This window comes from Netta rufina (assembly GCF_964035555.1).
Source record: "Netta rufina genome assembly, chromosome: 14".
NCBI classification, from domain to species: Eukaryota; Metazoa; Chordata; class Aves; order Anseriformes; family Anatidae; genus Netta; species Netta rufina.
In genome coordinates this window covers 4,391,914-4,464,002 of record NC_140137.1, presented here as the reverse complement: position 1 = coordinate 4,464,002, position 72,089 = coordinate 4,391,914, and positions in this window count along the sequence as shown.

The following is a 72,089-nucleotide window of genomic DNA, read 5'->3' as shown; positions in this document are numbered from 1 at the left end:
ACTTGAATACCTTAGCCTTGTGAGTATTTTATTTCCAATGTTACAATTATGTGGGTTGGAAAGGATTACACAGTAGTGAATCACCTTATGTAAGCAAATTTTTAGATGAATTTCCATTGTGTATTTTATCTTATAATCCCAAGATACAAAATTACATCAATGCCTCATCTTCTCAAACTTTTATTAATCCCTCATGCAAATTAGAAATTAAGATTTATTTATTTATTTTTTAAACACTCAGCCAAATCAGCTTTGTTGGTTTATTCTTGTAGCTTACGGTTTAGCTTGAGATTCATTTTCTCAGGGGACTGATATTCTCTGTCCATAACTGCTTTGGCTCTTTAAGCAATACACTCACCATGTACAAGACTGGCATTGCAGGAATTTATTTCTGCATTCTTTATTGAAAAATACTATTTTTCAGGTGGCAATTGAACATAGTATAGTGTGAAATGATATTCATCTCCTTAAGGGGCAAACCTCAATTCTGTCCTTGTATTACCCTTGAGTCTCCAAGAAAAAATGGAGCTGATGCATATGAGAGCTGACATGCTGAGCATGAGATTGCACAGTGGTTTTGGTCAATTTAAGCGAGGATTGCACAGGACAACCCTGCCCTGACTTTGTGTGTCCTTCCCCTGGGCTAGTGCTCTGCTCTTACGAACATGTAGGGATCCAGTTCCTCCTCCACATCAGGCACTCTCCTTCACCACTATGTACCGATCCCCAAAACAAAAAAAAAGAGGAATAAAGCAGCTAAAGTTACTAAAGTTGCAATAGTATACCTCTACCGTGTGTTCAGAAAGCATCCCAAATCGCGGACCAAAGATCTGTCTTGTGAAAGAAAACTTGTGCGTCCAGCATTTCTTCTTTTGCTGTCCATTTTGGTTCATCTCTCATTACATGAAACCACTTCCTTCAACATAAGGCAACAAAACATGACTGTAAGTCAGTCTATACTTCTCCATCTAGAATAGATTAAATTGCAAACAACTATTAAAAATATTGTACATTTCCAGTGTGTTTTCTCTCCCCTCTCTAAAGGAATAAAACTGCTGCTGACACAGGAGGAAGTGAATTGTTCTTGACTGACGCTTCAAAGCCCCTTTGAACTCTTCTGGTGATTATGACTCTCAATTTCAGATACAATGTCTATAGTGAATGAGCATCTACTACCCCATAAACAAGCCACAAACCATCTGTAGTTGTTTGCTAGAATAGAATTTTTCATCTCCCTTGGCATCTGGGTTTCTCACCTCAAATGACCTGGTAAAACTCAAAACTTCAACTCAAAAATAATTCATATCACAAAACAGTCTTAAAGGACAGCATGAACATACACATTTGTTCAAAGGTGCTCAAGAATCACTGACAATGGAAAATCAAGTAATCTTTGTGCTCCAGGTCCCACTATTTCCAGCTAAAATGCATTAAAATGAAAAAAAAATCAAGTTTATTATCCCTATCTACAACTTGTGGTGTGATATTTTCCTTTATAGCATTCTGAATCTTCTACCTCCTGAGAACAATGAACTTCAGAAAAGAATACAAGGAAAAAATCGCTCTTGCTTTCAAGAATATAATTTCAGAAATGATTCACTGGAAATAGTGTGGAACGAAAGAGAGTTGGAATAAAAGATGAAAATGGCTATTCTATTTGCTTTGTATTAATTCTGCTTTAATCTCTGTGTAAAGACTAGGTATTTCTAGGTGTGGGGCATGGCAAGAAAATGGAATGAATGAGACATCAAAATGATGTAACAGTGCTTCCTGTTCTTTGTTATAGAGAGTGTTGTGTATGTCCCTCTGAGATGCTTATCTGCTCTGCACACCTAATACCAGCAAAAGTAAGGACAATGTTGAGATTTGTTTTCCAATTTGTCTAAATTGGTTTAACGAGGCAATTTATTTATACATTTCACAAAATCAAATCCAGATGAATCATCTATTCATATAAACACCTAACAGAAAACAAACTTGATTAACTGAATTCTTCTCTGTTCTTGAATTAAACCAGCAAGCTACATAACTTGATTTTTTTTCCATCTCATGTTTTTAAATCGCCATTGGAAACTTTGTTCCCCCTCTTCTGAGAAAAAAAGAAACTAAATCAAATTTCAGATGCTTACCTCTCTGCACCAAAATGAAGCATTGACCTGAACATCAATGCTGGACTAACTCCTTAGGACCAGGGAGGCTAGTAGACTATACACTATTCCACTAAGTCAACATGTTATTTCTATAAATTGATTATTAAAAGCCTAGAAAATGTTATGATGAGCCTGTCACACTACTTTTAAAGTAAACTTTGTTTCTTTTCCTTTCATCTCTTTCTGTCTACTGCAATTAAGTGAGTATTTGATTCATGAAATGCTCAAAGATCAAGACGACAGCAGACATCCATTTGCCTGTAGTACAACATCAAAATGCAGGGGTAGGAAACAAAAGTGCTACAATTAGTTTAAGGCAGATGAACAGTAGGTATCCCAGCCATGCAGCACCATAATAGCAGCACTACCAAATACCGTGACACATCATACCCTGAATCAAAGGCCTCAATAAGCCAATAGATAAAATCCACCAGCTGGTCTTTGTCCCATCCAGCAAGATGCTGTTCCTGCTGCAGCTGCACCTAGGCAGTGGGACCAAACTGATGCCACCACTGAAAACCTGTAATTGAGCTTGCCATTTAGTAAAGCTCTCAGGTACATGCTGAACTTCCAAGTGCAACTTTGTATGTTTAAGCTTTTCCCTGTTCACTATCACATGCTTCTCTTTTGACTACCGGGTTCACGTTTATATTTTAAAAATAGCTCCCTAAGTGTTTTGCTACAAGGTACATTCACAAGGGAATCCAAGCAACAACAGAAAAGTGAGGCCTTGGCTGCCGTCCCCTTTTTGCAGTATCTAACTTGGGAATGGTAGCCACTTCTAGGGAAATGCATTTAAAATGCCTAAAACAAATCAAATTTATGAACTTTGTGGAACAACATTTCTCCTGATTTTTCTTTCCAATCTTACAGACTTAGACTCCATTTTATCATGGCAGCATTCAGCCAGCAAAATATTTGAATTCAGCTTTAAGCACATCTGTATATTTACATCAACATTATTTAGGCAGCAAAGAACTGCTTTATATGTCTTCTGGAGCTACACAGATAGCTCAGCATCTTGCATCCTTTAATAAAGTGAGGATAAACCAGAACCCTGAAAAGAAATTATCATAACTAGTTAGGAAATACAAAAATACTTCTGTGCAATACATGTATTTTTTTGTTGTTGTTTAAACTTTTTCCCAGTTTGTAGGATTTAACCTGGAACAATTTCTAGCTCTGAAAGAGGGATTCACAATACCTTTTACTGTTGTTTAATCCTCTATCAAAATTGTTTAAAGGTAACAGACATGGTTTTATGGAAACAAAATGGATTTCTTGGTAAATACTTTACAAAAAAGATTCAAGAAAGGACTGACAGAAACCTACTAAGATGTATGAAGAATGTCAAAAAAGCGTATACTAGTTTTCACAGAATCATCCAGGTTGGAAGAAACCTCCAAGATCACCTAGTCCAACCTCTGACCTAACACTAACCAGTCCTCCACTAAACCATATCACTAAGTTCAACATCTAAACGTTGTTTAAAGACCTCCAGGGGTGGTGACTCCACCACTTCCCTGGGCAGCCCGTTCCAATGCCTCACAACCCTTTCGGTAAAGAAGTTCTTCCGAATATCCAACCTAAAACTCCCCTGGCGCAACTTTAGCCCATTCCCCCTCATCCTGTCACCAGGCACGTGGGAGAACAGACCAACCCCCACCTCGCTACAGCCTCCTTTGAGGTACCTGTAGAGAGCGATAAGGTCGCCCCTGAGCCTCCTCTTCTCCAGGTTGAACAAGCCCAGTTCCTTCAGCCACTGGGATTTTCAGCAATATTTTCACCACAGAACAGTACTTTTGTAAAAAGATGAGAGATCTTTATTCATAATGAACAGATTTATGTATTTGCTTACAAATCCACCCCATAGTACAATTTAATTTAAGGAATCAGTGTTTAGCATGACTTGCTGGGTTTGGACTAGAGCTGTGGGCTTGATCATGCATAGGGCTGGCTTAGCTCCTTGAAACCAGCAGGACCAGTAACCCTAGATACCCTGCAACACATACTTTTCTCGTCACACCACCCTGTTCATCACTCTGTGGAAAGCTTTCCTTCCCATGTCCCTCTAGGATTAAGAAGACAAAAGGCACAGACAGAAGTTGCTTACCTACTTCTCACTTGGGTGGTATAGCATTTCTTTTTTCTTCACCCCTGGTGGACCTTGCTCCAGGGGACGCAGGGAGCACCTCCTGCTGCCAGAGGGGTGAGGAACAAGTCCTGTTGGTCTATAAATCCTTGTGCTATACACCCTGAAGCAGGATGCTTGCTTTAAATCATAGGACTGAGATTTCTTTCACTGCCATCAGTTCAAAGCACCCTTTCTTGGCTATACGAAGCACTCTGCCTAGCTATGTGCAAACAAATTTCCGGGTACTTCCTCCTTGACAATGTGCTTTGAGAGCAGCTGACCAGCTTTACTGCCACAACCATTTAGGACACAGGCCTCTTAAGAAACAGAAGCTGGAGGAAGATGAAGGAAGAAAAGAGCCAAGGAGAAGAAAAATTCCCACACCATTTGTAGTAGTAACTACCACTGCTCTCTGCTCTCAAGGGAGTAGAAAGAAGCTAGGTGTTGACTTTTGTGATCTGAAATGGCTTTTTGTTGTGAAGGTGCACCTAGAGACAAGACTAGCAAAGGGTGTTTTGCTAGGGTGTATTTTCAGTGATGCACAACCTTTAACACAAGTTAATCATTTCATGTATGAAGCCCAGCACTAAAAATGCATTTAAGGATGTCAATTTCTGTCTGTTCTCATCTCCACTTAAAAACAGGGATGTGGTCATTTTAAGTTCCTCCTAGAATTCAACCACCTGGGCTGAACCAAGCAGCAGTGTTTTTAGAGATATCCAGCAAACATAACAGGTGTGCTCGCAGACACAGGACTTTGTACTTAAATAGTTCCTTTAAATCAGTCAGGAAAAAATAGTACTAAGTATTCCATATAATAATGCACTGAATTAATTCTTCAGATCACATGAACACAAAAAGAAAGGACTCAGTAACATCTGTGATGAATAAGAACAAATACTACAGACTAAATGTTATTCCCACAAGGCCACTATCCCGAACATAACAGGCAGGGCTTCACTCCTAAGCAAACAAATATGGGAACCCAGCAGTGCTTAATATGTTTGAAAATCTTCCTACAAAGTAGATTTCTAAGCTTGTCTATATAGCAGTGTATACTTAGATTCATTACAAACTCTAGGCAAGTACTTGATGGAAGGATTTTGCCATGAGCTTTTACATTACTATTTCAAGTCACAATTTTCTGAGTTTTATAATTCCCCTTTTCAGTGAAGATGTGAAGTGCTTTCAGCTGATGAAACCCAGTTAGTCATTTGCAAACACCTCCCTTAGCGCTCTCCTGTTCCACATATCTTCAACAGCACACACCCAAGTCTTCAGCTTTCCTGGGCCCAGGTCAGGAACTGGAGCTGACAGAGGAAATCGGACCATGCTACATCTGGGATGCAGCTACCAACAGATCTAAGGCACCATTCTGGCATTAGGGATTAATAAATGTTGTAGTACCTTAATCACACTTCTATTCGAAGCATGTTTTCTGCTCTGAGGCTTGCAGAAAAGTTTTATAAGGGAGAAAAAGAAAATCAACAGCAAAAAAACAACTTCAATTGTTCAACATACAAAGGACCCTTTTTGTGTTGCTGAGGCAGCACACAGTACCCAGCCAGCAATGAAAAAGCAGACTCTATGTGTGTTCTTATAACGCATATGTATGAAAAAGATACCCTCTATTTAGTCAGTGTCATCACGTAGGCAGTTTGAGTCATGTTAACTGTTCAAATATTTAAAAAGTCAAATGTATTCATTCGTATTTTTTAAACTTCAAAGTCCTCACAATAAATCTTATTTTGTGAGAAGAGCTGCCTTCTTCAAACTAAGCAAAATAATGGCTACAGAAAGAGATTTAAATATCAAAATCTTTATTTGCCAGAAGTTCGATCCTAAAGACTTTACTCCGGCACACTCTTTGAAGTTAATATGGAGTTTTACCTGAAGAGGACAAAGATTTAGCATTGACTTCTAGCTTCTTAATTGCTTATAAAGCATGCAGGCAGCCTTTTCTTTGCTTTTCATGAAAGCTCTCAAGCACAGAATTAGGCTAGTTGCTACTAAAGCTTCATATGACTGTTCAAAACAGCCACCATCTGCTAAGAAGTGGAGAGAAGTGCCAGTTTCTCTTCTGAAGTCGCTATCACAGCACATGACAAAAAACCCAGATAGAAAAGAACAGTGATAGTTCTTTCAAACTTTTGTTTTGGTATAGAACAGAAGGGAAAACTGTTCACTCTTCACTACCTTTATAATTGATGGTAGAAAAAAGCAGAACTGCAGCCTTCTTTTATAGGTAGAACAGTGATCTTTTCACCTCCAGGACAGCTCTTTTGTCTAACACAAGTTCCTCAATAAATGGAATTTGGTGTTCTGCTCCGCAATAGTAGTTTGTATCAGGAAGCTAATGGCCATACGTAATTCAGAACAATCAACAGTCTTCGACAAAGAGAAACTCAGTGTTAAGCTATCACAGGCTGTGAATCAACCCTTATCCTTAGGACAGGTGTAATCAGGAGAAAAGGGTGGAGATCAATAGCAATGCCGTGTAATGACAGCATACATTTTTGACCAGATGCACAGTATCTAGTTTTGTGAATAAACAGCCGTCACTCTCCACTTTCACCGTTACTCCGACCTTCAATGTCCCACCCACTTCAGGAAGGGAAGGAGTAAATGAAAAGAGAAAATTACAGTGCTAAAACAATTACAGTTGCAGACATCACCTTTCAAAATTTAGATCTGAGCTACCGGGGGAGGTTGAATGTATCGGGTCTGACAGCTATAAAGTTAAACACTTTATAGATACAAAACCTGTAAAATACCTGTGAAAAGCCTTCCACTAAAATCTTAACCACAAGCAGCCTCTGCAAATTCTAAACTGCCTGTCAGCAAAAGGAAATTCAGAATTTTGATCAGTGCTTAGCTTTTTGAAGACAGTTATGCTGAAACACCCTCTATTCTATAAGCTAGATGCCTTGTTTGTCAATGAGTCAGTTCCTGTTAATAAGTCATGCAAAATGATGCAGACTGAAGTTACGCAAAGAAAATTATCTTTCTTGAGACTGTGTTAGCTGATTTGCCTACTTAACATGTTGTGACAGCTTCAAGATCTTGAAACTGTCTAGATATATACACAAACCATTAAAAACTCCAAGAAAAGCTGCATTTGAAATAATAGCAAGTGTCAAAATATCTTGGAAAACGTAAGGCAATAAAATATTAATAACAAAACAGCTGTTTAACGGCATCCTACCAAACTCTTACAACATGTTGGTGTTATTTATACAAGAAGAGAGGGTATGTTACACTTATAAAAATGATGTCCTATGGTTCTCCGGGATGCTTTTAAGCACACATTAGGGGAGAGGAAAAATAAATAAATAAGAGAGCTATTTAACTATATATAAATATAACCAGTAACAAAAATGACAACTTACTTAGCTAAAAAGCTTTCTTTATACACTGACTCTTGACAGCCTTCAAGAAAATAAGAACAAATACTGCCTTATTCTGTTCTTAACATTTTCATTACCTGTCAGTGATTTTTGCTTGCTAGTTAGTTTGTTTTTAAATACCAAACACACAACAGCAGCCAGAAAACCCCATATAGGCTGAATAAGCTTAAGTAGACCTGTATGACCTCTACTTCTAAGAAACAACAATAAAAATTTCAGACTGCACACTGGATGTGTGGATGACTCTACATGATTAAGCATCATCAGGATTAAGAATGAATACACAGGGCACTGAAAAACAAAATTGCAGAGGAGTCATAAATGCATTTTTTTTTTTGATGGTCTCCAAGTTTGACAACATTTTAAATACACAAACTCTTTCTTCAAAACCTAGATAGTGACAGGTTTTAACAATCCAGCCTGAACCTGCAGTTCTGATACTTGAAGAGTATTGAGTAGTTGCTCTTATGAAAAAGGCTGCTTCATCATCTTTTTTAGTTTGATTTTCTGTACTCTAAAAAACAAATAAACAAAAAACCCTTTACTTTTAGCATGCCGTTTTCTTAATGAGAAATTGATGAATGATGACATCTGGCAAGAGAAAAAAAGCATATGGTCTAACTAGCTGTTTCTACAGAGGTTAAAATCAGCTTTGCAATTTTCTCTGGTTGCCATTGTGATTGACAGATCATCAAATAAATCACTCATTCTTCTCCCTCTCTGTGCTGGTCTCTGTACCATCAAAGGCACTAAGGGGTAAATTTGCACTGTAGTGTATGAGGAATTAGACACGCAAGATCCATTAACATAAATGGGATTTTTGCACCTAATTCCCTGCACACCATGCTGAAAGATGTAGCTGTAGGATATAATATGTTTTTTCTTTATTCTATTTATAATTTTTAATTATTAATTTCTGGCATAATTGGTTTCTTTTAAAGAAAATGAAATGTCTAGTAGGTTACCTAAAATTTTGTTTAAGACCCCTTGGGCTTGATGCTGAAGATGGCAGGGAATATGTGTGCATGCAATCCAAAAAACCCCAAAGAAACTAGGGTGAAATGGGATTGTTGATCACACATCCAAATTGGCTCTGCTTTCTTTCACAGCTATTACCTACACTTTACTTCTTTCAGTCCCATCCATCTTAACCCCACCTCTCCCAAAAAGTAATCAAAATGGATATAGTATGTGAAAATTTGAAGAAAGTACAGCATGTTTTAAACTCATTCAGTCGCTTGGGTTTATTTATTTATTTATTTTTAAATGAGAGCTACTCTGGTTCACTGGGAACAGAAGGGTGGTCCTGCAATCCCTCAAACCACTGTATTAAACCAGTTTTTGTGAATGATACTTAAGTGCAGTCTGTTTCTGCTCTTTTGCCTTTATTGAAAAATTCTGAAATTGATTTGAATTATCTCATTACAATCTGCAACAACTTTAAGACATTAATTTTGGTAAATGTTCAAATAATCACTCAGGGTTGATCTACCTTCCCCCCCCTCCTCCCCCCCATGGGCTTAATGGCTGGATTGAAAAAATAATAATTCAATTGCTTTGATATTAAAATGAGGCATGAAAAGTTCATGCTCATGATTTTTTTTTATACTAGAATGCTTCCAGTTACAGAATATAATACATTTCAATAAGCAGGCACCATTCTCCTTTTTTGTATCTTGACCTGGCAAAAGCACTAGAAATAATTGTTGAGACTGATGTTTGTCAGTGTTAAATCTGTGTGGTGTAACTAACATCTCTAAAGATTCAAAGAGTGGTGCTTGCCAATGGAAGGCTTAAGAAAAGATAAGAAAAAGGAAAAAGCTATGGAAGATTAAAAGAAGAATAAATAAGCTGAAGAGCAACAGAATTGAGATGGCTGAGTTTGCTAACATACTGCTTAAGATCTGCAGAGGTGACATGACACTAACAAATTGCTGAGTCAGACCAATATTTTGTTGTTTTTATTAGGGATTGAAGAGAAGCCAAAGCAAATTCTCTATCAGTTAAGTTGACAGTGAGGAAAGTAAGTCAGACATCAGGCATTTGTTGAGGGAGATTGTGAGATTTCGACATACTAGTCAAAAAATGAAGAGTCCAAAATAGCTGCTAGCTCGCAGCTCTGAGCGAGAAATGTGTTTCTGAAAGTGGTGAGGAAGAAGGAGAAGTGCTGGGAGATTAAATGCCTCATTCATTTTTGGCTAAGATGAATATTGTAAGAAAACGTCAATGGAACATGCCAGAGATACAGAAAAATACTAGGTGAAAGAAGACAGATCAGAACATTAGTGTTAATCTTGCAACCTATTCAACACATTTAAATATGAAAGACACAGTCTAAAATTAAGATACTGTTAGGATGTATTTCCAGTGTTTGGTGCCACATTTTCTTCAATACTGTCAGAATCTACTTTTTAAAAAGTCTAAATTCACAGGCTACATAAAGCTTGTTCTTATAAGAATGCTATGAAAACAAAGGCTATTCTGCTGTCTTGGTCCCTTTCTGATAAAGCCTCATGAGCACTCCCTCTGTTCTTTACTGTTGTTTTATATAGAACAGGCTTGTTTTGAACAAGGATTTTAGTAAGCAGCACCAACGTCTGAAATGATTTCTATAAAACATTCTGCTTACTGTTTAATCTAACAGCTTTACACATCACTTCAGCAAACAAAGAAGGGCAAACCTGGACCCATTTGTTTCTTGTATGACATATATACAAGAGTATTTTTTCACATAGTATAAAGTGGCTTTTCTACTTTCTTTTTCCTAGGTTTTTGTTTCTTTTTACTTTTCAGAAGCATTGATTGAGAAAACAGTGCACTCTCTTCAATTTTCAAATGGAAAAACACAGCAAGCCTGTTAGCTTCTGTAGATATTTACAAGTTTATATAGATTTTTTTTTTTCTCTCTTGCTACAGCAAAACACAATGGAAGAAATAATTCCTGTTCATATTAATGCTCTTTCAACTGTTAGGGTCTAGTTTATGTTTACATCTCATATGGTCCCCTTGTATCTGAGATTTCCAATTATCCAATTGTTATTAGCTACATTTCTGCTAAGTATGAATAACTTTTTTCAAAGTCCTAAAGTTGTTCAGATGGAGCTTGTTTGGATGCCTCCTTAAATGGATATATTTGTCATCATTTTTTCTGTTGTATTAACTTTCATTGTCCCACAATGAAAATAATTTGAACCTATGGCTATATTTCTAATGCTTCTAGAACTTATACACCATTTGCATTTACCAAGAGCTTATGGGACTCCAACTGAAACTGAATCCCTTGTGAAAATACTTTCTTTTTACCCTTACTAGATTATAATGAACATAATTAATAAGATAACACTAGGCAATTCAAATACTGTGTCAAACACAGGATATGACAACCAGAGCCCAATAGACCCAATTTTATTTCTATTAAAGTCATGACAAAATACCTGCCAAGTTACCAGAGACCATGCCAAAGGAGATTAAATCTTGTTAATAGCATAGAAAAATCTATATTACTTCCTTGAGATTGGTGATAAAAGATTACATAAATATTTTCCCTTATACGTAACCACTAACCCTCTTGCGCTTAACTGTTAAGTTCTTTTTTTTGGAGATAAGAGACATGAAACACTCCTGGTAACATACTTTAAGCATGCAGATTTATTTTTTTTTTGATTCAAGTTTCAGAGCTAACTTCCATTCCCTTGGGGATATTGTTCCCTGGAATAACTCAATTTTCAACCAAGGTATATAGGAAGAGTGATTGCTAGTTTAATTTATATGTATTTTACATGTATGCATGTATGTATGTGTATAACCTAAGTTGCTTTAATTGTAGTTTTTAGTTAACTTGTTTTGTTCAATAGATAGGAAAACTTCAGGCATTGTCAGGCACTGTAAAGCACTGTGACACTTGAAAAAATATCAGGCCCTTAGCATCTTGGTCCTGCAGCAGAACTGCAAGATTCGTTGTTATAATGTAGTTGAGCAGACGAATAAAATCTCTAATGAAACTGCTATTTCCCATAACATTTCCCCAGCATTGCTGTTATTTAAATATGACTCTAGCTCCCTTGTCATCTATCTTGCTTTTCTGTAAGCAGATTATAATCAATCAGACTTATCAGTAATGTGGTATCTTGATGTTATTATTTCATGAACTTTATTGAAAGGGTCTCTTCTTCCTCTGTCTATAACCAAGATGACTCTGTACGTGCTGCTTATGGTAAAACCGACCACTTTTGCTGTCATATCACTGTGCACGTTAGCATCCAGGTAGTTTTCCAACTAGTACTGAGAGACCTCAAGGTTGTATTTCTTCAGTCATTTCCTCTCAGTTGTATGCACGTTCATTTTCCCAGTGAACTTTAAGCTCATTATGAAATATTACAAAAAAAATATATATATATTGATGACAGATACAAGGCAATTTTTTTTCCCTCCTCTCGAATTACTGAACCATGTTGCTGCAGACAACCTTAAAAATCATCCCAAACTTCCCTGTAATGTTTCCTTCTCTTTTTTTTAGAGGCACATTTTTACTAGTCTGCTCAGAAATTGCTTTATAAATTATAAGCCACATTTATTCAAATGAACTGCAGACGGTGCTGTAATTACAGCCAACTGGGAGGTGCAATTATTATTTTTTTCATTACATTGACATATGAAATAATGTTCTTTCACTGGTCAACATAATTCTGTCTCCACACTTCACTTTATGCTCTAGAATCTTCCTACCTCATAAGAACATCTTCTGAACAAAATTCATCTACAGAAAATGACAAAAAAAAAAAAAAATCAATGAAAGTAATTGTCAACATGACTGCTATTAACTTTACACTACCATATACCTACGAACTTTTTTTTTTTTTTTTTTTTTTTTTTTTTTTTTTTAATACGGATGGAGATGCTTTTCCTATCTGTCATGGCTGGGACAGAATTTTGGCTGGGACACAGTTAGTTTTCTTCAGAGTCTTCTATGATGCTGTGCTTTAGACTTCTGATGAAAACTGTGGCAGTAGCACTCCGATGTTTTGGTTGCTGCACAGCAGTGTTCCATTGAGCTGAGGACATTGCAGCTCCTTGTGCTGCCCTGCCAGTGAGAAAGCTGGGGGTGCACCAGGAGCAGGGAGGGGACAGGACCAGGACAGCAGGCCAAAGATAAAGCTGGAGTAAAGGAGGAGGGGGACACGTGGAATGACGGCATTTGTCTTCCCAAGCAGCCATTCAGCATGATGAGCCCTGCTTTCCTGGGAGCGGCTGAACACCTGTGCCTGCTGATGGGATGTAGAGAATGGATTCCTTGGTTTGCCATGCTTGTGGCATGTGCAAATAGCTTTTGCTTTACCTCATGAACTGTTCTTAACTCAGCCCTTGATTTCTGGCACCTTTACCCTCCTGATTCCCCCGTTCCACCTGGGGAGAGAGAGAGCAAGTGGCTGTGTGCCAGGTTACATCATAACACTATCAGAAGGAATAAGTTTTAAGGCTGCAAATCATTAGATAAATAAAATGAATTATAGCGAAGTTACTCAGTTACACCTTTATTTTTGAAAAAATATTGGTAGTCCTGGTAACTCTGCAGGTGGTTTCTTGGTTCAGATAAATAGTAGCTGACTTTCCATCGTAAATTATGATGTATTTTTATATCTACACACACAAAAAAAAAAAACCTTGCATGTTTAAATGTGTGCTCAATCTCTACAGCAAATACAGTATTTATGACACTTCTTTATAACAATGTAGTTGCTTATAAACATTAATGTACGTATTTCCTGCAAATTGTATATGTGGAGAAGAAACCTGACTAATGAATACAGATATCTCCCCCCACCCTACAGCCAATTATCACAGTGAGAATATTTAGTCGCTCATATCCACGATGTGACTATCTATGATTCAAAATCGCAATACTTTCAAAAAAAAAAAAAAAAACATTTTACGGTACTAGATCAAAGATGAAACCTCAAAGATGCCACCATCTAGCAAAGTAACATTTGCAGAGTTTAATATTTATGACAGTTTTCCTGTAAACTGTTGAAGAAATCTACCACAAAGTTAAAATGATTACACAAAAGCAGCTTCTCTTTCAATGGTTTGATGTAATATTCCACCAAAATATACATAGAAAATAGTATCGTATGCAGTTCTGAGCACAAAATTAGCCTAAAATGGGAGGACTTCATGTGGCTTACATCTGTCAGCTTTAGTATACTTAAGAAGGCTAAAAAACAATGAAGCAAACAAACCAAAAAAGAAAAAACTGTGGCACTGACCTTAAGGAGAGTTAAATCCAGAAAGAAACTAAAAGTTACTTGTGAAAGAAGTAATCCTGCCTATTTCTGTTGTTAATTCTGTAGAAAGGATGACCAAAGCCAGTAAGCCAGAATTTGCTTCCTGTGCCTTGCAACATCACCAAGCAGACTTTTTTTTTTATTACTATTATTTCTTAGAGTCTTATTTCTAGATATCAGCTGTGCATGCTATAAACTTCAATTTCTTTTCTTTGTGGTTGTGGACACAAACCTGGAACTATGAACACACAAGTTTCCAAGAACAAAAGAATAAAACTAGAATATTTGAATCTTAATTTCAAGCTGATCATAATTCATAAGGGTTTGTTTGCTGTTTGAGTACATAGGTTTATCTGCACAAAGACTGTATCTGAGTTAGATACCAAACCCTGTACTAACAACATGGGAAAGAATGAAAGATTCTGACCTAAAATATATGTAGAAGAGTTAGTAGTCCATGACCTTTCAGACTTAAATAAGGGATGGACAAGGCATCTTGTGAGATTTAAAAGAGGCTGAGAACTCCAGACAGGGCAGCTAGCAATCCAATATCAGTGATAAAGACAAAGGTCAGAGGGCAAATATTTAAAAATTACTTGGTACAAGAGAGGACAGCAGTAATGTCACATGTCATTTCTTTAGAGCCTCTGAATAATAATTTCCCTTAGATCAAGACCCAAACAAGCCTTACAAAATGAGACTGTAATACCCCTTTGGGAAAAAAGTTTCTTTAAAAACAGTGATGGCCTGAACCTTACTGCATCAGGAGTAAACAACATTACTTGGCCATGCAGAGGAACTGCACCACAGCTGGCTCATGGCTGTGAAAGATTCCTCCTCTCCAGGATTCCCACGAGACAACACAGGCAGTGCAATGCAAGAAAGAACAGGTCTCAGCAGAGATTCAAAGTCATCAGAAATGGAAGACTTCAGAAGTTATGTTATGAGTTTAGCCGTATACAGACAGGTTAAAAAGTTCTTTGCTGCGACAGTAACTTTTCACCTGTCCATAGTTTGGGTACGTGTATTCCCCTCTCTGTGGCACACTGTCCAGCACAAATGGCGGCTCATATAAAACGGAAAGCTGCGTAATCTGCATCCACAGTCAAAAGACAGAGAAACACTGCTTTAAGCATTCTAGGCTTCTTGTGTTGTGCAATCAATGGGAAACAGCAGCAAAATATTTGAGCTTCCAGTGATGCATTAGCCCTGCTGCCCATGAGGCCACACAGACTGGGAAGAAGGAGCATCCTTCCATGACAGACTTCATCCTGCCCAAACAGACATGAACCCCTTGTTACTCTTTAAAACACTGGGGTCTCCAAGACATAAAGAGAAATACAAAGCTCTAAACCTATGTTACTTAGAAAAGTTTACACACAAGACACTCAGCACTAACTGCAGTGGGAATATAGGAAACTAAATACACTAATTACTTTTTTGTTTTCCCCTGAGCTTCTTACCACGATGAAAGCTATATATTGGAAGTTTCTACATTTGTTTTTGCAATCCCCATTTTTGATAGAAGAGAGTATACAGACACATGATCTGCCACTTCGCAGTAAACGCCTGCACCTTTATATCTCATAGTGCGTTACACAAACCAGTCTTCAGGTAACGTAACTGTAATGTGAAGCGATAAAAGCTGAATACATCACTTACAGTAATAACTGTTTGTGTGCAAAATGGAAGTCTAAAGGCATCACAATGCTAGGGGAAAACGTTGAGACTCAAATGGGAATAACAGCTGTAAAGAGTATTCTCGCTGTCCTCTCGATGACTTCACAGCACAACTGGACAACATCCCACTAATACAATTTCCAGAACAACAACAGAGAACATTCGGCTAATCTCATATAAGATTCCCATGTGGATGCGTGGTATTCAACCAGGATTAATCATGCCCATAATGGATGGTAACAAACACAAAACCTCTGTTATTAAACCCTAACTTCAAAGTCATAACACTTCCCATGCAGTAGCAGCACAATTCATAAATTAAGGGAAGCATTTGACATTCATTTATTAAATAACCTGTTTCTGAAATGGAACAATGGGTCAAGATAAGTCAATTACTATTTACACATTTATCCAGCTTGATGACTGCTGTAGTCATAGGTAAAGCACGCACTTGTGTAGGAGAAAAGGCTGTTGAGAGCCCAAACCTAACCCACTAATTTGCAGCAGCCATCTTCATTCCCAGCCTTGCTCTGCACCATCCCCCTTTCTGGTCACCCAACCTCCTCCCCAGCACAAGGGAGCTTTGGCAAGGGCAGCAGATTATTTTAATTGCACTGAGCAAAGCGACGTATTGCTGAGCTTACTCTCCCCATAGCTAGAACGACAAGATGATGAGTTTTGAATTTGCTGCAACTGCTACATGGTGCCCTCAGCTGGGCTTGGAACAAGCTTTGTCTCTGGAGAGGGGTAAATGCCAATGCTTAGAGAAGAAAAGGATGGAGAGGAGGAGGAAGGACTCAGCTTTATCTTTCCCTTGTAATTCTGTGTGTTGCAAGTAAAGGGTTGTAAGATTAAAGATGAATTAGGAGTCAAAAGATGAAAGTGAATAGGCAAATTAAAAGAAAATGCAGGAGCAGTGAGAAGTGATAGAAAAAATACATGGAATGAAATATTTGTAGTAGCAAAGAAGCAAGAGAATAAGGAAGACAGTCTTCGGTTACTGTTTTTAGAGGGGATCTGTTTACCCTATGCACAGAGACTGTAACATAACTTGATTAACAGCCAGTGGAGTAAAGAATATTTAAAGCCATCTATCATTGTAGGAAGTAAGATCAAGTCTATATAAAAAGAAACACCAAACTTGCTGGCATTTTAAGTAAGACAAGGTTAGATTATTTTAAATTAAATTTTAAATGCAGGTAAAAATTATGATTTGTTGTACAGCTGCTGACATTTTTCCCCCCAGACTCCTAGAGAGACTAGAAGGCTTTATCTCAAAGAGAGAAGGAGTACAGGAATCAAGTTCCTGCTGAAAATGTGTAAGTAAAAACATTCAACCTGCTGTATTTCATGGTTCTGATTGCAATCTCTAATCAGCACAGTTCATTGACAATAAACAGAAGAAAAATCACACAGGTATGTATAGGAAAGTAGAAAAGCTAGCAAAGTAGTTTTGTAGAAGTACTAACAAACCTTCATTAATATTCAAGAGCAAGATTCAGCCATCCTACAGTTGATTTGTATCACCAGTTACCCTATGTAGTCCTTTATATTAACACAAAGTTCATCTTAAATAATTGAACCACCTTGGGTAGTGTTTTATACTTGTTCTGGATTGATGCATGACTCAACAGTCATGCAGGGAAACAGCCAAGGCACTGGTGTCTGCCTGCAGAGAGGTCTGGTGGTTTAAAATAACATTTTAATTTGAATTGTTATAAGGTTAAGAGTGGGATTCTGAAAAGTTCACGACAAGCAACTCCACAGGCCATTACAGCTGTGATCATTTGAACTTAAGTTCAGGGTGATTTTATTCTAATGATTCAAATTTCATTTTTATTTAGCAGCTTAGTATATTTCTTTAAGTCAAGCCATCGCTCTTCAATATGCCTCTGACACCAGGGTTGAGGTTACCTCAAGATAACTGCAGATAACTCATACACAAGCCTTGAAGCAGTATCTTTTGAATGTATGAGCAAATCCATTTAACAAATAATCTATTCAACAAAGGCAGAAAACAAACAGGTATATGTGAGCACAATTTTCACAGAACTTGGAAGCTGCCTGTTCTTCCATCTGCTGCTGCTAAAGTAGCTACTAAGTCATCACTGTAACTGCAGTTAAAGCTTCATTCTTGTGCTGGTGTTTTCTTCCCTTTCCTTACCCAAATGAACCACTAACTGCCTCACAAAGATCTTGTTCTATAGAGATCCTCAGCCTGCAGTTTTGGACTCAGTCCTTGGAATAATAATACCCACAGAATGAAAGAAGACAAGACACTACCAAAAGTTTTAATGAAACTACTGATCAGAGCATGAACCTTACACAGGTATTACACCTGCAGCCAGAAGTTCATTTAATCTCTTTTTCTCTTAATTGGTACATCCTAAGCTGGAAGGTCTGCTTAGGGCAAGCTCTATTTCAGGCACCGACCCCATCTCAAATGTTGGCAATCCCTGTTACTCACCGAGTGCATCGCTGATTTGTTTACTAGCAGAACTGCCACTTGTCAGACTGCTCGCAGTATTGTTGTTTACAAGTTGCAGATGTAAATCACGATATAAGCACAGCAAGGTGACAGCATCAAAACGTCCAAGCTCCTTTGAGGAGACAAGATGACAGGGAACAGAACAGACCTGCTCAACTGTTAATTTGCTGACACTGAATGTAGGTTGCCAATTTTAGCCAATCTTTTTAGTTTTAAATAAAATACACATAATTGATCTATAAATATAATTGATGGATATCATGTGGAGAGCCCACCCCACTTCACAGAGGGTCACAGAATACAACTGTCAAAGGAGGGACAAAGTAAGAGGGCATTTGGATATGAAATTTTATCACCAAGTATGGGGAAGAGAAGGTAGAACTGGCATGACAACTTTGTCATGAATACAACAAATTTTGGGGAAAAAAAAAAAAAAAAGAACAAACAAAAAACAACTTGATGGTTATTCACTTCCACTCAGTCAAATAACTTTGTTTCGCTTTGAGTAGCTTGTTGGTACTTAAGGCAACAGTAGGATTCAAATCTGTTGTTGCAAGGAAAGAAAAAAAATAGTCAATAAAATTTGCTTTTTTGGTCACGGGGGCACAGCTTTTTCTCAAACACAGCAAATCTATTGTGAACCCTGTGGGTTTTGGCCTTCACATAAGCTGTAGAGCTGGGGAAAAGGGAGTGGGAGATGATAAGCTTTCAGTCCCCTGTTATGTACCAGACCTAAAAACCCACAAAGATCAATAGAAGCATTCCTGGTATTTTTCATTCTCCAGATGTGTTTCAAAGGTTGTTTACTATTTTTTTTGTAAATGGTATTTCATATATGTGAATTTGACCATACAAACAGGAACACAAGGTAGACACTTAACAGACTTTCTACTGCCTATGGTTTTTCCTTATTAGCACAAATTAGTCCCAATTCATCATTCCAACTTGGAATTAAAAAAAAAAAAAAAAGTATATGCTCTGAAGATAGCTTCAAAGCTATCTAGCTTTGAACTAGTGTCTGTCCAGAAACTTGATATACACATCTGTAGAAAACATAGTCAGAAAGCAACATACCATTAGTATATTTTTCACCAAGTGTCTTAAATTTTAGGCTGTGAGCAGAAGATGACTTAAGATGGATGCCTAATCTGTACATAGGCTGGCTTAGGAACTACTAAAAAAAAAAAAAAAAAAGTGTCATTACAAATAGCAGAGAAAAGAGTTACAAGAAAAAATGGAGTTTCGTATGTTTGGACTCCTGTGGGGATGGTACCTTGATGTCCAACTACTTGGGCTTCAGCATAATGGTTACAGGGTGGCAAGGTGCTGCTGCACCCATTTCTGAACAGCAGGTTCAAGGCAAACCCAAAATAAAGCATTTAACGGTTTTGTTGTCGTTGCCTTTTATTTTGTTCCTCTTACGAGAGACCACTGGCTCTAAGCGCTCAGCAAGTTTGCACGGCTATCAGTGACTTGTTTTCTTAGCACACGTACAAAGAACAAAATGCTATGGTGCATGTGCTACCTTAGGACATATTAACATCTTGCATATGCACTCAGGATTACTTATAAACACAGACAGAACGGAATGAGATGACAGCTGGTTTTCTTCTCTGCTTTTTAAGACAACCACCATCAAGAAGACCACTAATGTAATAACAGATGCAGTAAATGTTACTGTCTGGAGATTCAGATATTCACCTTTATAATTGCCTGTCCCATACCAGTTGAAAATCAAATAGAAAGACGGCTTCTTACAACTTTCTAGTGCCGTTAACATCATTAATTGAATTGCTGGAATAAGCATTTGAATCAGGAAGATATCAAAAGAATACATCATTTCATCAAATCTCACAGGGAGGAATGGTTGCCTCCAGAGCATTTCATTCCACAGAAACCATGAGTAATGTAGCAGGGACAAAATACAACGAACAGAAGGCAACCTCAGACTCTCTAAACGGGGGCACTGTGTTGTCATTAAAGACTAACACCAGAAAGTGTCTAGAAAAGCTGCAACAATCAGCATAAGGGAAACTGAAGCAGTAACATCACACTTTCACAGTTATAAAATCTCTGACATGCTTGGCAAGAAAGTTTGGTGTAAAGACAGTAGTATACGCAGGATGTAGTAGCAGCAGAAAAAGAACGAAAAAAGTCTTTCCATTCACTGATTAGTCACAAACTTGTACTCAAATTTCCTTCAACTGATTTAAAAAAAAAAAAAAAAAAAAAAAGAAAGAAGTGAGTGTCCAACAAAAGAGAAAACACCATCCTTTGAAAGCAAAAACTCAACAAGTCATCATCAAATCTAACAAACCTATGTCAGTATTCTGTACATTAGCCTACATGACTGTATGAAATTACTGTCTGTCCCAGTCTGTGGAGGTCTACAGATAGCATTTTGAGACAGACAGAACCTGTAAGGAAGTCCCAAATACCCTTTGCAATACTCTGTTTGTGCCCGTAAATTTTCTGCTGGGAAAAGGATTAACTGGGAACAGATTCAAAAATAGAACACACTTCCATTTGAAGAAGCTCCCAGTCTTTTCTCCTCAGTTTGAGGAGACCTCAAATACAACACCTGTGTGCTTAGAGCATGCATGCAACAGTTTTCAGTACCCATGGATAATTTATTTTTTTTTTCCCTCCCCATGACCACTGTGCTCTTTTCCCTATAAAGCAGCCTCCCTTCCCTTCTTGGTATTCTTATTCTAAACCATTTATAAAGCCATATTTTGCAAATAACGTGCTTAAGGCCCATAAGCCATCCTTTGTTTGCAGCTACACAATTTTCCACAAAATAAATAGGAAACAGGTATAGGTATTTGTGTTATCTCATCACTGCACTGAAGCGAGCCCAGGGACGCACACTGTACATCGATGGAGACTGCTGCAGGCCAGGCAACCCCTAGGTTCCATTTGCCTTTGTCATCTAGGTGACCTCACACTAACAAATTGAGCAAAATGCTCAAGAAATTAAGCGTTTTGGATCAGACTTTTTTCCCTTTTTTTTTTTTTAATTTAATTAATTTTTTTATTTCTCTGATGTACCACAGTTTGCCTGGCAAAACACCTTCTGAGGTATGCCTCTAAATTTCTCCAAGCTATTGGGGAGTAATTTCCTCAGCCTAATCTCCTCCACAAGACTGTGCAAACTGTAGGATAAAAGGGGAACTGTGGCGATTTACCTACTAATTAGCTGCTCTTATTAAGAAGAGCAAGATAATTGATTTTAGGATGCACTACCCCTTATTAAGGCCTAATTAAACTGTATATCAAAGACTAATTAAATGGCATTATTTCATCTCACTGATGAGTTTTGATGCTTGGTGAATAGATTTGGGTGAAGATGAACACACACTAATAGATTTCTAACCCACACAGATAACTATGAACTAAGAAGCTGAGCAAAGGGAATTTTGGATTATCTAAAACTAACACATTTATTGGTATTCCTTCACACTGATAGCTTGAAGTGAAAAAATAAAACATTTAAACACCTGCTGAGCATTGCAGTGAAAGGAAAAGACAATGAAGAGTATCTCTATATAAACAGTTTATTTAAATATTTAGGTAATTTTTGTAGACTGAAGAATTGCATTTGTGAAAAGGATATACATTTCTGTAGCATATTTCTCTATTCTGAAGATTGGTGTAGATACAACAGCTCAAGGGACCACAAGTAATAGGTGTTATTTATTTCTGCCAAAAGCATTGAAAAAAAAAAAAAAAGACAGTATGTCTACATCTCAAGAATTATTTGAATGCAGAATTATTCAGATATCTTGTGGCATTCCAGGTTTACTTAGTGCTGAAAAGGAATTAAGGGACAGGATTATATGCCTCCAGTTCTCCCAAACAGTCTGCAGGTTAAAATAATTAAAATAAACTGAAATAAAGAAAAAGATGTTTTGCTTTTGAGCAAAAGGAATAGCAGAGACTGAATTTGCTAAGATTCTCAGATTTTGTATCCTTCATTCTTCTTTTAAATGAACTAATCTGTTCTCAAATAATTCCTTTAACAATCCATGGGTTGGCTTAATTAAAAAAAAACGACTTACTGTAAATTTGTATGTGTAAAGCAAATCAACCTTTTTATATACCTTTAATACCACCAACCTATCCCCTAAATAAAATGTTTTGTCCTCTAGACAAAGTTTCTCTGACAATACAAACTCATCTTTTTATTTAATCTGTTAGGTCATGGCCCCAGAGATTATGATGAGCTGTCTCTTAAAGCCCCAGTATACTGCATTGCAACGTCTCCTGTATAAATCACAACACTGATGCAACTTTCAGGTGTGTTTCCTTGTTTCTAACAGTTTCTTTCACTAGTAATAGGATAGCATGCACACAGGAGCAGTCACACATCCTTTTTTCATTCCTTATTGGCCATGGTATAACTATCCAACAACAGTAATCTATAGCTTTTGGGCATCTAAATTAAACATCACTCTGTAGTGACTGTAGGGTATTAACCTGAAACTGAACTTCTGTGGGTATAAAATTTAATCTGTATTACCTGAAGGATATTACAACATGAAATATTCTTTTACTAATGCAAACAGAAATAGCAGTACTGCAAAGGGGACAAATATTTATTTCATCATTTGCACAAACCATATTTATAAATAGATAACTGAGCAAAGAATTTGTGTAAACAGTCTTTCAAGAACTAAGGGCATGATAAACCATGTAGCGAAGCAATATGTAGGAGATTTTTGAGCAAAGAATTAAAGTCAGAGTTTACTCTCTGCTTAGTACAAAGCAATTTATTATTATTTTTATTATTATTATTTTTTTTTTTACATATCAAGACAATTCTATCCAAATACCTAAATGCCACTAGAAAAAGCTTTCAGCTTTCTGAAGAGAAAGAAAGAAAATGCAAATAATCTTAAATACCACATAAATATATAATGCTTTTCCATCTTCAACTTGCATGTCCTGTCCAAGTACCAGAACACTAACAGCTCTATTGATAAACATATATTTCCAAGAACTTCTGTACCCGTGCATGTTCATGTTCAGTGTGCACGTTCATATGCAAAAATGTCCAGAATCAAAGTTTCTGTGCAACTTCACGTCATTTTAATTAACATTTCTTGCCTAATGCTCAGACTCATTATTACAGTATTTGCCAAAATGGCAGGTGAAGAATGGGTTCCTCCAGTACCTCAGGTTCCTCAGAGTCAAAACACAGATGGTGGACAGCTACTAAACCAATGTGACAGGCAAAAAATGATGCTCGAAGACATTGACTCAATATTTTCCCTGTCCACCTCTCCCTCCTAACTTGGTACTTTATTAAAAGTTAGCAGGTAATCTTTCAAAGCAAGTCACGGTACAATTCTATTTCCCTACGTTTTCTTTTCTCACATTTCCTGCTTTCAATATTTCTGCTGGCATCTTCTGATTAACACCTTGAGAGCTCACAGTACCATCACAGTGCTTTCATACCCTCCTTCAGGCCTCTTTCTCCTTATACTTAAAACAGAGACTAGTATTATGTGAATGCAACCTTTGATCTAGCCATACAGTTCCTGTGCTACTGACTTGAAAAGTACCTCACTATTGAGTAAGAAAACATCATAGGGAGAAAAGTCAACAGTCTGGAGCATCTACATTAATGTGATGGCACTGTCTTTTAAGGGAATACTTATTTTACTACTCACTGCAGACTTTGGTACAGGAGTAAAAGAATTTATTTCTCAACAACTATTTTGAAGAAGTCTACTCACAAAATGACAAGAACTCATTTTGGTGCTCAACATGAAGCTACACTGGAAGCCCCTCTTCCCATTTTATTAAATATGTTGACAAGTTGACAGATTTGGCATTGAATACAGGACACAATACTAGAGAGAAAAAAACAACTACCTCATTTAAATATTCATGATGCTTACTGGATGAAAAGGTTAATCATTTGGGGAAGCTGAAATGAGTTTTTTGTTGTTGTTTACTCACAGAGTAACAGGAGCATAAGGAGGCTAAGCTAAAAAAAGAACCACACCCTTTTTTGCCCCCTTCAATTTGTGTCTCCAAGAGGAAAAATTTGACAGTACTTAATAGCCAAGCTTCAGCAGTTATTAAAAAGCACAATATAAATAATATATTACTAAAGAAAGAACCAATGCTAGAACTTGCTAACCAGCAAGGCAATTAAAGCATTAGTTTTGTAATCCGAACTCAGTGATGATATGATTGATGAGCTTCTCCAAAAGGCGAACATCCTATCCTGGCTGCAATTTACTACTGCACAGACAGTTTTATTCCAGTGAGCAATAAGTAAACAACACGGTGGACTTGGATGCTCAATTCAGGCCCCCTGCCCTCCATATGAGGAGACAACCTGCTCTTCTATAGCCTATCATTAATGAGAAACATACTTCCCTAAATTAAAAATGCGTGCATAATACCAACTTTATTGGCTGTTCTCTGTATAGAGAAGGGTCACTCAGGGAAGTGAGTCACTAGTGAGAAGGGTCACTAGGGAAGAGGTGAGCATTTCACATAGGATGAAGAGATGTACTTAAGTTTCCCTTCCTTTTTACCAAAAACATTACCAAGAGTGGCTTGGGAATTGATTGCATTTGAACATGTTCCTGGTCTCAAGTATCTACAACACCTGTTTCTGAGTGTACTGTAAAATCAGGGCATAGAGTAGACTTGGGAAGAAACAACAACCACCACCATACACACAAAAGAGATGGTGCTGATCACTTGTTTCCTCAATTTCAATTTATATTTAAGTTTTTATAAACATATACATTTTGATAAAGATTGAATCACACTGACAAATTTGTGTCAGCATACATGTATACAGTAATTTTTTACATATCAAAGACTTTCTACAGTTTTGTTGAAGATTATAACAGCAAAATGCGTCTAGAAAATGAGTTGAAAGTGACAGTTTCAGAGACATCCTTTTACAACTTTCTTTTGTAATTCAAAGACTTGTTTGATGTATTTCACACCATATTGCTAGTGACATTAAAAAGGTCATAAAGGACGATGCTGACCCACACATTCCAAGCATTCCTGCTAGAAATCATATCCAGCACATATGAGAATTTCTAGACCTATCAAAATCCTGAAAGACAGAACAAATCCAAAATTTGATGTGACTTTCATTATAATACTAAACAAATAGTTCAGGATTTGTGGTGTTTTGCTATTTGTCTTGTAAAAGAAAGGAATAGAACTCACAAAAGAGCATTATTTCTAAGAAAATTTTAGATTATCTCAACACTTGTGCAACGGTCCATGCAAACCTTCAGGAAATTAATGCACTACCTGATGAAATCTATATAAACAAGTATTCAGGAAGGCCAGCAATGATGTGTAGTAATAACTTAGTTATAATTAGTAATAGAAATCTTAAAATAACTATCCTCCTGAGTCAGCACTCATATCTTTGCTGTATTCTGAAAATGATAGAATTTTTTTTTTTAAAACCGCTGTAACTAAAATGGTAATTAAAAGCTGATTTAGGATCAAAGACAACCTCAAGGTCATAAGTATTTGTAGTTGGCTGTGAAGTATTCTCATGAAAATTTCTTGAAAGGGGATGCCCTATTCCAACAGCAGTACGTTTGCAGGAGCCAAAGAGAAAAACAATTTTCCTCAAAGGTTTATAAACAAGTGAAAATTGGAAAAAAAAAAAAAGTTAGCTTTCAGGAAAAGAAAAAAAAAATATGCTAGACTACAGAAAGGGAGTGCATTTAGTTGAAGATTATTATAAAACTACATTTACTGGTCTACTTGAGGTATCTAGAAAAAAAAAGAAAGAAAAACCCAACACCACTAATGAGCAAGTATCGATTGCCATTGGGAAGTCAGCATTATTTCAGCAATTCTTTTTTCCATCTATCCAGTGCTTTCACAAGACACCAGCCATTACAACAGCTTTGCTTTTTCTTCAATACTAGCAAAATCCTCATTTATAATCCCTGCAGATACTGACTTCAGTGTTTGTATTTAAATTTCAATTATTTTCTTCCATTATGCAACAGTTTCCAAAACAATATACCTCAACTTTTAAAAGCAATTCCATAAATATGCAACATTTTGAAGTGTTCTTTTGCATATTATGTCAGACAGCAAAATTACACAGAAACAGCAGCACCATTTTTAAAGAGGCAAAAACACCTGCCTCCTCAGTCCCTTCCTCAATTGATTATCTTGCTTGTGGCCCTAAACTACCTAAATGAGTCTGGGATCAAAACTAAGGTATTGGTTCCAAAATCATAGAATCATAAAGGCTGGAAAAGACCTCCAAGATTATCTGTTCCAACCATCTCCCTACTACAGGTGTCACCCACTAAACTATGTCCCTAAGCGTCAGGTCCAACCTTTCCTTAAACACCCCCAGAAACAGTGACTCCACCGCTTCCCTGGGCAATGATCAACCTGTATCACATGAAGGATATTAAAGACAAAAATACAATCTCCACGCAGAAGAAATATGATTAATTAGTCTTGAATAAACCATTAGCTATTCAGTTACCTGAATTTCAAGAAACATGCAGAGAACATGGCTTCAAGTTGCTGAAGTTTTCTCTACATTTTCCTTAAGTGAAATTACCGTGAGACACTGTATCAATATAGCTAACCAATATGCAGAATACAAAAATAATAGTAAATAAATAAGTAAAACACACCAGTCACCAACAAATGATGTGCAACATTATTATACATTTTAATCCAGTGGCTTGGGGCGTATTTTCTGAACTGCATTTACTTCCTTTTAAAGAAGTTTATTGGTTAAAATCCGTTAGCACAACTATTTCTTCCAAAGTGCTGTTCTCACAAGCAACTTGACCAATTCACTGAAAAGCTTGAAGGAACTAGAATAATGAATACAAGTTAAAGGATGACCTATGATAAAAAATACCAAGTTTGAAAGTTTTTTTCTCCCCTAGTTATCAGTGATGAATGCACAACACATGAATTGATAGCTGAAAAGTGCACTTGAATATCTGAAACCTGCTTAGAGACTGATAACCTTTCAGATGTCACCACCAAAAAAAAAAAAAGTGAAAGATAAGATCCAAAAACTTTTTCATGTGTTATGGTGTATTAGCATAACCAATTCCAGAGTCTTTGGGACCACAGAAGCCAGCGTTCACTGATGGGAGGGGATGAGGATGAGTAACAACAAAGGAAGTCAGGTGATAGAGGAGGATTATGATTTCCCAATAGTATGAGTCTATTTTCCCCAGGTTTTTGAATGTATTTTGCCTGAAGAAATGATTAATTTAGTCAAAACTGACTACTAACGTTTTCCAGAATAATCACCATTTCAAAGTTTTCAGTGCTTTAACTCAGTGTTTTGCCTAGCTGTACTGTATACGTGCCGAGGATTTTTCATCTTGTGGTTTCACACATCCTGCACATATCAGACTTGTCTCACCAAAACCAAGCAAATGGTGAAATCATGGAAGTAGCATTCTGAAGCGTTGCTGTGTTGAAACTCAAAACTCAGAAATAGGTCTTTTCAATACATGCCTGACTTGGCAATGGAATGGGAAGCTAGAGATGGATACAAAGCCTCACGTCACCAGTTTATATGTGCCATAATCTTTTGCTGACAAGATTTCTTTTTTGCTGTGAGAATGAATCACATTGTAAAACACACCACTAAACACCTAGAGAAAGGGAAAAAAATGCCAGGGCAACACATAGGAACAGAATAAAACCTTACTCAGTAACTCCTTATAACAGTGAACTACAAAATAGCAATACAGTCAGCAATTTACCATCTTACTGCATCCCAGATTATTACAATACAGTAATAATCATCATCAGTAGAAGTACTCAAAGAGTTGTGATTATGTCTTGTGTGTTTAATTACCAAGAAGGAATCAAAGCACTGTGAATAGCATACCCATTTTTATTTACCCAAATCATTTTATTACTTCCTAATAAAGGAAGGCCAAGAATGTGGAAGCAGATTGCTGCAAGAGCGTGTCAGTACAAAATTTCAAAAGACAACTACAGCCCGTGCTATAATAGATGTCTATTCTGCAAAGCACAAAGCTATCAACATAGCTCAGAAAGCAGATCTACAGATGATAAGGTCCTCAGAATCAGTGTACTCTCTTAAACAATCTCATTCACTGATTTTGTGGATGCCCCATCCCCGGAGACATTCAAGGCCAGGCTGGATGTGACTCTGGGCAGCCTGCTGTAGTGGTTGGAAACCCAGAGCAGGGAGGTTGAAACTAGATGATCTTTAAGGTTCTTTTCAACCCAGGCCATTCTATGATTTATTTGTGTGTGTATATATATTATGTATATATAGAAACTAAAGTTGCAGGTATGTATATACACACACAGCCATATATATATATATATAGTACATTAAATGTGTATTCAGATGCATTTACATGTATAATCAAGGACCTAATATTGAGGATTTTAACATACAAACATCCAACAAGAGAGTTGAAGAGCAACCACTACATTGAACAACTTTTTGAAACTCCCACGAAACAAGCTTACGTACCAGATGCACCACAACCAGAATGTGTTATTTCAGAATTAAAGGGCACAAGTTCATAAGCATGACAATGAACACTGAACACCAAACATATTCTTTATAGAGAAGGAAATATTTGAGTAGATGTTGCAAAGAAAACGCCAAAAACACAGCTAAAGGCACTAACCAACTAGACTTCTCATACATGACAGAGAAAAACCTCAACATATTGATACCAGACAACTGCAAAAACAAAACAAAACAAAAAGATAAAACAAGCACAACATGCAACTGCCAAAGTTGGACAACAGCACAGGAAGTGGAAGTATTACTAAAAAAATAAACCCAAAATAACCAGAACAGAGACTTGCATAGGTATTTACTAGCAAGACCAACAGAGGTTGCTGCTGGTGTTGACAGAAATAACGCAGACCATAGAATTCACAAGATCTGTTGATGAAACATTTTTCAGAAATTTTCTTTACAATATGCTTGCTGTCATTTGTAACCATTACCTTAGAGGAGACTTTCAGCAGGGGATCAACTCCAAAAACACTTCACAGAGAGGAGTCTGGATTTCTCTGTTGAGTCTGAAAAAAACAGAAAATCACTAGCTAAAGCCATCAGCTTATGACACTGAGGCAGCACTGGCAAAAGTGATAGAAAATACCTATATAAGAAATCTGCCCACTGAACAGAGAATGTGCCAAGGAGAGAGGTGGATTAGCAGTTTATCTCAGAAGTGACAGATTTCTGCATTTCAAAAGTGCCATGCTGGAGTGGGTGATGGAGGGACTTACACGAACAAGAGGAACCTATGGTTCACCAACCGCCAAGGGTTTTGATTTGATCTAAACTCTGTTGTAAAATCCTAAGATTAACCCCATACAGACACTTTCCCCCTTTGAATTTCAGGAAGATTTATTTCAGGGAGGTTGAACGAAACTGGAAATACATCCAAATAACTTAAACATACAGAGTGCAAATAACACAGACATTTTGTAGCTTCCTTCTACAGCTCCCCACCCACCCAGGGAATAAGAAGCAGGTTCAGGTGGCTATACATTTGGTCTTATATGCAGCTGGAAAGTGGCATTTTCTTTTAACTTATCATTTAAAGACAGACCATCAGAAAGTCATTACATCGCAAAGATCGTGTCTCTGCACAATTGTCGTGTAAATGAGCACTGATATATGCAAATATTGTAGATAATAAAACAGAAAATGGTTTTCAGTACTAGACTCGTTCTTTTCCTACATTTTGGCATCAGGTTTAATCCAGTCAGTGAAAATAAAGGAAGAGTTTCCCAGAACTCAGACTTCAGAAGATCGGAACCTATTTCATTAACCAGTGCTTAACTTTAAAGGTAGTCAAGTTTGGCCCCCATGGTTTAGTTGGCTTATGTCTGTGATCTGAATCCCACCTCTACCTGACATCGTAGCCCACTTTCGTGTTTGCAATCCTATCAGGAAACAAATGGGGAGTAGGGAAAGTAGAAGAGAGATAAGGTAACTTAATGGACACCTCTGGGTTTGCAGGCCATTAAGGGCTACGCTACTTTTCAGTCAGCACCGGTGTTCTGACAACACATTTAAGCTGCTTCTTGCAACAGCAGCTGCAACATCAGGATCACCATGGATGACAGACATGCTGCAAGCTAAATTCAAGGAATATGCAGAGATCCTTTATGGCTACAGATACTTCAATATATCATGTCTGTTTTGGCAGAGGATAATATTAGCACTATTGAGATAAGGATACAGTAATGCTGTTAGAAAATATCTGTATCCTGCCTGCTGGGCTGTGATAAAAAAAAAAAAATCATGTGTTTCTCACATTAGGTATGAGTATTAACAGGATGCATGTAGGCACTTCAAATCAGGAGCAAAATACAAATAATTTTGCAAGTTTGATCAAGCTCATAGTTAGCTAGTAGTAAGGGCTATTCTGTCTATGTGTACTTGTATTGCTTAACTTCTCACTTCTGTATCCCAAAAGCTCAACTCAAACATTGCTAGGTTCAGGCTGTGATGAGAACATAAGATACAGGTAGGAGAAGAATGGACAGAGAAGAAATTAGATGCAAAAGAATGGATTCAAGTGAAGACTGCATAGATACAGATACTCTGACAAGAGGGCCAGACAGAAATATTCTGAAAACATGAATACATTCGATTTCACACAGCATCATAATGACATAACACCATTTTAAAGAGATTTTTTTTTTCTTTCAATTTCTCATGCACAGCAAAGAAGATATTCTATAAAAGACACTTTTGTTTCAGCGACTTCTTTAGGGGAAGAAGATAATCAGCAGCTGCTTTAGACAAAAAGGAGGGGGAAGAAAAAGTGCAATCAGAATGTTTTTTGCTATGCCTAACTTATTAGGAGATTTACAAAACCTCACCATAGTGTATGTTCCACTCCTCTCCACTACAGATTATAGCTTTTCTTTCTCCTTACTACATTTGTTCAGTCCAGCGCTGTGATTAAACACTACCTCTAAAGTTCCCAGGAATTCTTCTTTGCCTTTAGAAAGTACAGCTTCTTTTGGAAGTGGTTTTCCTTAAGGACAATCTGATATAACTGCACAGGTCAAATCAGAGTGTCTGAAGGTATTAAGATCTTTTTCAAATATAGAAGGAACAACCATGAAATTTTCAAAATAAGTGAAGGTTCTGGAACTCCTGTTCACCAGTACTTTGGGGTCAAAGAACCACAGCTCTGCTGAATTTGGAATTTTAATCTTTTAGCAACTATGCAAACAGTTTCTTGAGGATTTATAGTCACGGAGAGTTGCTCCTATCACTTCACTTTGTTGGAAGTGCTTAAGAATTATTAGAATAAAATTGGAACAACTTCTTCAGAATACCCTCTGCAAGCAGAAAGGGTAACTACCTGAAAATTATCTCCTTCCCTACAGTGTGTCTTACTATTAACATAATCATAAACACTTAAGACAGCTCTCCCCTCACATATCCGTTATGAATCTCTTAAGGCTGAGTTATGAACAATATTAAACATTAATGCATCATGCTCTAATAATTATTGTCTTATTAGAGCATTTACCCAATATGGCTTGTTAGATTGTTTGTGTTCATAACGAAGATAAGTTTGCATTTACCAGAAGATATTTAAAAAAAAACAACACACTACCAGCTGTCAATATTATTTCCATCAACAGCATTTTCATAAATTAATAAAAAATTAATGAAGCAGACAAAATGTAGTAATATTGTTAAATATTAATTTTATACTTACTTGATAATTTTTCTAAGAGCATGTCTGCTGAACTTGGAGCACTATTTATTGAAAACACAGAGCCCCCACCCTGCCCTTGATCCTGGAGCAGCTTCCTGGACTCAGAGTGGCAAAGCAATGCACCTCTCTGCCTGGTGGGGACCACCTACAGTCCTGGCCATCCTGCTCAATGGCTAGCAACCAGAAATGTGCTAAAACACAGCACCGACTACTCCCACATCTCTTCACCAGTCTAGTCTCAGTACCTGCACCTCACAGACAGCTAAATGGCTGTTCTCATGGCAAACAGTTCCTCAGCTGGCAAACATTCCTTCAGACAAAGAAATGCAAGCCAAGTGCTCATCGGCCTCAGATGGTATAAAAACACATCCCTAAAGGACATGGAGGAAGTCTTCAGCCACATCCCTAAACTCTGTCCTCTGGATTTAAAACTTAAAGCATTATGGTGTGCAGTTTGTTTTAAGGTATATTCAGTTTTTAGGTTCAGTTGTATGAAACCAAACATATCAATAATCTGTCCGTTGCATTTAAACTAGAGCAATGAGGCATATTGTTATATTTTTTTTCCTATTGTCTAATCATCACGATTACTCTTTATATTTTGAGGTTTGCATTCAATGAACAATGATTCTACAAAGATAAACCTATCTTTCAAACTTAGTTATACCCTGACTTTCAAATCTCACCCTTTCAATTTCAGGCCACTTAATAACAAAGCTCTTCTAGTCTTTATTGCTTCACTACTCTAACACAGATCAAATCTGTAATGCAAGGTTTATATTTTCTTCATCCTCTGTCCAATATTAGAAAACATGCAAGTAGGAGCATGTATTGTCAATTTGGTAGAGGAAACCCACCACCCTGTATGGAAGCGTGAGGAGGGAGCAGAAACATTTTGAAGTCTCTTCCTGAAAACTAACAGAACAGAAAGATCTAAGAATGTAAGTTTATCCTTCCATATTTGAAGAGATAGACCTGGAGATCTGTTTTTTTGTTTTTTTGTTTTTTCTTCTGTATTTTGATATGATCATTTAATGAATGAAGAAAAACAACCAACCAGCTATATTAAGCCCAGTGCAGCATCCCGTAACACAACTTCCTGGGTACTTCAATATATTGCAGGCCATACAGCCTGTGCTGCATTGGTTTAAAACTCTTCAATGTTCTTTCTCAGTAAGCACTGGGTAGCAGAAGATTACCAAGAGTTAAAGTCAGATTTTAAAGAAAACAGGATCACAGCCTCATTTTGCTTCCTCTACTCAACAGGATAAGTTTAACAACAAATAGCAGTTTCTACTTAAGACAGAATATTTTTACTCAGAGCAGCTGAAGCATTAGCCAGTGCAGGAGACGGACAATTAGCAAATTGAGAGCCTTCCAGTTCTTAAATGGGAGGATTTTCTAGTGCGGACTTTCCAGGCAGGTCTGGGCAGTCATCTCTAATGCATGCTTTAATTGTGCTTTCTGTAGCAGTCATTTTTGTGTTCACTTTCAATCAACCTGTGCTCAGCATTGCATTTACTGGTTGCCTTAAAGTACATGCTGTAATCCTCCTCATTCAGTTCAGTGCTGTTACCATTATTCCTAAAACCTGTAAAAAAATAATAATAATAATAAAAAAAAGACAAAAACCTTCCTTGCTCCCCAGTATTGCCTATATACACAAACCTCATTGTAAACAACAGGGAGTTTCACTTGGCTATTATTACAAAATAGTTTAAGCTGGAAGGGACCTTAAAGATCACGCAGTTCCAGCACCCCTGCCATGGCTCCCACTGCACCAGGCTGCCAAAAGCCCCATCCAGCCTGGCTTTGAGCACCACCAGGGATGGGGCACCCACACCTTCTCTAGGCAGCCTGGGCCAGTGCTGCACCATACTGAAAGTAAATGAATTTCTTCCTAATATCTAATCTAAATCTACACTCTTTTTGAGTTTAAAGCCATTACCCCTTGCACTATCACCACACTCCCTGACAAATAGTCCGTCCCCAGCTTTCTGGTAAGCCCCCTTTAGGTACTGGAAGGTTGCTATAAGCACTTGGGAGGGGGAAAAGAGCACCACGTGAGAATCCAAGACTTGCTGCAAAAATTGTATATCATCTGATTTGAAAATACTTGAAAATATTGTCATTGCAGTTAGCTACAATTTGAGTACCCACATTCGCCTCTTTCCTTGTTGGCTCCCCTGTAATGGAGCGCAGCTAGGAGCTCATCTAATACACGTCAGCAAGAAGAAAATCCAGGATACCTCACACGTTAGCCCACTCAGGAATTTATTCCAGAGAGAATAGAAACGATACAGATCTGAAGCATTACTTCTGACTGAAATTTCTCAGTGAAACACAAGAAACACAATTTTTCTCTTCCAAAGTGTACAGCATTCTTTGTAAATCTCTAAACCACTTGACAATTAGCTATAGCTACAGCTACACCCAAAGTAAATCATGTCTGTGGCAACCCATTCATGCTTGCACTCTCATCCATTCAAGAAAAAGGAGCAGAAGACGGTTTTAAAAAGATAATATTCTGTCTGACTGCAAACAACTCTCCTATCAAAGCAATTCATAATAAGATTTCATTAACAAGCTCAGCCTGCAGCCATAGTTAGACTACTAATACTTGTGCGTACACTTGTCAAGAGAGGAATGCTGTGACAGTTTCAGTGAAAAACCTAGAAATACAGGTCTGTGCATTCTAATTCCATCTCTGTCACCAACCATCTTGGCGATCTTGAGCTAGACAGTGTTTCACTTCAATTCCTTCATCTGTATAATGGCAATGATATCTAACTCAGAGGGATGCTGTGAGGATTAATTAGTTAATGTTGGTAAGTGCTTTGAAGATGAAAAGAGCTACAGAAGAGATAATCAGTTTTACAGTCTCTAAAAGCTTTTACCATGTCTGCAGAATTATTTTGGAGTACCACATGAATATTATCTGAGAAAAATCTGTTATTTAGCACGTACAACCAGAAAAGCAGGGTGAAGGTTAGAGGAAAAAAAGCATAGGTATGCAAGTGCTTTGGTGTGTTAAATCACATATCTTGCTCTAAAATATGTAGAGATGTTTTAGAAATGAGCATAGTGAATGAAATGGTCACTTCCAATCCCTCATGTCCACATAAGATATGCTGTTTCAAATGCTGGCTTTATCCAGAAGCAAACTTGGTGGCAGATACTGAGAGCCAGAAGATGGGGCCAGGCCAGACAGAACCCAGGAGCAGAGCCAGGGCCCAGCTTCTAACAGCACGAATCACAAACCTCCCCGGTACAAATACCTGTGCATTGATACCACTTTCTTCATGAAACACACGCTAAAGGACTGTGTTGACTTTACTTTTTTCTTCCTAATGTGAAATTCTGAAAGCACAGCGATTTTCAGTATGCTTTTATATACGTTTGGATGCTCCAGCTTTTTCTCCATATATATTACAAAGGACTGGGAGATAGCATCACATTTTCTGAAGAAATGTCTTAGAGAGAAAAGAAATATCTAGCTTTGGCAGATTTACTCTGGGTTGCCCAGAAAGTCTTTAATATGTATGTCCCTGCTGCACTTGGTCCCTTAATTTACCTTTTCTCCCAGTAATCAAAAATGGAAGTTTAAATGAAAGGGTCTGGACAGCTTTATGTTGTCCACTCATACTTCTAATTCATCTAGGATACATAAGCGTAAATGGCTGGAAAAGACAATTTTCGTAAATACGTCTGTACATCAACTCCACCTTATTCAGGTATTTTTGTATCCCAGACAGTGAGTCATCTCTTGTCTTTCCGTTTGAAGTAGAACATTTTTCATGAACAATCCGAAGGACAGAACATTAGAAGAATGTCATCCTGCACACATCCAACTACTTCTTTGCCTGTACATTTTTCTGACATATTTCTGAATATATATTTTTACATAACCATCAGGAAAAAAAAAAAAAGATTTATTGAGAAAAAATGCTCTCTATATAAAACATAATATGACCTCAGCACAGAAAAGAATGATATACTACAGTACAAACATGGTAAGGCGCATATATCTGTGCTTTATTACAGGTTAAACATGATTCTGACTGGCACTAGCTATTGTCAGAAAAGAACACATGTGATTTCTGCAGACAATTCTGAAAATTCATTAAGCCATTCCATCCTCTTTGAAAGTAATGTCCAGTAGCAGTCAGTCATTATCAGTAGTTACAGCACCATTGACACATTATCAGACAATCCATATTCAGCTTTACTTCACAGCTCAATATATTTTGCTCTTGCTTAAAACCATTACTTATTGCTCACAGCTCTACTCCTATCTTATATTAAATGTCAACATTGGTAGGGTTGAAGGGCAAAAAAAAAAAAAAAAACAACTATTTAAGCTTGCTCTTCTTTCTTAAATCCCTTGCTTTTCACACGGCAGTAACAATCATCTATTGCTCTCAAAGATGTCACCCACTCATCTCCCACTACATTTAACACCATGAGACCACACTTTTGTTTTGTGAAGTGTTGGAATGCCCTAACTTCAGTGTATCCTCTTGTGAAGGAAAAGACACCACAAGATTTGAAGGAAGTTACACATCTAGAAAGGAAATCCTGGATGAGCAAGACAATCCTTCACTATTAAAGTTAACTCCATCATGAAATTATTGGCAATCCAACACCATTCTCCCTTAAAATCACTTATTTCTGGTGGCCCCATTAAACTATTATGGGCAACTTTGGCTGCTCAAAGAGTTTGGACAGAACCCAGCTGAATCATGGCCAGTTCGTATGCTTTGGTTCTTTTACCATTCTCTTTTCCCCAATATTTATCTTTAATGCCTTTGTAGCATGTAGTTAGAGATTCAGATCCTTTCTCACGCAGGTCCAATGATTCAAGGTCTTTGTCTGATCTGCATGACAGGTTACCCACTATCCTAATTGTCATTGTACACTATCTGACCCATTCTAACCCTCCTCCCCAATTTAACATGGAAAAAAAAGGATTTAAAGCACTGAATTAAAAATAAAAAGACATGTTAACACTCCCCTGTCTCTAGCAAGTATTTTACCTGTTACACTTTTTGGTCAAGTGGCAATTATGACTTGCAGTCCCCCTCTGACCAGGTTGTACACCCAGGCCTCAGCTTGTGTGCTCAGCTTCAAACTCCCAGCAGAAATCCTCCGCTTTCCTTGATTACATACCCTGCCTCATCCTCAGTCATCCAGCCCTCACATACACTGTAATGACACCACCTTATTTTTTACACTAAATTTCACCTACCCCATTGCATTTTGCACTAGTTATAGAAATACAAGATGAAACACTCTTAAAACGCGGTAACACTGCTTCCAGTATTGTGTCCATTTTCCTTCCTCCAGCTAAATACTACCTCAGTTTGCACTTCTCATTTCAAGATTTTACCTCTTTAGCCTCATCCCAGAAGACATCTCACCAGGTACCTTGAAAAGGTTGTTTCAGGTGTCCACATCTGTGCGTGTGCAGTGGGGCCACAGCAGCCTCTGTGAGGGAAGGCCAGGACTGCCCCTACCGCCCTCAGCTGGTACCACACAGTGCTCACTGCAGGGCACAGCTGAGCCCTGCACTGACACTGCTGTTACCTCTGGAAATTCCTATAACAAAGGGTCAAAACGCCAAACTGCAGTGAGGAACAAAGCATGAGAAGCCCTACAACGTCAAACTCAGAAGGAGTGCAGGCAAACAGTGCCACTGCCCAAAGTGAGTAACATGGAGCTGCAGCCACTGCTGGCACCCTGAAGGCCACAGTCCCTGCAGTGCTGCACCTGAACTAATAAGAGCTGCCAAACTTAACTCCCTGTGCAAGAATAGCTTGTATGCTTTATGTTTGTAACAGTATTTACTCTCAAGCTAGATAATTCCATCTAGAATTAAATGCACCAACCTCTCATCACACATTAAAAGCTTCTTCCTAAATTTCATATACCTCCATAACCTAACAGAACTGCAGTAACTTTAAATATTTCCTGCTGTTTCTTAACGAATCCTTCAACCGACTACTTTACATCTCCTTTCTCCTCCACTTCACTAAGCTCCTAAAAAAGTTATCTACATTTGAAGTAAAGTCAACAGGCCCATTCCCATCAGCCATCCTGACTCTTCACTGCTGACATCATCCTCACTGAAAACTAAGACAACAGTATTAACAACATTTTAGTTGTGGACTATCAGTGTTCACATCAGTCCAACTTGACTACCAAATAGACCCAATGCTTCTTCACATTTTGTCTCGTGACTTAACTATTGAAAAATATATATTGATCAATTCCGCTGTGAAACAATAAAACAAAAAACCCTTGAGTTCTGAAAAAATGTTGCAATAGATTTCCAATCTACATATTCAGATTTCATGAATCACATGGTTTCATCTCCTCCTCCTTCTCTTGTCAAGTTTTGCTTATTTCTAATATCTACTCTGAGAGTTTTCATTGTTACCTCCAAAAGAACTCTCAGTGGCTTGTACCTTTTGTCTTTCATGCTACATGCACCATTTTCAGGCAGTTGTTGTTATTTTTATAGAAGGAAGCAGTGCAGATCTGTTTGATGTGTGGACAAAAGCTTTGAAAGTATTTTAGTCAACAAACAAGTATTTTTCATTTGATAGAGTTTATTCTCTGGAATGCTTTTCCAGAAAAAAAGGAAAGAAGTTAAAATAAATCAGCAAACAAATTCTTGAACCAACCCTAAACTGCTCTGTGATGTGCTTATAATAAAGTCAATCTACTTTTGGCTACTTCAGAATTTAGATTTACAGTTTCACATACTCTATTACACATACATGGATAACTACTTCACTTAATACTGGTACTGGTCACTGCCATAGCAATATCAGTATTGCTCCCCAGAAACCTGAGTTCAGATGTGAAGTTAAATAATAATAAGTTAAATTTCTAAGGGCAATGCTTTAAAAAAAAAATTAAAAAAAAAATCAAGCAACTTAGAACTACCAGATGCATCAAGACTCAGGGCAACCCAAGGGTTCCCCCTTTTCTCCCCACTTCTCAAAAGTAAATTTCTGAAAGACTCAAGGCAACCATTTCATATTCTGTATTGTCTCCCACTTACAAATGCATGATTCCTGCTGAGTATCCAAATCTTACTCTAACAATTTAAATCCCTCAAAATACATAAACTTGGTATAATTACCTCACAAATGCTACCATTAATTTCTTGTTGCTACATATGAACCACTAATAGAAAAAAAAAAAAAAAAAGCACAAAAAAACAACTGCAAGCTGCTGAAACAACTACTGCACACTGATTCCCAGCCCTCAAGGAGTGCACAGAGCTCCTGGTTACACACCTTGATTTTCCAGGCACTCATTGACTCTGAGAGGAAATGGTTCCGATAGAATCAGAGAGGCAAAAGTTGCCAACACAGCTCTATCATCATTATGCTACATAGTACTTTATTATGCTACATGCTGACAGTTTATGTATCCTACACGTAGGCACGACAGTAAGTTATACATTTCATCTAACCCATCTGAACTCAGAGGAAATCAATAAAAGGGCAAATATAATTCATAATACAATCATCCTCTCTGATCACTTGCTCTTCGTGATGAAGGAGCAACATACCCTTTTTGTAGGGAGTTAGCAACAAGTCATCTTACCCTTTCCATATATTTCCATTCTGTTTGGCTTGCACCAACTACACTTCTCATTCAATCAAGTTTCAGAATTGAAAATTGTATTTCAAATTGCCCAGCTGATTATCATCATTAGAGCACAAACCACTCGTGCACAGCAATTTAAGTACAGGTATGGAAGAAAAGTCTCTATGTTTTTGTGTTCATACAGGACTAGATGAGTAGTTTGTATGCCATCTTCACTTTGCCTTTCAAAGGCCAATAAAAGAGAACTAATCAGAGTAACAGCCTCCTGGACTATCTACCAGTTTTCACACTGCAAGAGTATAACAATGCTGGGGAGAGAGACTGTTATAGGTGTTTACTAACCTTTTTTTTTTTTTTTTTTTTTTGCTACAGCTTTCTTTTTTTCCTTTTTTTATCCCCCCCCCCCCCTCCCCCCTCCCCCTTCCTTCTCCAGGGAATTCTGATTCTAAGTATCAGGGCTAAAGGCTTTCATTTGGGCTATTCCAGCAAAGCTATTAAGTATGAGATCTCACCCTATTTTCCTATACATTCTTTAGCTTCAAAACAAGTCAGGCCTTCATAACACAATTCATGTTGCACACATTCAGATGGAGAAGATTTAATTCAGCTGGGCTTGTCTTTTTTAGGTGATATCCAGCCACGCAGGTATAAACAGCGACCTGGTTAAAAACATTGTTTTTATATTTTGTTATCTGGATTACAGACATGGCAAAGTCTTATGACCAGATTACCTGGCTGCTCTTCATCATACTGTCACTACCAAGAAAATAGGCAAAATACCTATTTTTCTGTCTGAATTCTAGGAAAGCTCTATACCCTTTCACACTCCTACTTTTCTATATTCCTCCTGTAGCATTGTACACCATTAATACGCAATGACCAGGTTTACTAAGAAGCCCTCCTCAGGGCTCAGACCCGCCTAAGAGTGCCCCTCAGCCCATCTTCTCCCCCACCCCTTTATGGACAGCACAGAGAAAGCAGAAGAAAGGAAAACAAGAGGTATTTATCGTAAAACAACATAAATTATTTTGGCACATTCTTCCCACAGCAACTTTCAAAATAAGATGCATAATTAGATAGGTTTCTTCTTCCCCTTATCCGTTTAATAAACATATTTCTAAGGTATATTTATAGCTATTTTTATTTTGCTTGAAGTTTTTCAAGCAAATGAAAAGCCATGAAGTTTTTGAATTTTTTTTTTTTGAAGCCATGAAGTTTTTCTTTCTTCTTTATTAAGACCCCCACCACAAAAAAATAAATAAATAAAAAAAAAAATGTATCTGTATTTCTATGACACACAGACATAACTTTTAACTAGGCAGCTCAAGTACAACTAAAATTAATACAGCAGATACAAAAAATACATTGTATCTGAAAACATTAACAAAACAAACAAACAAACAAAAAGAACACCAAATCACAGGAGAAATACTCAGGTTAAATGAAGTGCAGGGAGCTAGGAACAGAGAACTAGGCATCCTACATTGTAACTATAAGAATAATCATTACAGCATTAACAGCAGTATAGATACACACAGTAATTACCTCAGTTTGGCATAATAACAACTAGAACAGGAAAAAAAAAAAAAAGTAGTGAAATGGGAATAAGACAAATGAAGAAAGGAGACAGTTTTAATTAATTAGATTTGTTTGTTCTGTATATAAAAATACTACCTTACCTACTCAGAAAATAGAAACATCCTCCACAACTCACCTTGTTTCAGACCTACTAAGGACATAAGCATGCTCACAGCAACTATCCATTTGCTGCAGCCAGCTCAGCTTCAGCTAATTTAAAGAATCACAAGCACAGCAGTATGAAATCAACAGAACTTAAGACAACTGAAAGTCCTTCAACTGTGTAAGAGCCCAGGTACCCATAGAGTTACTTCTGTTGTATATCCCAACTGTGAGATAGTAGTTAGAAAGATTGTTATAACATAGTCCCAAGAAGTTTAATTATAAACCCTATACCTTTTCAGAATCCTGTATTTTTATTTCACTTCCAAATCAATGTTATTTAATACCTTTAAATAAGCAAGCAAACAAAAAACAAACACAACACTTTAGTTCCTTTTTAAGTCACTCAATTTATGACACAGGTGAAAAAGATTACGACTGAAGTTTTGGTCTCCTGAATCCCAATCTAGTCACTTCACCACAAAAATACCTTGTTTTCAAATCTTAGATGGTTTTCTCCAAGTAATTTAATACAAACAGTTTTCTTCAAGTAATTTTGTTAGACATATTCCCAGCCACTAGAAGTGGAATAGGGAGCAAATTACTGAAATACAGATGAGTCTAAAGCTGCATTAACTTTAAGCACTCTCTTACAGGGTTGTACAACACAGGAAGAAACTTCTGGCTACTCAAATGTAAGCTGAGAAGGGCTGTAATTTCTTAGTGGTAGGTTGTGGATGTGGTGCAGTTGTTCCCTGCATCCACACAGACTGTACTTCTGAAATATCTCCTTAGGGCTACTTCGCGTGCTGACCAGCTTCTAACCTACTCTCAAAAGCACAGTAGAAATGGTCATCCACCTCCTCCTCTCCAGAACACCTTTCTCCTCCAGCCTGAGCTCCTCTTGTAACATAGAGATGCAGTACTGCAAGAACTCTGTTCTGTTTTGAAGTATGCAGAATGTATCCATTACCCATTGAAATACGAACTTGGGATGACAACTCTTGAGCTGAAAATGTTAGCATATAGGAGAGATTGCAAAAGCAGATCTGCTGTTTTGCACAAATGACTTCCTGATCAGGTAAATGTGGCACCTGGAATTGAAGCAATTGGGGTGGGGTGGTGGTGTGTGTGGCTTCCCCTTTCACCTTCTCTGATATGCAGGGACATGATGCATCTCAACATGTTTTGTTCGTAACTGGATCATTGTCCATCTGCCCATTACATGATTCGTATCAACTTCTTTCATGAAAGACATTTATTCCTGAGGGGAGGAGATCATTCCCAAAATACTGTCCTACGGAGAGGAAATGTTCCTTTCATATGTTTCAGTCACCATAGCATTTTCAATAAATAGTTAAGTGGGCCTTGAATTCCTATTTCTAGCCATAAACAGTAAATATGTCTATGTCACACAATCTCATCTACTAATTTAATTATTACTTGCATCATCAGCTTACCATACCAGTTTATAACTGAACAGAAACAGAATGAAGGCCAATCTGTGAGGAAAGATGGATGGCTCAGAACAGAATCAAAGTACGTCTTTCATCAAGCAGCTGGTCCTGCCCCATCAGTGCTTTATCCAATTAAGAAAGCTCAAAGAGAGCTGAACTTCGCTACAAGTATTCCTTTAATAATTACTACGTCACATGATATTCCTAGTAGCTTAGAAGCCACAAGTATCAGCCTAATGTGTTACGAAATCAGGAGCTGCTTTATTAAAGTCTTTAGATCAAGGCAACTTTTCACAAATCACTCTGGTGCTTCATAAAAATACCCATCACAGGCTGCTGGGCAAAGAGGCTGGAGAATCTCCCCAAAAAGCATTTGAAAGATCATTCTGAGATACTGCTCTGACTTGGGCATAATAAATGTACGCTACCCAAATGAGGTGGTAGAGGTTTATTTGATTTCAGATGCCATATCTGTTGCTTAGTACTAATACCACAGACTGGAAATGAAAAACAGCTAGCACTATCACCACTAAATAATTTATTCAAACCTTAATGCTGTCTGTATAAAACAGACTTGTTGCAGTGCCAGCATGCACTGAAATAATCCCAATAGAAACTGATAATATAAATCTGACCTTGTTTTTTATAACAAGTAAATGTAAAGAGAGGAAGGAGAACAATATGAAGTCTGTTTAACACCTTCAGCATCTGCTTGAAAACAAAAGTGAAGGCTAATGTTGACCTAAACAACTCGTTCCATGTTTAACTTACTCAAGGCAAAACAAGCAACAGAACAAGTGGTGAATGGAATTACAATAAAATATATGCTTTTTTTTTTTTTTTTTTTTTTTTTTCAGACAAAAGGGCAAAAATCAGTTTTCATTTGGCTTGGTGACTATCCTGTATTTGAACAGAATGTTACATATTCATTTCATTTATCATTTAAAGTCAGATAATCAGGAAGTCATTATGTGGCCTGCATTGGGCAGCTATTCGATTAGAGCATAATTGAACACTCTGTAATGCAGCCAAAGCTGGCAGGTTGGGAATGCATAATATCCTTCTCATGATATTTTGAAGCAGGGGAAAACTGTAGGAAAATCATTGTCATTCAAAACCTGACAACCAAGTGAAAAAGGCTGGAATCTCTGGTACTCAGAACAGACAGCCAACTTTATTGTGTAAGCTACTGAGACATGTTGTGCTTTACGTATTTATCAATTATAAGACATTGTTGCTATAAGACTATAAGTGAAAGCAGCAAACTTCATTTGGACCACTTTTCTTTGTCATTTATCTGTGGCAAACCAGTGATCAAACATGAAAATGAGAGGAAAAGTTAGACTCAGAACAGCAGTGTTATACACCTGGATTTGAAATGTTCCTATTGCTGAGAACAGCTATTAAAAATGACATAAATAAAGCAAACCACACAGCTTGCTAAAAAATTGTCTTTCCAGTAGTGGAGTATTCAAATTACTGGCCAATATTGTCAGAGGTTTGAGAATGGTAGTTTTTTAAGAGACTTGAAACTGTACTTGCAATTAGTAGCAATAGAAGGTTTATAATTAAAAGCCTGTTTTCTCCCAAGATGATAGGAATATATTTCAGTATAAACTTACAATTCCTTTAGTAAGCACCTTTTACTGATCTCTAAAATCTGCCCACACCCATAGATCCATCAGTAATGTGCACATCATTCTTCTCTCAGAGATCAGGGAAAGGTCTTAGAGTTGTAGCTTTTACTTGCATAAATATTTTTTTGACACAAACAAGCAGATGAATAGGGCTATGATTGTTAGCTGCTATCATCGAACTAGGAAAGTATGTGTCTCAACTACCATGGGAGACTGGAAACACCTTTTAGACCCAAGTGTCTCGGAGCAGCTGTAGTTAATAACATGCAAAGCAGACATCTTAAGCTTTCCAGGTTGCTCTGGTGTTTCTTCTAACACTGCTTCTCAGCCTTGCTGTCTGCACAGCACCGCATGTCAGAATATGTCAGAAGTTGGTCATAAGGTGATTAAAGAAATACATATATAGTACTTTCCTACATGTGCAGTCAGTGAGTAAACAAAATAATAATTGACCACTGAAAGATTGGCCTAATTTTTACGTGGTTGCCACACTGATGTATGTGTTTGTTTTTCCCCAGAAAATTAAGTTTAGATGCCCAACATTAAAAAGGTTGAGAAAATTACATGAGTGGGGACACAAGCAGGAAGCTCCCTGTGTAATCCAGACAACACAATAACCTTTGTTGTCTTAAATCATTCAGCCTACGTTACTAAAAAAGCCTGGAAATATAATGGAGCCTTTCAGCGTGACTTGTAAATCACTTGAGGTAATTCAAAACCCAACGGGAGTTGTATCCCAGGCTAGGATAAATCCAGGCATTAAATGCCTTCCTTTAAAACAAAGGCGACATCTTGAGCTCTTTTGTGGATATAAGTGTCAGGACCTGTAGCACAGAAAAGTACTGCTTCAGGCTGTGCTTCAGTAATTCCCCAGGCAGCTGCCAAACCCCTTGGAGTCTGCAGTGAAATTGGCACATGCACTCAATTTCATAATTGCACTCCACAGAATACATCTATCAAGTGTATCACTGGCTATACATTGGCACAAAGGGCAGCATCCAGAGAGAGCACCTTGTCCTGGTGAGGAAAAGCTCTGGTGTGAAAAGGAAACAATGAAAGAAAGAAACAGTGAGAAAATAAACTGTTTGGAATGGCAACCATCTCACTTGTATTCTCTCGAATTCTCCAACATTACAATGCTATCACAGAATCATAGAACATCCTGAGTTGGAAGGGACCCACAAGGATCATCAAGTCCAACTCCTGGCACCGCACAGGTCTGCCCAAAAGTTTAGACCATGTGCCTAAGTGCACAGTCCAATCGCTTCTTAAATTCAGACAGGCTTGGTGCAGTGACTACGTCCCTGGGAAGCCTGTTCCAGTGTGCGACCACCCTCTCGGTGAAGAACCTCTTCCTGATGTCCAGCCTAAACTTCCCCTGCTTCAGCTTAAGACCGTTCCCGCGGGTCCTATCACTGTTGATTACAGAGAATAGGTCACCTGCCTCTCCACTCCCCCTCGCGAGGAAGTTGTAGACCTCGATCAGGTCCCCCCTCAGCCTAAATACTAAGTATGTGTCACTCATGAGATTCTCTGGAATTATTTCACAGACCAGCACCTGGTTTTCAGAACAAAGAGAAAGATACTATATTTAGACTCCAGTATCAACTTATAATTATTTCAACATGTATATTTATGCCAAGTAATTTGTAACCCTTCAAATTTTCTAATCTAATGTGAAAGTCAAAAAATTGCTACTCTCTTTCTAAGCATTTACCTTTATTTGACTTTCCTCCCACTTTTTTTTTTTTTTTTCTCACTGTCTGGCTTTCTGCCTTCTAACGCTAACAAGCACAAACAGGAATAAATCCAGTGGAGCAGCACTAAACTGCATTATTCTTCCAGAGGTCATCTCTCTCCTCTTTTTAAGGAGCAGCCTAGGGGTTGCACTCTGCTGCATTATGCCAGCTTTGTTACCTGATACCACAAATCTTCAGAGCTGCTGAGGATTATAGCCAGTGAGGAAAGAATAAAGAAAATTAAAGAAGAAAACTGGAACTACTTGTCAGGCATTTCAATTTTTCATATATTTTGGTTTCTATAGCCAGATGAAAATATTAAACATCGACCCATAAAAGTCTGGAGAAACTCTGCCCCTCGGTTTAGATGAAATATATATTTCTAAGGGCAGAATGCCCCTCACTCTGTTGACATTGCATCTCTCAGTCTCTTGTTACATTGGCATATTTCTCTGGTTTTCATTGAAAAACTTATTATTGTCAAATATCTACTCAAAATGAGATCACAGGCCTGTGGAAAACAAGATTCCAAAGTCCTTAAAGCACTACAAATATTTTCAGTGCTCCTGCTGCTAAAAAGGGCTGACTCAACCCTGAATACACATCTGAGTGCAACAAAATCTTCGGGCAGTTTTTCGTTTGGAGATGACACTTTCAGCTCAGCTTCATTTTCATGTGAAGTTAAATTTGCCATAAATAATGAAGCACCAGTAATATATCCATATTTATTTTGACTCTTTCCCTCGAATTCCCATAATGGAAGAATATTTTAAAAAACAAATGTATTTCAGCTGCTGTGCAACATCAAGTTTTATAACTGACCTGGCCATCTTTACAAATTCCAGAGGTAAGTCAATGCCGTCTCTCATTTTCATTCAGCGCAGATTTGAGTATTGCAACTGAAGCCATATTATTATTATTATTATTCATAATAACATATCCTTAGAATACACACACAAGGTTTGCAAGCAACAAAACTCGTTTGCATCTGCAGAGCGAGTCAGGTCAAATTAATTTTGTATTGAAGGTAGTATGTACTACTAAAATGTAAACTAGAATGTAGGTGTCAGGATGCTGATAAACATATCCAGACACAGCGTAAAAGTCTTAAGTAAAATCTACAATGGTGCTCTGGTAAAAAATAAAATTAAAAAGAAAAAATAGCCCTGCATCTGGGCACAGTGTGGTTGAAAAGATAAAGCTACTTTTCCCAGAGAAGCTGCACACTACTCAAAAACATGAAACATTTAACGTAAAGGTGTAAAATGGAAAGCTACAATTTAAGTAAGATTCAAAGAGTGCTCCAACATGCAGATTTATGAGATTTTCAATTATAACTAAAATAACTGAAGATGTAAACAGAGACAGAAATGACTGTACCATCAAACATCTGCTTCATAATTATTTGAACAGCAGAATGCTTATGAATCTCCCACCTATTTATAATCCTGGCATATACCGAAATTTCTCATACAGTATTAGTCTACTTGGAAGGATAAAATGCAGTTAAAATATTATTTCCTATATATATGTTGTGTTTAGTCCATGAGACAACAGCCTACTCTTTGAGACTTAGTTACTTGCTGTTTAAAGTTGTGATTGTAAGAATTCATGTAAGAAACTACATCTGCCAGAGGCCTACATCATTCATTATCTAAGCTTTTAGAGATTACTATTGCATAACACGAACAACCTTTCAAAGAATAAATAAATAAATAAAAAATTTGCACCACACTGACTTGCATTAAGAGCTTCTCTGAAAAGATAATACGGAGGCCAAGTCTGTTGCTCCCAAACACCTCTTTAACAATAAGCAATACAGTAGAGAGATCCATATAACAATGTATTTTAAAATGAAATCCTGTAGTGCATTTTTCCCCCAAAATGTAAAATTGAAAAATAAACAAAATTGTAAGTTACTCTTTCATTACTACAGCTATTGCGATCACTTTTAGTCTAAAGAAATGATATTACCCACGAAGTTAGCTCAAGCAACTAACAAAAAAAGGAAGAGATGAAATGATGAAATTAACTAAAAAATCATCAAAATTTAAATCCTTCCAGTAAATTACTGGGAGACCAAAAACAGCTGAGGTGGTCAGAAAATGCATGGGCACAAGATCATAACTTTGAAGGCAGCATGATCACACCAGATGGTTTTACAGTGGCTTAAGAAAAGGTTTCTACCTTGTTATTTTTGAATGTGAGGAAAACCCTTACCCTCTAACCTCATCCCTCTTTTCATAAGGCGTATACGTAAAATTTTCATTTAGCATCTTTAGCAATCTTACATTTGGTTTGAATAGTACATTTTCATTTCATTCATCATTTAAAGACAGATAATCAGAAAGTCATTACATCGGCTGACACCAGGCCCTCCGCTCGATTGTATTGTAATTGAGCACTGCAGAGCGTGTGCCAGATCTAATGGATAATGAATATATTATGTCAGCAGAACCGCCTTGGCAAAGCTCCTGGGGAATCAGAGGGGGCTACTGCAGTGACATGTAGGGTCACAGATGTTGTGCTGATTTACTGATGGAGTGATTGTGTAATTAGGTAATCAATGGTGGGTAGAGGACTGTATGTGGACAGCTTATTTTATATAGAGACCATATGAATACAAGGCTCACATTCTGGACAATGTAACACTGTATTTGGTTTGGCTTGATTCTTTGCAAATTCTTGATACACTCCAAAAGCCTAAGGGTGCAAGGCAAGCAGCAGAGGTCTGACTCCAGTTCAAACACCACAGTGACTTACTTTTACAAACTTCACAACATTATCCATGTAACTCAGAAAGCTCAAGTTTTCTACATTGATTAAAATAAAATTCATCCTGCTCTGCAGTTCAGCTGTACTACAGCTTTTAGCATTTCCTGCAGTGGTAAAAAGCGGTCCTTGTAATAAAACTGTGCAACATCTCAAACCATTTATCTACATTTCCTCTGCCCTCCCTAAAAGCATGTAGCAACATTACTTTGTTCTTTTGTTGTTGTTTCCCCCCCCCCCCCCCCCCCCCCCCCCCAAAATGTAAAGGGAGATGATTTGCATCCTAAAATACTCTTATAAACATGATATATATCTGTGATAGAAATGGAAATTTTCTTCATGGAAAAACATTACTTCTTAAAAAAAAAAAAAAAGTTAAGTCGGATGGTCAAGGTCTTCACTAATGATGATGAACAGCTGCAAATTCAGATTTCTGTCTTTTTCTTAATTTAGACTGACTGAATAATGGCAGCTTCTCTCTAAAGCACACCTCTCTCTGGTTCCATTTTAGTGTAAGTCTGAGACTTGGCTTCATGCATGGTGCTCAGCAGAGGGTTATGTAATGCAGGCACTCCCCAGCGCAGGAATACACCTGTCTGGTTCCCAGTCATGTTAATGACAGTGCCTCGGCTGGGGTTTTGGCATCCACGGGAACTTCCCTATGGTGCCTGTGACAACAAGTTTCAGTTGGGGTTTGGCAACTGTAAGGATTTCCTCCCAGGAGTCTGTGACAAGCTTGCAGTAACGTGGATCACAGGGGCAAAGCATTACTTAATTATTCCTCCAAATATCAAGTAGGGAGACAGAAAGTATGAACAGGCAAAGCCCATAAAAGCATTGCTATCAGTTATACCAGTTTATTTCATTTGTGGTGAAGAGGAGCAGATGGCTCCAGCTTCTACCTTTCTCTGTCTGGAAACCTTTGCCAAACTGTCAGCTTTTCACTGACAGCCCGGGCAGTCACTTACTCAGTTCTCCTTCTTTCACTATGGACATGGGATCAGCTTTGGTGCCAGGCTTTAACCCTGGAAATAATAATCCTTTCCAGGCAGAGGGGAAGCCAAAGAGAGAATGTGCCTTAACAAAAGCAGGACAAATCCTTCCTTTTCTCCTTCCTGCTACATTTCTTTAAGTCTTCTTTTTAATCTACTCCATAGTAGGAGAACACAATAAACAAATGGAAACATGGGGCAGGCAAGTTCATAACAAAGAATGCAGATTTGTCTCAGTTTACTAGAATCAGCAATTTCATCCCTAACAAGTAAACTGTAAGGATTGATATAATTTAGTTGTGTGCATACATATATATATATATTTCAATCATATATATACACAAAAAACAGACCATTTCTGGAATTATGCCAGAGGTCATGCAATTTCAGACCAGTTCACCAAAAACATGTTTTGATTGTGAGAGATGACAAGTGAAAGACTAATTTTCAGAGTTAGGCACAACTCTAACACAAGTCTGTAGGATGAATAAATTTTTAATCAGTTTTAAAAGCCAAGCTAAAAATGTCTACTATGGGTTATCTCAGACTGATAGGATGTTTAAAACTGAAATTTAATCTCATCCAGCAACAGTTTCCTTATGTGGGAACCTTTTTTTTTTTTTTTTTTTTTTTTTTGTCTTTGACATTAGAGTAATGTTATCACGAAATTTTAAATGATGATTTTATTAATCTTTCAAGTTTGCACAGTGCCTAGCCCTTTTAAAAGTATGGAAGAGCAAGAGGATGAAAATGCTTGAAGATGTAAAGAGATATTGGCTGGAGCAAAGTCTGCCCTCATGCTTTACAAACCTAGAGGAAAGAAAGTGAAAGATACTCAGACATGCTAGAGATGGAGGGGGTAAACAGAAGAAATGTATGGATGAAATCTTTCCCAGCAGGTCCTCAATTCTTAGCCTAGAACAGAGAGAACAGTCTTCATACACTAGAATCTTTTCAAAGCCCAGAGATGAAGGAAGAGAGGAAAAAAAGACAGGAAAAATAAGTAGATAAGAATGAAAGGAAAATGAACCTGAGGTGGATGTAAATAGAATGAAAACAACATTTAACATAAAAATATCAATCCTGGCTCTTATTGTTTCTAGCTACGTTTATTATTTTTAAAGGACCTGGAACACACACAATGAAACCATAACTTAAAGCACTAGAAATGTTTTAGGACACATCTTTATTACTATTTAACTTTATTATTTGCAACTTACATGCTTCTCGGTGTGGATTTATGACTAAATTGTTTACAGTATTTTGAAAACACCTTTAAAAAAAGATCATGTGTAAATTAACTTAAAGGACTCAAATGCTCAGCAAAAATAACTTGGAAGTATTATAATATAAATAAGATACTTAATATAGAAAGATTATATTTGCAAATGAAAAATATATTTAAATACTAAAATCAAAATAAGATTTAATCATGAAACTGAAGTAAATCATATTAACTGTTCTTTTTAAAATTTCACAAAATATTTACTCAGTATAAAACAGTGAGCTTTCAATAAAGCTTTCAAAATGCTTCCAAAGAGCTTTCAAAATGCTACTTCAAAACATTTTTTTTCCATGCATATTTTTGAGCTGATTGTAAGTTTAAGACTTCTTGTTCTTAAATGTGTTTTTTATGCAGACTGGACTTCTACACTTCAAATTACCTCCAACAGTCAATATAGACCTTTTTTTGTTTCCACAATAATAAAAGGGATTCCTTAAATTTAGAGACATTTTAATACACAGAAAATGATATAATATTCTACTTGTGAAAGAAATATATGATCTTGCTAAATTCTAAGTTTTATTGCAAGTATTGTTACCTGACATGTTGAGGCTCACCTTCAGATTCTGTCTCTTTGTAAGGGACTATTCCTCATATTGCAGAGTTTGTTGCTGTTAAGAGCTAATTTTTACAAGAGTGACTACTCAGTAGTTAATATCTAATGTCCTTAATTCAGCCCTCATGTCACCACGTGCTGCCATGCCATCCTGAGACTTTCAGATTGCTGTGAGACTTTATTTGGCAGCTTTTAAAACTGTGCTGCCAATTCTGTAATGTGATGAATGTGATAACGTCATTTCCATCCTACCTTGCTGCTGTACCCCTTTACTCCCTGCACAACAGGAGAAAACTTAAATAGCTCCAGAAAAAGAAAAGAAAAGAAAAGAAAAGAAAAGAAAAGAAAAGAAAAGAAAAGAAAAGAAAAGAAAAGAAAAGAAAAGAAAAGAAAACAGATCCAAGACATTGTATAATGTGTAGATGATAGTGAAATGTGTTTTTTTTTTTTTTTTCCTCAAGTGCCTGTATTCTCTCAGAAATGAAAAATGGACTAATTTATCTCCTACTAAGGTCTAAAACTCAGGAAAAAGAACAATCTTAATTCTGAGAGATTAATCAGAAGACAGGAATGGATATTCTACATTCTCTCCGTCACTTTAATATCTAAGAAACAGCATGCCATGAACATATAAAGTCTTTCCTTCAATGCACATATCCTAAACAACTTTGTCCTTGCTAGTGAGGAAGAATATATGCTACGACAAAGCATGCAATAGAGATGATTTTTAATGGAATTTTTCATTGCTAAAGAAGTAATGATACAGCAGCCTCACAGCACAATGTCTTATTTTAGAGATGAACTGTCATTTCATTCATGTCATTCAAAGAGCAAACTTTCCTTCCCTTTTCTATAAAGCCAAGCATTCAGAGTTCTCATCATTTGAGAACTATAGCACTTCCAAAGAGGCCTAAGACAACATTATTGCATGCCAGAAATCAGTCTTGCAAGTTCAAGTGATAAAATGTAAAATGTCAAACATACACTTTTTCTTGTCAAATTCATATTCTTCTACTGTATATATAATGTACAACTTCTGTAACTTCCATCAACTTGCTGGATTTCTTGAAGGAGAAAAAGCAGTTCCTGAAAGTCATTTTTAAGGGAGAAAGAAAGATTTTTGAGAACTATTTCTCTCTGCAAATCCTCTCAATATATATTTAAAATAACACAAAACAAACAAACAAACGCAACATACAACAATGTCCACAATGTCTTTCTTCTGCAATGTCTGTCTTTGGCATAGTTTATAATTCTACTGATTTTGGAACATTTTTTCTAAGTATCTGAACATTTTCTCTGAACAATCTACTTTGAAAAACTTCTTGTCTTGGCACATTCAAAATCTCATGGCATTCATGCCAACGACAGTAAATTGTATTTGACAGAGTTTAACCATAAAGGTGGTAAGAAACTCATGTTACACAAGGCTCTGCCTCAAGGATTAACTTCAGTGTGGATTTCATGTACTACTTCCATGAAACTGTTAAATATTAAGCATTAACTACCAATTTAATATCATCAAAGTTTTGCGAACCACAATTCAAAAAAAAAATGCATTCATACAGAACACTGCATAGGCATAAATATATGTAATGACTGCTAAATCATTTGCAGGATCTTTGTAATGAAATTCTGCTGTTGTTATTTTTAAGCCCCATGGTAGCAAAAGCATTCAAGAACACCTCTACACTTGAAGGCAAGACTGACCATAATTACTTTGCTGAGCTACAACATAATCATTAAAAATACATTTATACATTGAACCTATTGATACTGTGACTTGGAAAAAGGCTCTGCTCCTAAAGACTGTATGTTAACTGTTCCACAAAGACCATCCTAGTACTTTTTGCTTCAATTTGTCTTTCACTTTTTTTTTTTTTGATATGAAAATATAGTTGCTTTCTTCATTTCTCTTGTAGGGAAAATGGTATTTAAGAAAATAAGCTTTTTTTTTTCTCTCTAACCCCCATTACAATATACATGCTAGATTTTTGCTTTATTTCTTTCTTAATTTCTGTTTTACATGGTGGTCTAAAAGAATTTCACAGGTGTTTGCTGGAACTCATTAGACTATTTGGAACTCCTTCATGCTCTCTAAAAGGCAATTAAAATGTGTCTGCAAATTACCTCATGTGGTCTGAAGCACAGCTGCCTCTCATCCCCCTGTTACTACGCGGTGTGTCCAAACAGAATAGAAAAGCTGCTTTGATACCTGCAGTTTACAAAGGCAAATCGTGCCTTCATGAATGACAAAAATCCTCTGCATGCTTCTTAAGTCTTCAATGCATTTGCCTTTGTTGCCGCAATAAATAAATAAATAAATAAATAAATAAATATATATGAGAAACAACTAGTTAATTAAGTAAATACAGGCAATAGGAAACTAGGAAGTACTCAAGTACTTCACAGAACAATTGCTGCATGCTTACACACCATGGGTGTGTGCAAAGATAGCAGGTAAAGCATAAGTGATTCTAAGTGGATAAGATGCATGGGATAGAATTTCTATTTCTTGCTGCTACTTGAAAGGGAAGGGTAAAAAAAAAATCCATTATCCTAGCAGGTGTACTTACAGAACTTATTATCATTCTGTAAATCTCTGGCAATTAAAAACTCAGTTCAAGTTCCTGATTTTAGCTACTTTTAAGAGAGATCAAATTCTCTTAAATGAAGATTTTTTATTTCTCTCTCAATCCTTACTGAACTGCTCACTTCAGTGGAAAGTCTGCCTGACTAAAGGCTAAATGAAAGAACCTAACAGCCTTTTGTTTCAATTGTTTTGCCCAGTCTATTTCATTTTAAAAAGCAAATTATTTATGACACTGTACATTTATATTTTCCCACCAGCTGTTGATAAATGAAAGTAAAATTCAGCAAGGTGTTTAATCACATTACTTACTATATGCATTTGGCAATTTTAGATGAGCTTGAAGTTATCCAAGTCTAAACCGGAAGGGTTGAAATCCAACACTGTTTTTCTGTCCAGCTGCAGAAAGGAAATGGCATATCTGGCCTTTTTACACTCTGGGGGCAACAGAGTCCAGAATACCTTCCAGGCTATATTCACATCCTCAGATCTCCCTTCTGTTCCAACATCATCGGCACAAATGGCAGCAAGAAAGTCTGCAAATCCTTTAACATTCTTGTATCTTCAGCACCCATCCCATCAAATGTACCCCCATTGTTGCCTTGTCCCCTTCCAGCTATAGCTAACCCCCTCCAATATTTTCCCACTTCTCCCCGTGCTGTGATCTCCACTTAAGTCTCTGCAGTCACAACACTCCACTAAACCCAGCTGCAAAAAACCCCAACAACACACCCACACTTACTCCAGACAGATTCTTTCCCATTTCTCTGCTCACCCTCTCTTTAATTTCAGTCTTCTCTTAGACTGTGATACTCATTCCCTTACTGTCACTTTCTTCCAGTAAGCCACACAAGATGAGCAGGTAATTGCTATAAATTTTAAATAAAGCAATGTCTGGTTGTTACAAAACATACTATTGTTGTTTAATGGGAAGTTTTAGATGAGAACTGTTGATTAAATTCTGGGCTCAACAAGACTCTTGTAATAGTGGCAGCTTTAGGTCTGAAGGCAACCCTAAATATTTTCTACGTTTTTCAGTGTAGTCATGCTCAGTAATGTTGTGTGAAGTTCCTAGGCTAAATTCCAATTCCTAACACATAGAGGAGACTTGCAGATCACAGCAAGATCTATCTGTAGATACACAAGAACAAAACATAGTCTAGAATGTAACTTCCACAGCAATTACAAAGCAGCAAAAATCCTCAGGTGTGATCCCCCAAACTCTTATCCGAATCATTTTAGCAGACTCACTAGGACTGTGTACATAAGCATGAAAGAAAAATCCACATTTCTTGACCCTGCATCTTTACAGTGCGCTTACAAATGGGCAGTGCATTCTTCTTACAATAGCCTAAGTGATAACCTTGTCTTTTACATGAATACAAAGTTATTAGCTTTGTCAGTCTTACGAGATGTTGGAATAATTGTTTCACTTCCTGGTTTCACATCTATTTTAAAAGGCCGGAAAAAGAATTTCCTATTATCACATAACATCCAACCATCAGAGTTAAAGAATGAAACTTCCAGTTAAACAAAATGATGCTTGTAAATTCCTAGAGATATTTTCTTCTGAATTCCTACAGCATCTCATCTAGCACTTGTCCATCTTACCTGTTTACTAAATGTATTATCATGGATTATCAAACAGTTACATTATCAATTATGGATGTGATTATCATACCTTTACAAACCTTGCAGAATCAGAAGAGAATTTAAAAGCTGTTTCAGTTTTAGAAAGCTGAATGCTACTTCCCAATGAAAGAAAACAAAACTCAGCCAACAGATGAAAAAAAAAAAAAAAAAAAAGATTTTTCTACACGATAATTGAGCACAAAGAAATTATTGTGGTTTTTGAAGACAACTATTGAAAGCTCTTTTAAAATAGAAGTATTCTGAATCTTCTAAATCTTACTCTGTGCTCAGTCTGAAGCACAGTTACACCCAGCAAAGACAGACACATACACAGTTGATTATATCAAGTAAACATATTCATAATCTTGTAAATAAAATGCACCCATAATTAAATCATCAAACTAGTGATATAAGACACACAATAAATACTTTATTTTCAGAATTGCAGAAGTTTGGGGGTATCATCTTGCAAAGTCTCACATGTCACTGTAGTGGTGACATCAGTTCTCTCCTCTCTTTGAATGTAGTTTAAGATCCTATCGTTAAACTAGTAAGATTTATTTTTTTTACTTAATGATAGTACAAGTTATGTAATACAGTGTATTTAGTACTGCCAGTACTCCAAATCTTGATGCTTATTATAGCTGGAGCAAAGTCTTGCAGAAGTTCTACTGAGTAAATCTAGAAGTTGACTACCTATGACTCACTTAATTATCAGCTCCATTTGAACAAGCATGATTCATGTAAATGTCTTACAGGACCTATTTCTCAATAAAGCAAAATTTCCATTTACTTCAGAAATGAAAGATTAAAAATGAACAAGAATTCTGGGAAATCATGTTTTCATCAGTATGATGAGCACTTTTTTTAGACTTGAAGGGAATGAATATCAAGGAAAACTGCATTGTTCATGAATAAGAAAAAATATTATTTCATTACCTTACACAAATATTCAAACCTGTTTAGTTACTTTATATACTTCAGGGTGTCAGTGTACACTAGTCTTCTCATCTCAATTTGACTTTTTTGAAGCGTGTCATCTTCTTTTGTGTGTTTGTATAGTAGTTGGACTCCAGTGAGGCTATTCATCTGCATTCAATTATGTATCAAGTATGTGCTGAATCATGTGAAAAAAGTCTTTCTTCCATGTTGAATTAAGTAACATTTGTTCCACATCATCCTACAGATGTATCATTTTCATTTCACTCATCTTTTACACATTTCTCAGATGCCAATTCAGGTGTGCTGTCCCCCACTCTCTCAAGCTGACACCACTTGTCCAATTGACTGACATAACTTAAATACCTTTACGAAATAAAAATTATAGTGGAAATACTGAAAGACCTCCATAAGCACTCCAGGAAAAAAAAAAAAAAAAAAAATCTGACTGCTTCTCCTATGAGGTTCTTTTCTGGTTTAAAAGAGTATACAAACCAAACATCTGCCACCAACTTTGTACTTTTACAAGCACTAACATTTTAACAGCAGAAATGTTAAATATCAAAGTAATAGATGAGCATTCCACTAAAAGGCAATTTCACTAAATACCACAGGTATTAATCTTTCTAAGTCTTAATTATACCCTTTTGACATATTATCCTTATTTGACCTTTCCTCCAGAACTGCACTGAATGGATGTGAGATAGGTAGGCAAATTCAGTTACGGTTTCCCCCAGACATGCATCAGTCTAATGCAAAGGAATGAATGGACATAAAGATGGAACTCATATGAGTTCCAGAAGGCCACTAAGCTACTATTTTCTGAAAGTTATCAATTAAGTTCTAGCTTTTGCTCTGGGATTTCTAGCAGCTTCCCTTTTTCTGGCTTTGACCATGCCACAGAAAATAAAGTTTTAATGAATTACTAAGACCACAGACTATAACATACTGCTGAAGAACTAAACTTTGAAATAGAACCATCCAAGCAACATTTAAAAACAATTAGTAATGGCAGTCCTTAATCGAAGAAACTGAATTTCAGTTGAGAATAGTAAGGACTGGCAGATTCAAGATTAAAAAACTAATGATTCTGCCATTAAGCCACACTCAAACCGATCAATACTGAAAAGCATCCAGATTTTTTTTTTTAGATCAACTGAATAAGCAAAAGTATTCAGCTGGGCATATAAAATTTACGAAATGTTGCATGAACAAGTATAGTGTAGTGAAGGATGGACAAGAAATCTGAATACCACTCTGAACGTAAGCAAGTTGCTTAATCTTTCTTGGTCACAGTTTTCACATTGATGTTTGAGATACCCTCTCTCACTATTACCTGCTCTTGTCCAATGCTCACATCATTCTTCATAGCGATTACAAGTGTAGGGAGACATTTAACTACTGTTACACAGTTTAACTCAAAGTGAAATTTTGCTTTATGAATTCTCTATCACATTTACAGCAATAAAGTGCATCTTGCAAAAGTTTTATAGCAATCCATGTTCCCTGTAAAGTTCACACCATGACCTGCTATGCAGCATAAATAATCATCCGTACCTGTAATGGCCTTTCATTAGAAAAACATGGTCTAAAAGACACTGTCTGAAAGTAAAGCACTGACAAATTTTTGCTTGCTGATTCTGTCTGAGACTTATGGTTGATTTTTTTAGAATGTTTTCACTTTTTAATTACCTTTTTAGCTATGTTCTTGTTGCATAATCATATGTAACACTGAGCTGAGTATAGCCTTAAGATGAATTCTTATCAATTCATTTGCACAATTCTACTTGCAAAAATACAGCATCAACCAAGTAAAATAAGAACACACTAAAAAAAAAACCAACATATCTCCAGAAATGCAGACTTTCTGTACACTGAAGATGTTCTTCTCACTCTATATTATTTGTATTTTAACCATAAATTAACATAAATACATAAAATAAAAATTACAATGACAAAAATTAACAACTACTGAGTTGTTAGTATATAAATGCAAATGCTATTTTAATCATGCCAACCACTATCTGAGACATATCCATATCTGTTTTTCAGAGTCCTTCTAACAATCCCAGTTTCCTGCGTATGAACAGCAACTAAGTAAATAATATTTGGTAAGTATTTATTCTGCATAACTGTACTGATTTTAAACAAACAAACAAAAAACTCTTTAAATTCACACTGCATTAATAATTCCTGTTTTGGTGATATTTATGTTGAGTGGTTATTAATGCTAAACGGCAGGATAGGTGCTCTTGAAATTTCTGAGAGATGGATTGGGGCTGCTGATCCACTTTGCACTTTGTTGTATTCTTTATTTCCATTTCTACTGTTTCAGGACAGACTACTGAAGTGGTTTTAATAGCTTACACCCTATAAGAAAATTAAGCTCTGCCTGTCTGTAAATGCTAAAGAGCATATAAAATTGTATCTGTACAATCACTGAAGTATTCACAAATGGCATCTTTTTCTGGATTAAACCTGTTGGATTACATATAATCACTGCATATGGTGATCTAGTCCTTTTTTTTCCTCCTGAGAAATATGTGTTTAAATTCCTAATCACATACTTTTGAGAATGGGATTTGTTGCTAAAATTCCCAGTGTCTAAGACTGAATCTATACGGCAGGTGAGAAATAGACAGGAGAAAGATGACTATTTTGTACACATATACAGGAATCATAGGGAGAAAACATATTCAAATATATTTAAGTCTAATTTCTTTTATTTTGATTAAGGTGCTAGTGAAAGTTATTTTTTTGAAATTGTCTCTCCTACTATTATCACCTAATGCATGCATATGTAATTATAAATGTAATTATGCTAATTGTTTTAAATAGTTTAATATGAATTGTTTCTATACAGCTCAGGTTTTATTGACTATGAAGGTAAGAGAAGAGTTTCAAAATTGATGATTACATGAATCATCAATACCTCTATTGCTCAATGGATTAACTCTCTCTTACATCACTCGTGTCTTACCCCAAGGTATTGTACCTAGTGGATTAGTACTTTAAATACTGCTAGGATACAAAAGCTCTTTATAGTAAAATGCGATCTAGTAATTATTATCCAAGTCTTTCGATATTTTTTTGATGTTTGGGTTGAGTTTTCAGGAGGAAGATTAAGAAAGAGAAAAAATTAAAAAATATATATATTTTCAGGTGATATAAGAGTCTTCAATGTCTCATCTATCAATTTTCTTCAGATCTTTAAATTCACAGTGTGACTTATATTCCATGAAATAAGGTCATTGACATCTGAAAACATACTACAAAAAATATACACTTCATATCTCATGGACTGAAACACATAATTGTCTAATGAAAAGGTTATCCGGTGTGTTAAATCCATCACTTACAGAATTTTTTTCTTGCTTCTAAGTGAACAAATTTTGCTGCATTTTAACAGAGGAAAAGCTTCATGTTGACTGAAAAACTCTCTGGGTTCTGTACTGTTTGTCCATAAGCACAGAGTGGCTTTTTTTTCCTAAATGGAAGATTTTATACAGTGGTATCCCTAAATTGACCATAACATTTATATGTTCGTTGGCTTGCAAATTCCTATTTCCTGTACTACTGCCATTTATAGAATTTATCAAAACAAAATAATTAAGGTCTAACACTGGAAGGAGACCTCAAATTAAATACTGATGAACAAAAGTACTTAAAAACTATTAGCAAGCTGTTTCACAACACGACACTGCCTTTAAAATATACGACCTCTAAGACAGTGCTTATTGGAATCTTATTTATTTTGTCTCTATAAAATATTTTGTATTATATTTTTAAGCTTTTTTCTTCATGTATATGGGAGCTGTAATTCTCTGTAACCAAATGATCTCTAGAGCAGAGGCCTAAAGAAACCTATGGCGCAATTTATGATTAATACTAACTTTTACTAGTTGCATTGTTAATGCAAAGTAAACCAAAAACTGCATTTTTCTATTCAGGAAAATTACAAAATAAATTACAGGATATGAAATGACATTCTGTAAACCATTAAAATAACCAGATTATATTTTAAATGCATGGAGCAATGAACAATTGTATTTGTATTTAGGTTTTTACTACTCCCACTAAAGTCGATTATGTTACTAAATTTAATCACACCTATATTTATCAGATTAGACCTTAAGCTTAAATTTTTTAAACGGAGTAATTGCTGGAAGAGTTCTTTACATTGCCAAGAAGCCTTAAGTCTTTCTTATTTAAATCAAATAAAATATAAATGAACAATTAAGAGACTATTTACAGCACTTGTGACTGGAAGACTGATATTCCAGGTTCTTTATAACTGTTACCAGACTGAGCATAAAAATATATTTATTTTGATTTTATGCTATAAGTGGTCTGAAGCAGCACATTGCAGAATTCATGCATGTGCAGCAACAAATGTAATCTCACCACTCTCTCACTTCTAGGTTGAAGAAGACTTTGATACTGCTTCTACCAAGCTACGTAAGAGAATAATACATCTGGAAGTAGGATAAACAAGAAGGAACCTCTGCAATTGGTATTAACAGTCAGAAAAGGGGGAAAACAAAACAAAACAAAACAAAACATATTTCATCCATTAAAGACTCACAGAAACAGAACAAATACATTTTAAAGGCTTTAAAAAAATCATTAGTATCAGAACACTTGATATATTCTATAGTAACTGTAGAAGTAACTTAGACAGTGTAGTTTAATTTAAATATTTTTTTATGAAAGCTGGTAATTTTTGGCTCTTCATTGTGAATAAGATGTGATTTGTAGAGGAGTAAAGTGATGCAGTTATGAGTCCTATTCAGTCTCCAACTGAAACTCCCAAAAGATGTTGACTTCTATGCCCACAAAAAAGAGCTAAACGGCTCACAAAAGAGAAAAAAATGTGGATATCCCTTACTAATACTCTTCCCAATATCGTGAGTTTTAAGTCAGTCATATGTAAAAGCATAGAGCTAGAAAATGGATTCAGTCATGCATCAATTCTAACACAGATTTTGTTCAATTTTTGAGCGCTATTTTACAATTTAAATGTGTTATAAAGTCTGCATAGCTAACAAGAGGAGGGCTGTTGTTTTTTGTTCGTTTGTTTTGTTTTCCTTCAAATTTTCAGAATAAACAGATGCTTTCTTCAGTTCCAGTGGAATCCTTAAGTAAAGGTTGCCCCTGCACTTCTTGGGAGAACCATTTAGTGAAACCTCACTGAAAAGGTTCACCACTTACAAGCACTACAAGCCCGAATACCAACAAACACAACTGTCATCCCAAATAACTAAGCTGCCAACTTTTCCAAACCCATATGATCATCATTATGCAGCCCAAACATCTAAGAAATCGCATTCTGGACTGCCTTGATCCTAGAGTCACTTTTTGATCTTCAAAATTCAGCCGTCTTCCTTGAGTAGATCTACTACTTCTGAAGCTCTTGCTTTTTGTGTACTAAGAGATAAAATACAGTGGTAAAGTAGCTAAAATTGCCACTGCAGTACTGACTTCAGTATGGATTGTCGCTGCTTATACAGAATTTTTCACTGAGGGATTTTTCATTTTGTCATATGCTTGCAAGGCTCTGGTATAGAGAAAAGGAATGAGACTGCTTTACGCAATGGTGAACCTCACTTGAACCATTCACAGATGTGCATTTCATCATGTTTACTGCTCTTGCTGAACTTGGCCCAGGAAATTTGACCACAAGTCTATGAAATCTTTGGAACATTTCTTTCTGATTTCTATTGGTTTTAGATCATAGATTTATAGACATATTGATAGTATCTCAATTCTATAACCCATATATATGGGTGTTCATCTATGTTATACAGAGATACCTGTCTGAGGCTTTCACTCAATAGTTTTCTACTGTCTTGTGTCTTAGGAGATGGTGATTTGAGTACATTCAGGAGAAATGATGTAAAAACACTAAAAATGGTGTTTTACTCTGAAGAGTTCATATGGTGTCAGTTAATCTATAACGATTAACTTCTTCACTTGTACTGTAGCAATAACATTATGAAAGTCAAATTCTGATCTCTGCAAATAAATACAGTCATTCTTTATTAACTAAAACAGGAATTAGAACCAGGCTTGTTTCAGATTCCAGGACTTCTGCTGTATAGAAGAAAGAAAGAACAAGACTTGTTCTCTTATGCATGACTAACACTATTTTCTGAGTTAAGAAGCTTTGTCTGTTTTGGTTTTGGTCATTTAAAAGGTTTATTGTAAGTCATAATAAACTAAGATAAAGCAAAGCTTGAATTAATTAACGAGAATTTATTTTGGTTTCAGAGCAGTAGTTATTGTCTTGACCATATATTGAAAGATGGGTGCTTCTGTTGACACACATGCCAGAAGGATTTTCCAGTGAGACCACATACAGCGTTTCCCTGCTCATGAACAATACATTTTTTGTAACTGCAAGCAATCTTCAAGTACGGTTGCAATCAGGTACAAAGAAATCAAGGAATGAATGTTCTTGTTGATGGGACAATGGGAAATATTCTTTACTAGTTTTTTAGCTAACAGAATATTAACAACATTATTAATAGTGTTCTAATTAACACTCGTAGAAAAGCACAGCAGGAATTTATTAAAAATGGATTTATCAGTGCATCAGAATTCATGATGTTTAAGGCAAAAGCAACCAGGGCACTTTGAGTAACAGTTTTAAGTGGATGATTAGCTAAGGGGATTCAACACTTAATAGCCAAAATAAATTACTATAATTATTTTATTACCTATGCTAACTGATTTCATTGTTTTTATTGAAATAACAGCTCCCTAAAGAATAGAATGTTGCTTCAAAGAATCCCAGCTGCAAGCTCTGTGTTCTCTTGTGGCAATCAAAAACAACAACAAAAATAGCTGTCATTAATAATACTCTTAATAACCATGCTGCAGCATCTTAGAAATACATTCCACATTTTTCTGTACACCTGGACTTGAATATGAAGTTTCCTAGCCGCTGAAGGGTTTTAGGTGGAATTAAAATAAATCTATAAAGCATTTATTAAAATAAACATGAATATTTATGGAGAACAATGGAATACTTTAAATAGATCTATAATAAATAAGTCTGTGATTAGCTGAGGAGCCTGAGAAATCTTTTATTTGACCATAAAAGAATTATTTAAAAAACTGTATACTTCTGTTTTTGCTCTCACTGTTAAGTGTTAAAAATATATACTGTAGGCCAGATGATTTCCAAAGAACCTCAGCAAAACGTATAGTGAATTTTTATGGAGTTCTTTACAGATCCTAGCTAGGTATGGCATTGAGTTAATTCGTATTCGTATCAGTGTGTATTGCTGTTCAATACCTACTGCACCCTCCTTTTTACATCCTACTACAATTCTGAGCCTACTGGAAAATCTCCAGTTAGCTTATGTGAACTATGGATTGCACTTATTTTCTTTACCTTCTCTTGCACCCTTAAAACAACAGCAGTATACAAGAAAGAGCTTAATTTATTTAATTAATGGCTTAATTCGCAGGCAGCATTTTACTGATTTGCACCAGATCAGCTTCAAAATGATAGTCATAAAACATGCACCTTCCTTTACTACACTTGGTAACAAACTAAAACTGTGGCACAATGTAAGGCTCTGTTACATGAAGGACAAGGGAGCTGAAGTTCACAACGTTATGTTCCAAAACAGATATAAGTGGGACTGAGTCCAGTAGCAAGAATGCACATCCCAAGGACACTGATCAACAGAACATTTAGAGTGACCAGTCAACATCCTCCTGCTTTCTTAATGCCTTAATGAATGACTAATTTTCCTGCACAGCAGGGGAAATAAATTATTTTTGTGACTTTTGGTGGGTTTTCTTTTTTACTTTGTATAACGTAATATACCAGTACTACACGTAACTGGACACTGATATTTTCCTGTTTGTTTCTTATGTATCATCAACAAAATTTGGGGTGAAACCAATGTTATGCTCAAAACAGCAAACAACTACTAATGGTACAGCTCATCATCACTTTGCCAGAAGAACCATGCCTTTAAATCGAAACAAGCAATGAAGACTTGCAGAGTCTCACGTAATACAAACTACCGAAAGGCCCATTGAGCCACCATATTTTATCTGTAAGATAAAATGTATGAGTCTCTGTCCACCTTATGGAGATTAGCTGACTACTTTAAATATTGAGTCAGGAATCTGGCCTTAACTCCATTTTGAGAGACTGCACAATGTACTGATAAGGCTTCAAACATGGTATCACAGCCCACTGAAGTGATCATGAAAATCAGTGTACTGTTGTAGAATCAAAAGAAAATAGATTCACAAACTTTCAGCTAAAGTGCAAAATATTGGAGAATTTCCTCATATTGGTTATTGGTGATACCAGACATCCTTCAAACTGTCAACAACAAAAAAAAAAAAAGTCTTAGTATGATTACATGCTTTTTTGTTGTGCCTTTTTTTTAAAAAAAAAAAAAAAAAAGAAAAAAACTTTCTTGAAAGAAAAACTAGAATAATACATATTGATTTAAAGATCAAAGCCGAATTTCCTTAAATGGTATATTCTTTATTGCAGCACTGGATGCACGGGGTATCTTTCCACCTATCGTGCATGTTCGAAGTGACAAACTATCTCATATTTATACAGTGAAACAATGAATATTCTATTAGTGCCTATACATATTCATTACCTAACCCCGCCTACTCTCGCTTCATATGCTAATTAGCTTATCAGTCCTTGCGCTTGCGCAAAGCCTTCCAAGAATTGTGGGCCGGGGTCTTCGGGATGTGGGCAGTGGTCTTTGGGAGGAAGGCCGTAGGTCTTCCTCATAATGCACTTTTCACCTTTGCTTAATCAGTTGTTTTCCAAGCTGCAAAAATGCTGAGTTGGCTTTCGGTTTAACTGAGGGTTGGCAGATAACAGGAAGTCTCAGTTAACAAGACATAACAGACAGTTGACTCAAGTTATCTCAAGTCTCAGCCTGACTAACGGTTAACAGATACCGGGATGTTTTCAAATAACAAGATGCTTAAACATAACAGAAGGTCTACAGATAACAAGATGTCGTTTACTTTGTCCTTGCTAACTTTTAACCACAAGTTTTATTCTAACCGAAAGTGAGTTTATACAATATCAATATAAAATCTTTGTAAAATGAAATGACACTTATTTGCCAACAATGCTCACAAAATTGCTGGCAAAGCTGCTAGGAAAAACAATGCCAATTAAACAAGAACTGTCATTAATGAAGACAGACTGAAAATTTAAATTTTCAAAATCAAGCATTAAATACGTTATGGTCTCTCAGTATCATTAAATCACGTTCACTGCATGCATCTACTGACATTTTCAACGTTAATATTTGGACATCTAACACCAACAAGTGTAATGTAGTCTCCAAGTTTTGAAAAAAATACTATTTGCATTAGTAGTCATGTAACAGCACAGAACAGTATGAAGAAAAACAGTGAAATATTTAAAATACTGAACAGTTTTTGCACTGACTTTGTAGTATTAAAATAATACTTCTGATACTGCAAAAATGCAAACATTTTATTTTAATTTTTCTAATTTTGTGTTAGGAAAATCTGAAATCTCTCTATTGATTATAGATATATATTTATATTATATTATATATTATATATCTATAGATATATATCTATTTGCATTACTGTTAATGGAAACTCCACAATATTACCACAGCAGTAAGGAAGAGTAGGTAGCACTTCTGTAAGAAACCCGAGACTGTATTTTTATTAATCTAATACTTCAAATAGATGTGGGAAAAGCTGACTGGCCTTCTGGCCTCTAGTTCCTTTATCCACTCTAAAAATGAAGAGTGCAGTATGAGTAAAACACAGGCCGCACACAGCTGTTCAGTAGCACCTTCACACTGGGGCCCAAGAGAGGTCAGGAGGGCGGAGGGCAGTGGCCTGCAGGGCTGGCATGCTCCGGCCAGGGGCAGCCTGCATCACTGGGCCTTGCCTCAGCACATCTCGTTGTGAGACTGCTGAGTAACATCTGCAAATAAAACCAAAATCCAAACGAGAAACTTTTCCACAGCAATCATTTTGAGGTCCTGTGGCAGTTTGTGCAGCCACACAAACAGCAGGTCTAGCACAAGTCCAGCAATGGGCAGGCAAAATCGCTTGGAAGGGCTGCTTGCTGGTACCAGCACAGCTGTTGTGGGGCCATAGTGGGAAACTAACTGGATTTAAAAACCCCAGACATTCCTTTTTGCCACTAAAGACATCTGTTTTTTGTTTCAAATGGTAATAATTTCATTCATCCTGGTTGTGGTGCAGCTCAACACTCACCTGCACAGTGGGGAGCAGGGCGGACAGATTAGCTGGGCCTTAAGGAGAATTTACCTGTAGTTACCACGTGGTTTTGAGATTCATGCTACTATATCTTGCATGTTAACTCTTGGATTTGGAGTTGCTTTTCCTCATTTCAGCACTGGAACTCAGACTTTCTAGAATCTATTGGTTAACAAAATATTCTGCTATGAAGTGGTCAGGATATTTAAGTCAGATATAAAAAATTTTAATCCTACTTCATCACTTTAGGACAAAACTAATCTTAGATGCATGAACTACCTTTTATCTTTTACACAGCATCATCCTCAAAATGTTTCTTTCAGTTATTACATCTTTTAATAACTCTATTTAAAATCATCCATTTTTCTGTATTCTCCTCACTATCACGGCCGATTTCCGTGATTGTACATGTGCACACATACAGCAGAAGCTTCTTCCCCTTCTAATTACAGTCTGTTCCTCTCCCTAACTAGAAACACAGGGAAGAAAACAAGAACTCTGTGACATCAAACTCACTTACACAGTAATGAACTGTGATGCTACAAATAGTTGAGTGTGGCAACCTGGAATAAATCACAGCCAGGGAAGGATGATGAGAACAGAAATGTTTTCTCTTATGCACACATCTTGGTAATTAGCTCAGTGGACAAAAAGTATGCAGCAGCAAACATGATGCTCCTTTAGTTTAAACAAATTTCAAGAACTGAATTCTATCTGGAAAAGCACTGAAATAATTCATCATACGGAGTGAAGATATTCACTACAGAATTCAGATCTTTACATATTCTGTGAAGAGAAGCTGAGGGAGTTGGGGCTGTTCAGCCTGGAGAAGAGAAGGCTCCAGGGAGACCTTACAGTGGCCTTCTGGTATCTAAAGGGGGCCTACAGGAAAGCTGGGGAGGGACTCCTTGTCAGGGAGTGTAGAGACAGGACAAAGGGTAATGGCTTTAAAAACAAACAAACAAACAAAAAGGTAGATTAGGTATAAGGAAGAAATTATTTACTATGAGAGTGGTGAAGCACTGGCCCAGAGAAGCTGTGCATGCCCGATCCCTGGATGTGCTCAAGGCCTGGAGGCTAGATGGGGCTTTGGGCAGCCTGGTGTGGTAGGAAGTGTCCCTGCCTAGGGCAGGGGGCTGGAAATAAATGACCTTTAAGGTCCCTTCCAATTTACACCACTCTATGATTGTACGATTCTACGATCAACAACAAGGTGACCACCTACATGGATATAATTCAAAATTTACCCCCCAAAATTAGGATCCAAGGAGACCATGGATTTAAAAATATTTGTTATGCAGAACAGTGTGAAATGGTTGCAACATAAAGTGGTTGACTTATAAATTTTAAGCTTGAATGTAAAGACTGAACCATAATGTGATGTAAATCACTCAAACCCCAAGCACATTACAGGCTGATTTACACCAGCTGAAAGTCTACCTCCAAGTATTAAATTAGTCTTTGCACAGAGTAATCTCACAACAGCAACGAGCTCACAGAGATATGACAACCAAGTCACAGGTAAAAGAAAACAAACCAAGAAAAATGCAGGCACTTTCAGAAGCTGTTAAATAGCGTTCACAAGAGAAGAGGCAATGGACAATGCCTTTCCTCCCTCTACTGTCATTCTCCTTGCAGCAACTAACACTCAACCAGTATAAAACACAAAGGCAACAAAATCTATCTATATCTCAGTGACCCTTCAGTGCTCTCAGTAAGTTCTCGAAGGACGTCTCCCACTAGCCAGCTCAGGTCCACCCATTCCAGCGAGATCACTTTGCTTTACATTTGGTTACACAGCTCATGTATGAACAGCTCCAGAAGCACAATGGGGAAGGTTTCACCTCAGCCTCCTGGCAAACACTTTGCTTAACGAAACCAAACAGTATCTACTGCAAGGTACAGAGAAATTCCAGGCTTGATTTTAGGTAGATATGCAAACCTCAAATGAACACAGGTACTCTTCATATAAAACATTTGTCTAATTGCTAAATCCAGTGAGAAACCACTCTTTCCTTTATTTGAATCAGTTTAACATCTAATTCAACTCCACAACTGAAGGGAGTTCAGTCAAAATCTGAATTGTGAGGTATAAACTAGGCTATAAACTATAAACAGTCAAAAAAAAAAGGGAGGGGGGGAGGGGGGGGACTGAGGAAGTAAGTAAGAGAGCAAAAAGGAGATGAAAGAAAGAAACCAAACATAGAGGTAGCTATTTCTCTAATGTTTTTTCTTGCCACTTAGTCTTCCCACGTTTCTGATTTGTTTATTTAGACAGCTTTACATCCTTCCTCTAGCTCTGCCTAAATACAAGAACAGATGCAATTGCTTTGCATGGCAATGAAAAAAACTATTTCTAACAGTGAATCTTCCAGTTTTGCTTGCTTATTAGTTTCATTTCTTTTTGTTTCTTTAGATCTATGTCTTGTTGTTGTCATTGTTATTATTATGTTTTTAAACAGGACAACCACTCACTCCTCAGATTTAGCTCAAAATATTCAAGTAGGCTCTGTTGTTTAGAGCAACCTTAGGTGAACTTCAAAACAGAGGTACAGCAGCTGTCGCAGCATCACATTTCCCCTGAGTAACAGCAGTTGAAGGTCTGGAGTCCGTTTATTTTGCTGCCTTCAGTGATTCCTGTTCTCAGCAACTCCCCACCCCCCTCCCCCAAAAATAAAACCACCCAGGACTAAAAATCTCAGAAGATATAAACCATGTCAACAGCCCTGCTTCTACTAGACATCTGCTACTGCTCTATATTCACCAAGCAGCCTGTCAAACTATTTAGCTTTACACATTATTTTCAAAGACATGCCCAGGTTTTAGTTTAGATTGCAACTGGCTTTAGACATAGCACATAACCCTAGGGAATTACACTAACAATATTGCCATACTTAAAATTTCATGTGAGACCAATGTGACTACATTTATTTTTAAAAGCAAGTGCTTTCAGCCGTAAGTATTGCTTTCTGTATTTCTATAAGCGTCTACCAGAGGTTTAGAAATACAAGAAAGAAAAGCAGAAAGGAAACATGAAGAGGCCCCTTGCACTGTCAGTAAAATGTAGGTTTCACACCTAACAACGAAATATGAATGTACACAAAGGTACACGTTGTGTATACATGTATGCACACACTCTTTCTCTAACACAGCTCACGTGTTAGCTTTATGTGATACTTTTTCTAACTGTTCCAGAAGCACAGCCCCAGTGAACTGCCAGGTGCTTTCAGAGCCTCTCCTAAATTACAGCTAGGAGAAATTTCAATGTCTCAATCCACGGGCCAGACTATTTTAATGACCACAGGAAGACTAAGCTATGGCACAACACCAATATCCCATTCCTTTTGAAGACCGTTATGTTTTAGGGACAGATAACAAAGCACATGTGCTCATGTAAAGTGAGAAAGGGATTGGGACAACATTCTAGGAGGGAGTTCTGCAAGGAAGCATTGTGAAAGAGAACAGAAGATGCTGCACTGGTGGAGAGAAATAAACTGCCAGCTTTTCTTCTATTAGCATCCTCTGGGCAGAGTTCCAAGGCAATGATTGTTGGCCCTGTCACAGAGCATGGGAAGAGCACAGTACTTACCTGCAGGTACCAAAATGCCAGAGCAACCCTGGCGCCTTCAGAGTTGTCAGCCTGTGCTGGTCAGTGAGAGATAGACATCACCAGGCAGTTAGGAGGAGAAAGAAAACAATCGTCCCACCTTTACTGTGCTTCATTTGGGTGGGTAGTGCTTGTGCTAGCTTTAGCATTAAGATCAGTACTGATAATTGAGTCGCTGCAAAGTCAGCAACATCACAAACTATACCAGAGATTTAGAAACACTTTTACAGCTAGGAATAATATATGAAATCCTCTTAGAATGTGGCTCATTGCATTTTTACTAGGGACCCTTTGCTGTTTGAAAAAAAAAAATCAAGTATTGGATAATGGATGCTGCACATCGCAGCTACAATCCTGACATCATGAATCAGTCTTGTTTCAGATTACAGCATTGTTTACATGTATGCTGTTCACATGACTTCAGAAGATAAATGAAAAACTGCTTATAGAACAACTCTATGAAGGATCTGTGGATTGTGATAGGTAAAGAACAAAGGAATGTGACCTGATCCCACTTTGTTGCAGTGGGATTGGAGCTGTCAGCAGTTTTGAACAATTGACCTGTAATCATGGTTATTTCTTTTAGGTGAGAAAATGACCGCACAGCTAAGAAAAAGCTAAAAAATTACCACATTCTGTTTGTATTAATACAGTCACAACTCCCACTGATTAGCTTTGACCAGAGTTGACTTAGCAGCACAAGGTATTAAAATTCTCACTCAAACCATGCCTTCAATGATCTTTTAGTTTTACTTAGTAACCTTGCTTTTCCAAGGCTGTGGCCTATTTGGAAATACTTATTTGCCTATCTGGAGATGATACGAACATGCCACGGTATACTCAAGCTACAAAAACGCCTCTAGTAACACAATCCAAGTACAATACTTTTGACCCCACACAGTCATGCACTATAACCAAACAATACCATTTTAGATGAACTAGTTGAGGATCTCAGGAGAAGAATCTAAGCACCACAGCCTCTTAATTTTATTTCTTAGCAAAGACTGTACCTAGAATTCATAATTACTTACTGTTTCAGACCATCAAACCTATTTATTTGGCGTTTTTTTTTTATGTTGGGTCATGTTCTCTAAAAGTATTCAGTTTTATTTACAGAAGTCCTACCACTTGCGTTTCTTACTTCTGGCATCACAGCCACCAGCCTCAAAGATGAGGCAATTACTGCAACTGACAGAGAGATGCAACCAAATTTTAAATGTTAAAAAGGTTCCTCTAATGGTTTCTAAAATAATAGTGGAAGGCAGAAGATCTCTTCAGAGATGATATATGGTATTTACAGTAAGAAGGCATTTATATTCATTATCTAACATAATAGGAAACACAGTATTCATAGAGAAAATTTTAAAAAAATATTATTATGTACATCACATACAGACACTAGGTAAACTTAACTGCATCCTTA